The sequence below is a fragment of the Patiria miniata genome, unplaced genomic scaffold (genome assembly GCF_015706575.1).
Source record: "Patiria miniata isolate m_02_andy unplaced genomic scaffold, ASM1570657v1 HiC_scaffold_18, whole genome shotgun sequence".
Classification (NCBI taxonomy): domain Eukaryota; kingdom Metazoa; phylum Echinodermata; class Asteroidea; order Valvatida; family Asterinidae; genus Patiria; species Patiria miniata.
Genome location: NW_024037056.1, coordinates 5,879,405 through 5,938,018, shown reverse-complemented (window position 1 = coordinate 5,938,018; position 58,614 = coordinate 5,879,405). Strand labels below are relative to the sequence as shown.

Here is a 58,614-nt window from a genome sequence, read left to right as displayed (position 1 = left end):
CATAAATTCTGATGTCCACAGGCAAACATTAGAAAGTGTATTAATTAAAACTAACTCAGTTTATTATTAATTCATGATAAAATTAAAATATTATTAAATATAGTGATTAAAACTTTGGCATTGATCTTTATTTTCCCACAAGGCACAAGGCGTTATAAATATGTATTTGCATAATCAATTTCATGACGATATAACAACAAATAGCCTATTGATGTTTAAAACATTCAAATGAACTTATAAAGCAATGTAAAATTACTATGAGATATTCGTATATGTTTATACAAATTAATTCTGCAACTTATCTTTGAAACAAAAAATGAAATTGTGCTATTTGTAATGCCATAATTATATAATTTCTCTGCAGTACATTTGGAAGAAATCTGCTTTTCAATAAATGTCAAAAAATATTTATCCAGCACTTGTCTCAATTTTTTTTTTTCCATACAAACATGCAGTGGGTTTGTGCTTTTTTCAAATAAAAATGGACCCTCGCCTGTCAATCAAACTGCGCAGTGACCAATCAGATCATGACTTTTGGTCAGGTGACCACGGTAGCTCAATCAAACTCTGTTACAAGCACTGTGAGAAATGTACACAAACCAAAAAAGGGGCGGGGCTTATGGCCAAATCTGGAATGGTCCATATTCGAATTCCCATAATGGACTCTTCTTACCTGTAGATCAAACAGTGCACATCGACCAATTGAATCAAGACTTTTGGTCAGGTGACCACGGTAGCTCAATCAAAGTCAGTCACAATGTGAAATGTACACAAACCATAAAAGGGGCGGGGCTTATGGCCAAGTCCGCAAGGGTCCATATTCGAGTTCCCACAATGGACTCTTCCTGCCTGTCAATCAAACAGTGTACATTGACCAATTAGATCATGACTTTTGGTCAGGTGACCACAGTAGCTCAATCAAACTCAGTCACAAGTACTGTGAGAAATGTACACAAACCAAAAAAGGGGCGGGGTTTATGGCCAAACCGGAAGGGTCTATATTTGAGTTCCAACAATGGACTCTTCCTGCTTAGCAAACAGTGCATCTTGACCAATTAGATCACGACTTTTGGTCAGGTGACCACAGTAGGTTAATCAAACTCAGTCACAAGTACTGTGAGAAATGTACACCAACCCAAAAAGGGGCGGGGCTTATGGCAAATCCGGAATGTTCCATATTCGAATTCCCAAATGGACTCTTCCTGCCTGTCAATCAAACACTGCACATTGACCAATGAGATCACAAATTTTGGTCAGGTGACCATAGTAGATTGCTCAAACTTGGTTGGAGCAATGTGAGAAATGTACACAAACCTAAAGGTGGCCGGGGCTTATGGCCAAATCCGGAAGGGTCCATTGTCGAATTCCAATAATGGACTCTTCCTGGCTGTCAATCATACCGCACTAACCAATTAGATCACGACTTTTGGTCAGGTGACCAGGGTGACTCAACACATTCACAGGTAGTGTGAGAAATGTACACAGATGTGGGCTTAAGACCATTGTCATGAGCCTTTGGATGCTTGTTCAACTAGGAAACCATACCTAGCGATACTCCGGTGGATACCAATATATCCCGCCGCCCTGCATGTTACCGGCATTATCAAATCTCGGCAGAAATCCTCTCTTGTGATTGGTCCATTCTGGTTGTGGTGGGGGTGCCTGTAGCCAATTGCGTTTAAGAAACCAACGACAAAGTCGAAACAATTGTGACCGTCGTCTTTGTACCTAGAGTGTGAATAAAATGAAAGGTAATATATTTAGTAAAAAATAAGCATCATGCATTTTCTTTCTTGAAGTTTTAGATTACGATCTACAAACAAACATCGTCGAAATAGAATTGAAACAGGAAAGAAAGTTGGCGAAATACACTGCTTTGAGAAAATCCTTTAAACAAAATACCATTTAGAGTTTGAATATAGTTTTGTTTGCTGTTAAAGGTAGGCCTACTATACAACATTAGCTTTTGCTGTAACTTTATAAAACGGATGGATGTGGGGGTAAGTATTTTATTGCAAATATTTTTTCCACTGACTTGTTTAAAAGTTATTTGTTCATAGACGCTGGAAAAACCAAGAAAAAAATGCTGTTCTTGTAGTCTGGTTCCCCGACCCTACTTGAGACGAAACGGCACAATTTATAGACAACAGGGAATGGTCGGTCAGGGAACCAGACCAGCTGGCTTGCACCCGTTCACGGATGTGTAAGAGATTGTAAATAAAATGTGGACCAATTAAATTTGGTCAATTGAGGGGGCAGTATTTTCCAACAATGGTCGGCCGACCATCATTGGTAATTGATACAAAAATTCTACTAATCTTGAAACGGACAGCACACCAGGTGCCATGATTTTACAGGATGCTTGAGACTGTTATTCACTTACAGACAAGTAAGGTATTTCATAATAATTTGGTACTTTCGTTTCTTGATGTTTGCAAATGTTGTATATTGCCTTCAATACTGAAATAAAGTTGTCCAAAAGTTCAAAATTTCCCTTAATATTTGTCAGATATATCCATGGATGAGTCTGAGGCTCATTTATCAGTTAGGGAAAAAAACAACGCTTTAAATTAAAAATATAAACAAAAACAAAATGTAGAAGAAAAAATTAGGAGACCGACCATTCTTTCTGCCACTCAGGTTCTGTGTCCATGCCTGCTAGTCTCCGATCCCAGCCACTCCTTAGATCTTCATCATACTCCTCCAACAGAGAAACAGTCAGACACTGCGACCAACCAAGGCATTCTCGATGTACCCCGGTCTCATCGTAGCTATACACAGTTCCTGAAGTTGAGAGGTTTGCAACCAAATAAAGTGGTAAGTCATCTTGAACAAATTTAATTCACATCAATTAATAACATCTGTTGCACAAAACGGCCTCCGTTGTGAATCTGTGTTACAAACATGTAGACAATACTGTCATTGTCAATTAATTCAAAAGACAATCCTCAACGAGGGCGCCCTTTGCATGGGGTCTATACGACATTAAATCCTACCTTTCGAAGTGGTTATTCCTGTATGCAAATTGTCATCTTGTCCGTAGGATCTGTGAAGAAGAGTTTTAGGGGGAAATGTCAGCGGAAATCTTGAGTTTGTACAGAGAATGACAAGCAACTAAAACCTTGTCTACTGCCTTTTGGGTTTTTTTCCGGGGGGGGGGGGGGGGGGGGGGTTGTCTATGTAATAGATCGTGGCAAAAGCCAGGGTCTATAATTTTTGAACAGATTCCCTGATTAATTATGCAAGACAACCGCATCTTGACCGCTAGATTTTGACCAATCAGCGGGCGCTTTCTATATCGGGTCTTCGGTCATTCACCCGTTGCGCGTCATAGACATGGATAAAAACCTGTGTCACGCACTCTGTATCATGTTACGCGATATGCGCCGGGTTGTTGATGTATCACAAAACACTGCATTCGAACTGACCAATCAAACCCTTAGTCCCGATTTGGGAATGAAATGACGTCACGATTTAGTAGAGTCGACTTTGATTGGCTGGCGCGCGGCTTGCATATATCTGCATGCTTAGACATATCAGACGTTATACAGGAGACTTAGCTCCGTGGATAACGGGTGATACTCAGACTATATAGGTGGGTGGGGGAGGGGGTCGAAATAATGTCGAAGGATCGTCATTCATGCATATACTCACTGTAAAAAATCTCCAACTGTTGGCTTGATGACAACGGAGAACGGCACCCCACACGATGACACAAACGGGGACGGATACTGAGCCACGGGGGAGGTCACACTAGAGGCGTCGACTTTCTGACCGCACAGGGGACAGTTTGCTGGCAAAGTGAAGACCAGCAGTCTGGTTACGGGGTGGCACTGATGTGCAAATGACTTGATGCTCGGAGGTCTGGTTGCCATATCAGCTGTCATTTTATACATGAAAATTGTAATTGTCACATGAAAAAAACTTATTTTTGTTGTGTGTGCAATATTATGTTCAACAGCAATACTATAAAAAAAATCATGGCCATTTAATATTTTTTTAATAATATTATTATTGGACTAGTACTAGGCCTAGTGCAGTAGTGTAGTGGCCATTGACATATTTTTTGAAAAAAATTTGCATTCTGATGCCACTTTTTTCTTCATATATCATCTCAATGAAGGTCAGTCATTGCAAAAATGATGATAAGACATGAATCTGGGACTGAGAAACATTTTCAATTTGTTTTGTTAGTAAATGTTCTTGACCCTCCTTAGCTAGACTTTGGGTAATCCTTACTTTTAGGACCCCGTTCCTCTATAGGAAGGGAAAGACTCACCAAAACAGTTGACTAAATGACACTCAAAATTGACATTCTGATACTTTTTGGCACATCTGAACAATTGGCAATGACACCTTCTTGACTTCTAAAGACTGCTTTAGCCTGCAAAAGTCACTTTGGTACTGGACAGACATCTGCAGTGTTGAACAGAACTCATAAAAAATAGAGGTGTCCTAAAAGTAAGGATTACCAGACTTTGTACACATCCGCTGAAGTAGCATCAGGTTGCAACATTCCTTCCTGGAATCTTCCCCAGGTGTATTGCATAGTATCGATAACACAAGGTGATACCGCCCCCCCCCCCCCCCCTGCCTTGGCTTGCGGCCCCACCTCCTCCCTCAGCTTTTATCCAAGTTCTCGGTAGCTGCACCTGCTGCGGGGCCCCCTAAATAAGCGCTGAACCGCAATCAGTACAACATTGGCTCGTAGTCGTACCACACAAGAAAATCTAATGAGATAACAAATCATTACACTACCTGCACAGCATGCACAGTGCATGCACAGCTAGCTGTTCCGTGAACTCGACAAAGCATGCAAAAAAACACCTACTGCTGTGTTGATATAGGGCGCCCTCTGTCAGTTGGCAGTTTCAAGTTGGCCTGTGCAGGCTGCGTAATTTTCGCGGGCTGGCTGCACACATTGACACAATGTACAAATGTACACACGTACATGTACAAAGTGAAACATTTCCGCCACACTGCATTGATTGTTGACGTACGTCAACAATCAATGCAGTGTGACGGAAATGTTTCACTTTCAGTTCCGCTTTTGTGGAATGCTTTGAACTAGGGCTTGGTACACTCAGTGTAAGTTATCTTCCGGCTTTAATCGGTTTCATAACGAAAACATGGGCGTCGCCAGTATTTTTTTCTAAAGGGGGAAAAGCACTGATGTTCCCCCAGAAATTTTCCAGCATATTCTCGATTTTATCGTTTTTTGAGGGTGGGCAGGGGCATTCCCCCCCAACTCATTAAAAAAACAATATATATATGACTTTGCACCTCTTTTTCTTTCATCTTTTTCCCTCTTTTTTTTTTGGGGGGGGGGGCACTGGGAATTAGCCTTGGCAGAGGTTTGCGCTCTCCGAGTGCTTTCTAGTTGCATAATTAACTACCGAATCTCCTCGCATCATAGAGCCTTGCTGTACAAGGGCATATTCCGTAGACTATTATGTATGTAAATGCACTGTACTTTGTAAAAACTGCGCTTAATTGAACAAATTATCCAAACAAGCAATAAATAAGAAGAGACACACGCACAACAATGAATGTATGGATACACCAATGTCTTTATCCGTTTAAGTCCATTCAGTCTACGGGTGTTATTAATGAACCAATTGAAACAATTTACAGACCAGAAGTCCACACAGCTTTGAACATTCATGCAGATTTATAGGAGTTAAGAAGGCATTCCAATGAGTTACGGTGTAATTTAATGCCAGACATGAAACGTCAATAAAAAACAAAATTATTTTATCGCTGCTTTTAGTTATACATGTACTTGAGTTTATCTACCCAGGAATACAAATTCTTGGTGTCTGATTGAGAAGTAACAATTCTGGGTTCATGTCCCGTTTATTGACACACTGAATCACATTGATTGGTCTGAAAATATTCGATTAGTCTGTCTTTTTCTAATCGAAAAACGCAACAGCATAGGGGAGGCCGAGGAACGACCGATCCACTTGGCCCCGCCCACTGCGCACGTGGGCAACAACAGTACAACACGTGCGTCATACGCACGTGCACGCGCATCAACCACGGCTGTGATTGGTCAAAGCACAATGGGGCGTGGCTTAATGGGTCGGTCACGTCTATAAAAATGCCAATCAGTTCTTATTAAATGTACACGCAATGTACTTTGACATCTCCAGAATATTCCTTGCGATAGTTTCAAACAATTTACGGCAACTTCTTGGCAACAAGATTATACATGTAGTTTGCTACAGACATGTACCAACACACACATTGGTGGGAAATCTCAGAAAAACAAGATTTTTTTTTTTTGATTCGGCAGACTTTTTTTCTTTTCAAAATTGGCACCGCAATGACCTACAAATTTCAAGACAAATTTGAAACCGCCGATAGACGTTTTTACCTTTAAATCCCGCATGAGTTCACGTTATACATGTACATGTGATTTAACGTCATATTATATTATAGCTTAATTAGGATGAATGGTACATCAAAACTACTTCTACTACGGACAGTGTTTGGTAGTAACAATGGTACATATATTCCAGACCATATAACTTCCATTTATCCAAAAAAAAAAATGAAATAAAATGAAAAAAAAAAAATGACAAAAACATTTCAGCTTTATTCAAAGTTATGCACAATTTTCTTGGCCCTTTGGTTGCAAGCCTTTCATCTGTATGATCAAGATCTTTCGATTCCCGTTTTCTGACAGCAAATTAAGAATTTAAATACAACCGATACTAACATGAACTCATCACTTAAACATCTATCACTTACAGGTACCTTAAAAAACAAAAACAAAATTTGTCTGCAAGGCAGAATGAATGAACTGTATAAAACATGTGCAGAGCTACTCTGCCCACTTTAAATGCAAATGATTAGTTTTACAATGGTTGTAGAAATTCAGAAATGTGGGGAAAACACGCTACGAATTGATCGAAGAAGTATAAAGCAGATTAAAACCTGGAAAACGGTCGGTAGGCGGAGGAAATATCTGTGCAAACTGTAGAATGTTAGAGCCAAATTGAACTGACTGATTTCAGTTTCATTGCAACTGCCTTGAATGTTCTCACACGACAACTTAGAGACAGCGATGTTGAAAGTAACAGGTCAATCGGAGAGAGCTTTCTTAACATGCATGTCGTTTAAAAAATAATTTGGGATTAGAGTTGAACCAAAAGTGACCAGTAAAGTTTCACAACCTTCTTTCGGACAGGTTTTCTTTAAAGGTAAAAGTGCGTACCAAAATTGTGCACCATGGTTTCAAGCCAAATCTTTTTCTTTCTTTTTTGTCAAATACATAAACTCGGCACAATAACTATCACATGAGCTACCATCCCGGCCGAAAAAAGTGATCGCGCTTGTATTATGGATCCAGAACCAACCGACAGAATGTAACGAAACTCAACAAAAACAAATGTCACAAAAAACACAAGGAAAACATGACACAACAGAACATGCAACCGTCAATGCAACACGGAGGGAATTCCCCAGATCGCTTTAACAGTTACACCCGTAAATTCGTTCGCTAACCACACCATATTACGTGAAGCAGCTTCATCAGGTTGGACGCAAGAAATCCCCTCAAATATCTTGACTTTAGCTCAAAACCGTTTGTAGCTGATTTTTTTCCCCCTCTCTTAGCTTTAAAATGATAGCTAGTATAATAGAAGTAGACAATTTATAACAATAGTACAATTCAGTCACTACATATCTAGCACTAGTATACATGAACACCAAGCCATTTTGAACATGAAACACTACTGTATATCTCCATATCAGTAAGAATATCATTTCAATTTGTTTATGGCTACATAGTTTAAACACATTGGTAATTTTTTTTTTCCTCAATACAATACATATGAAGCCTGTTTTACTAGACCAAGATTTTTTTTTTTTTTTTAGCGTTTTGAAAGCAAGCGTAGTATCAGTGCTCCGAAGAATTATCTTCAAGCTGGTCCTCCGAGCGACCCACACGGAAACAAACATTCCTGTGGTTGACTGTCGTCAGCAAAATGCTTTAACGTTCTTTGGTTGACATGTAGCAGGATGTTAACCATGACAAACTACACTATGAACTCATCTTAGTCGTGTTAGGCTTTTGCTTGGGTAAAATATGCACTACATACACACTACGATTTTAAATTAAGTAAATACCACCATATATGATTTTCATTCGAGCCCACGTGTTCAGGCATAAAACAGGGCACCGCGACTCTCTTTTAATTTGGTAGCAGAGTTAACTTTTAGTTGTTTAAATGTTAGGGAAAAACACACAGATCAGTGGAAATTTGAAAATTCGACGAGGAAAAGTGCCGTATTGTGATGCCGAAACAATGCGAAGAACCATGTGGAAGCAAGATGTGTTTTTTTTTCATCTCATTAACTGTTGTCTGCATGGCAGTAAAGAACCTATATTCTTGAAAAGGTTCCGGCACTATTGCCAAGTTCCAAAAATACCACTCCTGTTCTTTCAAGTTGGTTCCTGTGCCTTAACATGCGTTTCAACAAGTTCACTAGCACCCACTGGTTCCATAGATTTTTTGCTGTGATTGTTTGAGCATATGGTGCAACATAGCCCGAAATGACACGGTAATGTCAATCGCCTTTCTCGTAAACATTTAGACATTTTTACTTGAAAGGTTACACCATTACTCTTGGCATTTTAATGGTTCACCCTTAACAAATCAAGATGGTTAAAAAAAAAAACCTAAGACTATGGCTTTTTTTTTTTTATCTTTTTCAAAATCTTTTTTAGATGATCAACACAAGCTCACACCTATAGTGATACACAAGACACAGTTTCCTGGTCGAATATAGAGAAACTGACGCGGAGGGGAAAAACCAAAACAATGAAAGGAACACTTTTGCGTTTTTTTGTTGTATATTGATCATTTGTGCTTTTATAGGTAATTGGAGAATCGGAGACTACATTCTGAGCATGAGCAAAAAACATTTGTGGGCACTAACACACTACTGTTGCTTGAAACGGGAAAGTTAATCAGCTTCCACTTGGTCATCTTCGTCATTACCATCTGACGTCCACAACTGGGGAGGGAAAATTTATAAAAATATGTTAAAAATGGGAGATGTACACCCCATTACAGTGGAACGTCGCTATGACGAACATCGTGGGATCCACAAAAACTGTTCTTAATAGCGATCGTTCAGTATAGTGATTTTCACATTTTAGTGGCGCCCTCTTTGATAATTGTTATAGTGCATGTAGTTGCATTTACAAACTACGCGCGGAATTCGCAAAACGACAAATGTGTCGTTTCCGTAGCAGAACTTCACCAAGTACACCCTGGTAGTTACTAGAAGAAGACTTTGAGCACGTGTGACTACTGAGTCATGTAATTACACAGTTTTTGAGCTTACATGGTAGCTTTTTCCTAATATTCGTCGGGGGAAATAACAGCCATTTGTCTTCTGTTGACATTTCCAACAACAATGTTCGGTATGTTTTGTACACAAAAATTGGGAGCCTAAGTTGATGTTCAGTATAGCCGAATGTTCGGTATAGCGGTGTTCGGTATAGCGACGTTCCACTGTACAAGCAAGGTACTGACGGCAACCAACGGCCCTTGGGCAATGGAAGGTTTAGCAGAGGAGAATAAATGAGGCTTACAAACCCTTTTCACACTCGAGCCTCTCAACCCGGGTTGAACTCAACCCTGGGCGAACCCAGTGCCGCCCCCGGGTTGAGTTTTTTATTTTTCAACCCCGCATTCAACCCTGCATCGTTTCACACTTGTTTCATACAAATCAAGCTTATCATGCTCAGTTACTACTGTTTTGAACCCTGGCAAGACTTTCAACCCAGGTTGAAAATCTCAGCCCTGGTCTGGAGCAGGGTTGAGTTCAACCCGGGGTGAAATCAATCTCGGGGTTGAAGCAGGGTTGACGCAGGGTTGAAATTCTTCAAGTGTGAAACAATGCATGTTTTCAACCCTGCGTCAACCCCAAGATTTGTCTAGTGTGAAAAGGGCAAAGTTAATGTTAGCACCCACACTTCAAATTCCTTTGAGGTAATCTTCTGTGGAGTATGGATAACACTTCAAATCCCTGCACACTTCTTGTGTGTAGATAAGCTCAGGGCAAGCAGGCAGATTTAGTCACGCTTCACTGCTCTCCACAGTGCTGGTTTTTTTTTTGTGCAGTGACTGTGTGTGTGTGTGACAGTTACTTTAACGCTTCATGTCCCTCCATGAAATTGAGCTCTGATCCAATCAAGGTTGAAGTTATAAAGAAACACTGTTCCCAATGGAACACTGCGTTCTCCACACTTTGTGTTCCATTTGAAACACGTTGTGTTCCAAATTAAACACTGTGTTCCAAATGAAACACTCTGTGTTCCAAATGAAACACTTTAATTTCCAAATGAACCACTCCGTGTTCCACATGAAACACTGTTTTTCCAAAATGAAACACTGTGTTCCAAATGAAACACTGTGTTCCAAATGAAACACTGTGTTCCAAATGAAACACTGTGTTAAAATGAAACACTGTGTTCCAAATGAAACACTGTGTTAAAATGAAACACTGTGTTCCAAATGAGGCACTCTGTGTTCCAAATTAAACACTCTGTGTTCCAAATGAAACACTGTGTTCCAAATGAAACACTCTGTGTTCCAAATGAAACACATTGTGTTACAAATGAAACACTTTGTGTTCCAAATGAAACGCATTGTGTTACGAATGAAACACTTCTGTGTTCCAAATAAAACACCAGAGTGTTGTAAACTTTTTAACTTCCTGGTAATATGAAGAATCCAATCACACTGAGTTCTCATTAAAAAATAACCTGCGTTTCAAATGAACCACTCTCGAGTTCCCGGTACTATACGGTATTCCCAACGAAACACTCAAAATAAAACACCAGAAGTGTTTGAAATTTAGGAAACGTACCGTGAGGTTGTCTCTTAACAGCTGCATGATGAGTGTGCTGTCTTTGTAGGAATCCTCCTTTAAGGTGTCAAGTTCAGCAATCGCTAGGTCAAAGGCCTGCATCCGAAAAAGAAAAATATTGTCACGAAAATACTTAACCCAGAGCGTCGATTAATAGACCAATCAAAGTTGCCTCCTTTTTGTGATTACTGGTCTTGGCTTTCCTTTATTACTGAGACGCTCCAAAGCTCGCTCTGGAATTTCACACAATGACATGTTCAGAGCTATAGATTCAAAACGCACATGTTTGGGCGTTCAGGCAAGCAAGCGTCCCGGTAACGTCTACCAGAACCAACACCTTAATTTCGAAATCGGAATAGTGTACATGTATATCTTTTTTGCTAGACATTTTCCATAGTGTTTTGACCAACCAGCCGTGATTCATGTCCAATGTGCACAGTCTGACATGCATTAACCCTAACCCCTAGGCACTCTGGCTAGGATGCAATCTCAATCCTGCAAAACCCTTCAATTGCCACCAAGAAAAATTGGATTCAGCCTCAATCCTCCATAATCATCGGTTATTTCTTGAGTTTAGTCTGTGGAGGGTGACCACTGCCTCAAATTCCTCCAAAATCCTCTGCCAATTACTGCTATGGTGGCTTGACGAAATGCATCCTCTACTAAGAAGTGATACATCTTTGCCACTCATCCTCAATCCACTAAAATCATCCAAAACTGGCAGGAGGATTTTGGAGGATTGAGGAGGGAGTGACGCGATTCTACCGCGATAGGTTAATTGCATGTACCCTTGACATCACACATATCCTCACAAAGACATGGTTGTGTCAAAAATTATGGTAACTTTCTTTTGAGTTGAACACGCATGTCCTCTTTCTTACAAACAATGCAAACATCAAGACACCAAGATATCAAAATACTTACTTTTTTCGCGAGTTCGCACGCCGCTTTCGGATCGTTGACAATTTCGTAATAAAATACTGAGAAGTTGAGCGCCAGTCCAAGACGGATGGGGTGCGTTGGCGGCAAGCCTCCGTCACTTAAATCGGATGCTTCCTGATAGGCCTTTTTCGAGTGGTCCTTCGTGTCTGATTATGTGAAAAAAAGGGGGGAAAATTGACTACTCAAAATGATCTCCCTAACCATATCAAAACCTATCCCACCTTGGATCAATTCAAACAACTTGTTAAAACTCACCTGTTCACTTGCACAAGCGCATAGAGACTTAATTGTATTATGCGCTATATAAGAACTGTTTATTATTATTATTACTCAAATTTCAAGCACAACTATAGTAAACCTCACCAAAATGATTGCGACAGGGTGCACGACAACATTTTTTTTTAGTAAAAATGGTCGTGTGTTACAGTAATTTTTGTGCAGCAAATGCTGGGTTTTATAAAACTTGGGAGCTTAACCCTAACCACCCCAACTCCATCAAAATCCCCCCCCCCCCCCAATTTTGATGGATTTTGGGGGACTTGGTCCAGAAAGCCTGGCGTGACTCAATTTTGATGGTGTATGATGGACTTGGGCCTGAAGCAGTGCTAGGGATATCCGAATGATTTTGCCTAGCTTTCTGTACTGCTATTGCGATAAAAGTTATGTTTAGCAAGTCCATGAATGTCAACCAGCGCGTCAGCGGTGGATTCCATTATGTCATGTACAGTTTTGTATTGGACACACAGTGATTGATGGATTTTGATGGACTTGGTCTAGTTCCTAGTAAAAGACGCTACGGAGTTAATGATAATGGAATGTTCTTTACAGGGTGTATCAAAAATATTGCAAACAATATAATATCGGAATGCCAGATGTAGAATGTGTAACCAACATAGATAATATAGATATGGTTTGAAAGATCTTTCCACTTAAAAATGAGACATCAAACATCCAAATCTGATAGTTTTTGACAGAGTTTTGAGTAATTTTCCAAGAGAGGTCAAATTGACCGTGGGACCAACTTTTCAATTTGAGGCATTGGGACAAAGGTAGCCTAATTGCCTCTGTGTGGATAATTGTCTGGCCTACGAAAAAATGTGTTTAGTGAGTAAACACTTTAATAGCATGAGGTGATAGCAAGAATGTGTCAAGTATTCTGGTTTCCTGACCCCAAGTCAGATGAAACGGAGCAATGTATAGACGTCAGGAAATGTCAGCATACCGGGTGCCATGATTTTACAGGATGCTTTAGACTGTCATTCAGTAACAGTCCAGTAAGGTATTGCATAATAATTTGGTAGTTTTTCTTTTTGATGTTTGCTAATGTTGTATATTCCCTTGAACTATTTTGTCTCCAACATGAGATTTAATGCTGTCTCTACTAATGACTGCTTTGCTTTCTACACAAACACTGGTAATCCATGCAATCAACAAGACACTTGCAATGCAAAGCCATTATCCAAATCTTGGCCTCGGCTGCAACTGGCCAGTTTTGGCTTCACCACTGGCTCCAGAGTAGCCTTTAGTCAAGTCCCACGCGCTTATCCAGACACGTGACGCACCCCGGATGCTGGCACGTAAAAAGACTAGCACGAGGGGCGAAGCCACGAGGGCCTTTACCATCTCGAGGAGAGCGCTTATGTTTTTCTTTACATTTGTCTACCGATTTTGGTAGACATGCATAATGCATGACATGTTGCGAATGGGTGTGCGTCTTGTTCTTTTAGAACGCGTGTGGCGTGTGTGCTCGACGGCCCGCACGCGTGTCATCTCCTCAAAAATTGCTTGTTCGTGGTGATTGGTTCGTATATATCCGCACACATACATGATTCATATTACTTGAAAAAATGAATAATGAGTAGCTCCACGAGATGGTGAAGGCGCTCGTGGCTTCGCCACTCGCACTGGTCATTTTTGGTGCCAGAATCTGGGGAGCCACACGTCCAGGTAGACACGCGCACCTTGACTAAAGGCTAGCTCGAGACTCATTAAGAAACCATTAATTTCCAAACAGAAATAATCTGACATTTGACCTCATTTTTTAGGATTTAATGATCCTAAAGCAGATGCAGAGCATGAACCTAGAATGAGCCACAGCTACAGCCACATCCACAGCCCCCAAGTTAGTGACTAAAATCCCCCCAAGCCGAAGCTGTAGACAAAGCAAGAAAGATGACGAGGTTTGTAAAAATAACCTTCAAAATTACCTTGTTTTGCACTCTCGCTCGCGACCTCTGCTAGGTACCGGTAGTAATCGCCTTTCATTTTCAGGTAAAATACTTTACTCTCTTTTTCCATCGACTCCGACTTCAGAAGAATTGAATCTAGCAAGTGCTGCAGTCAGAAAAGGAGAAAAGCAGTGGAAAGAATTTACAAATTGAAAATTTGGACTGACATTTAATGAGCTCTTATTTTGGTCTACCATGTTTGTCCAAACCAGCCGTGCGACTGGGACGTCACAAAATAAAAGGAAATTTCAAACTTTGCAAGACGCTCTGCAGTGTTTATTTAGTTGGGTTTTTTTCGGACTAATTGTTGACTACCCTGCCACACTAAAATCCCCCTAAAATTCAATAAAAAGTACACAGTCGAAGGAGCTACAAATAAGTCCAAAGTAGGTCCCCGGAGGTGGCTACAAAGATACGGAGCGGGACTGAGGGGCGCAAGAGGACGCTGTTTTCCATTTCTAAAAAAAAATCCTCCAGGGGGATGAATCAGTAAATTCAACATAAACTGATGGGGAAGATGGAGAAAAATGTAAGTCCAAAGTAGATCCCCCAAAGTTGCTACGCAGATACGGGGTGGGATTGAGTCGAGGAGAGGCACAAGAGGGCACTATTTTGGGTAAGCAGTCAAGCGCAACTCCGTATCCGCGTAGCCAGCTATGAGGTGGGATAGATGAGTGGCGGGGTATTCTGCAATTGTGCCCTGCAGTGTTTGGTGATTTGTTCCCTTCGTTTTTGGTCGTTTTTTTTATGGCATACACAAGAAGACAACACATTGCTGTTTCGGCAATAGTTTTATTGGTATCTGGGTCGTGTAGAAGTGAATTTGGTGTTATAAATTAACGTAATTTTCAAATCAATAAAAACTCACATGATGACGTCAATTATATTTCCACATTATTATTATTTAAGATGACGTCACATGACTAATGATGACGTTATCACGACGTCACTTGTTGAGGAGCAACATTAGCTGTGGTTTTTGGTCTGCGCTTAATTTGAAGTCAATTTGATGTCAATTTTGCAATTTGGAAAAAACTTACAATTTTAAAAATAAATAAAATTCAGTTGATGTCACTATGATGTCACTTCAGATTTTGAATACTACTATCAATACCTACTCACCCACCAAGTTTCTGAACGATTGAACATTCCCTTATATGTTTCCGAAAATTGTGTTTTTGATGACGTCATGATGTCTTTGATGACATCACACGTTTCAAAATTGTGTGCATATATCTATGGCCTACTGAACCTAATACAGAAAGAATTTTGAATGCAGCATGTTTTGTTCCCGAGAGTGAGATATGAAGATGAGCTGAAAAAAAATGAAAAATTAATAAAAATCAACATGACATCATCATGACGTCACCTCAATTTTCATCTATAACACATCCCACTATGTCACACCAAGTTTAATTGAAATTGTCCGTGTAGTTCTCTAAATATAGGCCCTTGAAAAATGCATTTTTATGACGTCACATGGCACGTGATGACGTCTTGATGACAAAATTCTTTAATTTCAAGGACCATTTGTGGGTGGTGGTCTAAGTATGTGCCTAGTCTGAAGTCGATCGGATTTTAATACTTAAGTGCCAAAGTGTACTGGCGGAAGAAAAACGTGTACAATCACTATGGAGAAAAAGTCTAAAAAAAGAAGGAGAAAAAAAATCTGGAAAGAATGTTGCAACCAGACGCTGCTTTTCTCTTCATATATCATCTCAATGAAGGTCAGTCATTGCAAAAATGATGACAAGACATGAATCTGGGACTGAGAAACATTTCCAATTTTGTTAGGAAATACTTAAAAACTTTTCTTGACTCTCCAATACACAACTGCTGAATTGGCATCAGGTTGCATCATTTTTTCAAAAAATCTTAACGAAAACAAGAGCTGTTTCGGCTGCTACTGAGACAGCTAACAAGCCTGCAACTTCGAATTTAGTAGAAAAAACGAGGAAATTCCAAACCACACAATACTTTGTAGGCCTACAGTGTTTTTGGTAATGGCACTCATGAGAAATAAAAAACAAGGAAATTAGCGGATCCAAGGAATAGTTGCATGCCTGTAAAAAGAAATCAGGTGATCCAAGAAAACGGTAGGCCTACATTTTATTTTACAACTGTCTATTCCTTCCTCCATGACCAATATAGGCCTAAATTAATAACAACTTTTTAAATACACTTTTAAAATTTTTAAAATCATAAATAGGGGGCCTTGGCCTATTTCAACTACTAACTAGGTTCTAGTTGAAGGCAGAATTTTTACATTTTGGGATTTATAAAAGTGGTCATGATGGAAATGTGAAGTTTGGATGGTTTCAAAATTAGTTGTCATGTTTGTCTCAGCTGATGGTGATCAGATCTGTGGTGATATTGATGGTTGACATGGTTGAATGAATTAAATCAACATGACATGAACACCTGAACACTTTGCCATGTTTGACACAAAAATGAGTGAGAAAGAGTGCTGTGTTCATGGTGTTTGACAGGAAGTGAGTTGGTCAGGCAATAAACACTGTCACTGTTCGTGTTTACATCACTATGTGAGTTGAACGGCATAACAGCAACCCGAATCCCCACCCAGCATGTGTGGCCCGGGCCGGGTGGGTGTGTACGCGGTTGACTGTCAAAGACAACTCACCAGGACATCGTTACAAATCTCGTTTAATTCGCCCTCGATCTTTTCACGGTACTCCTTTGCCATTTGTTGCTTCCTGTCACTGCCCTCGGACTTCTGCTCGATACTGCTGATGACCCTCCAGGACGAACGCCGAGCACCGACGACATTCTTGTAAGCAACAGACAGCAGATTCCGTTCCTCGTTGGATAGACCGGTCGGATTGGGCGACTTTATATCTAAAGTTTCTGTCACACTTTTCATGGCTGCCGCCATGTCATCGTACCGCTCTGCCTGCTCGGCAAGCTTCGCACGCTGTACCAGCTGCTCCTTTTTACTTTCTCCGTCACTAGACATCGTGAAAATGACTGAAAAACAGACAAATTACGGAGGAAAGGATACGATCACTACAAGTCTACAAACTCATTCAATTTCTCCGAAAAGGGACGATCAGTTCCTGATCACAAAATGGCGGCTACTACTACAGTCCAGCCCACTAACACTGAAATAAGCAGCAATATTCATCCGCTTAAATCATCCTACACTTCTAATCGAAATTGACACCACCACATAATGTCATTAAAAAAGAAATCGCTGTATACAGTTCATGAATGCATTTTAAAATGCTACAAAAATTCGAAAGAGGTAATTCTGTTTAAATAAGGCATTATTTTTTGACCGGTTCACGACTCGGGCGACCCTTGCTAAAATACACGTTAGACTAGACCGGCATATCACACACCGTGCCCTTTACGTGCACTAGCTGAATGCACGTACAGTGCTACTACTCCATTAGGCCAATATGCCTTTTCTTGTGTGAAGGGTTTCCAGCGGTGAATCACACGGGTTTAGAACGTCACTGTTACCAGGGACACCATTGGTCAGAGTCCTCATTGACTCGAAATGAGATCATCGCAAAAAAATTCCGGGGACTTTTCTATATATGCAGCAGAACGAGTATAATTATTGTACTGAGAGTGCGCGGACATAATTAATGAAAAACCTGCAAGTTTCAACCACATCTTATTATCCATGTGTGTGGGTAGGTGGCACATGAGCAGTGATTCATAGTCTATATAATCCCTCGACATGTTGCACAAGATCAAAAGGCGATGGGGGATTTGGACGAAAGCGCGCCACTTGAAGAATCATTTAGTTTCGAAATAACTAGAGTGCACGTGGAGATCCCACTACACTAATGATGTAGGCGATGAATGGGCGTGACCTCCCCTGGGGAAAGGGGGTGGTTACTTGCTAGCTACTACATGTACGTGCACTATGCCTGCATGGATATCATTTAATTTGCATTTTTAAATTTTATCTGATGACTTTTACCACTAATATCGGATGACTTTTACCACTAATATCGGATGACTTTTACCACTAATATCCCCATCCGTTCAGGCTTTGTGGTTCTATCAACCTATAGATGGGAAACATGATTTGAAAGATTTTTCTTTATTTCCATTTAAAAAAAATCACAAATTGAAATTTGAATGGACAAACTTTTATTTGATTGTGTATTTTATTAAAGCAATACCTACTCTATAAATAGATACTAATATTTAGTTCGAACAAGCGATCTTAGTACGTAGACTCGATGACGTGAAAGGTATTGTAGCTAGGCTGCTATCATGGCACGAATTAGTGGTCAGTATAGCAAGTATATGCAAGAAGAGGTGCCAACTATGGTGGCAGCGGTGGGATAAGGCACACACACACACACAAATATCACCAGAGAAACATGACCAAGACAGCGCTCAGATGCCGGCTTCAGGTCTTTCGAACAATCATTCCCCAGTTAAAAGAAGGAAGCATTACGTCACGACACTACCACCAATAACGTCTTGAGCCGCGCACTAGTGTGAACTTTATTTTTAAAAAATGCACATTATGATAAATGTTTGGAAAACCTATCAATAAAACATTCTCTATGTTTCGTGAGTGAACTCTCGGTACAAAAAGGAGAGTAACCAACCTGCCGCTTGCGAACTGGTTTGTTAATCAGAATTTCCTCCTTTTTTTCGACCCTTCATCAGACCGTTAAGCCAGTCTAGTTTTCTCGCGTCTGAAGTTGGGCATGTTCTTTACTTGGGACGCTTCGTAAAGTTCGTAATACAGTCGGGTACCATTTATCGGGCTGTGATTGTGTATGTATCAACATCATTAAATAAGCACGTTGGTATATGTGTGGTTCCTAGACGTATAACTCACATGGCGAAGACGACTGCAACATCTGCAACGCAAAAGACGTGAAGTTTATTTTCTTTTTGACAGTCACTTTATCTTATACCAGCAATGCCGAAATCGAAAAGAGACAAGAAAAGTAATTGCCTTACTCTTTTTCAATATTGTCACTTTTATTTCATGTCAGTCATGTAGACAAAATTGCTTTTTTTAGCATGCTGAGTGTAGCCCCATAAATGTGGCATATTTACTGGACTGCCTCCGTACGGTAAACATAGGCCACACATCCCCATGTACAAAAACGTGTCGCACTTTGCCAAATTTTGATTTTCACATTTAGGCTTAGTTTTTAGGATTTTTTTGCTTTAGAAGCATACTCACCCTCTTTATAGGCTAGTCAGAAAGTGCTGCCTTTTTCAGATGTCTAATTTTTGTGAAATTTCATGTTGAACTTATTTTGATACGCAAACGTGTAAAAATGAATCTGGAAATTTCACGAAAAATATACATCTGAAAAAGGCAGCACTTTCTGATTAGCCTATAAAGAGGGTGAGTATGCTTCTAAAGCAAAAAAATCCTACAAACTAAGCCTAAATGCGAAAATCAAAATTTGGCAAAGTGCAACACGTTTTTGTACATGTGGATGTGTGGCCTATGTTTACGGAGGCAGTCCAGTAAATAGGCCACATTTATGGGGCTAGCTGAGTGATGAGTTATTTTTTGATAGTGGATATTTTGCCGGAGGTAATGACGGCAAACTAACGATTACTAATGGTTTGCCGGCGGCAATCCATATCAACAGAGGGCGCTGTACTCTTTAAAATAGGGCTGAATTATAAGATGTATTAAATTCCCATCAAAAGTTGTGTAGCACGTTTGGTGTAATGGTTAAGCAAAGGCTCTAGTGAGCGGGATGACTCGCGTTCGATTCCGACCGCACCACATTTTAAAGTTTTTTTTTCTCATCCCCAAATAAATAAGAATATTCTTCTTTTATTATTTTAACATGTCTCAAACATTTTTTGCAGAGTATTACATTTTCTTTTTCAGATTTGTGGCTCTGGAGGATTTTTTTTAAAAGGGAAATAATGTCCGAAATTATAAAATGGTCTGAATCCCATCTTGTGAATACGAGGTAACAACAATAATTTTGGCATGGAGCCAGACTAAAACTTGTCACCGGAAAATGTTGAAGTACAAAAAAACAGTAACTGCGCATGTTCAGTGCATATCCGGCAAACTAACGTTTACTAAAGGTTTGCCGTCTCCGGCAAAATATACACTGCCTTATTTTTTTAGGCAATACAAACAAATGCACAGCGCGCGATGCATGCTTGCTGTGCACATGCAGTGCACATGGTGCATGAATATGATTTTTGGCCACATTTGTAACTAATATAGACTATTTGATTGTTTTGTGTGGTTTTTTTTGTACACAGTATCATTAACAAACACTCGGAAGAAGGGGCTAGAATTGAAACAAAACCTTATCGAGGAGGTAAGTATATTATGAAGTGTTCACGCAGGCGCTTTTTAAAAGTAAAAAAAATGCTGTTTATAAATTGAATGAAAGGGAGGACATACTTGTTCGGGGAAAAATTATTATTGTACGGTTTATTTTGATATAGCCTGCATGTAGGATTGATTCACAATATGTTTGTACAATTCATGACAGGTCCGAGCGAGTGTTGATAGATATGCCAGAATCTTCATCTTCTCAGTGGAAAACATGCGAAACAGTAAAATTAAAGATGTCAGGAATATGTGGAAACACAGTCGGTAAGTCAATCACAGCGTAGAGCTTTACGATCAGAGTTTGGTATTTTATCTGCAAATTGGTATTGTAGTCAGGTCTATCATAAGTCCAGTCACAAGTAAATCACGGGTCCTCCCAAGTCCGATCACAAGTTCTGGAGATGAACAATTAACAGAGGAATGCCTTTGTACCAGTGTATTTGAATTGGGACTGGACGACTTATGATTGACTTGTGAGGACTTTTGATTGACTTGTGAGGACATTTGTGATAGACTTGTGAGGACATTTGATTGACTTGTGAGGACTTTTGATTGACTTGTGAGGACTTGTGATTGACTTGTGAGGACTTGTGATAGACTTGTGAGGACTTGTAAGGACTCTTGATAGACTTGTGAGGACTTGTGATTGACTTGTGAGGACTTGTGATGGACTTGTGAGGACTTGTGATAGACTTGTGAGGACTTGTGATTGACTTGTAAGGACTTTTGATGGACTCAGCTACAACACTGGTGCACAACGAGCTCCTGAAAAGATTGGGTATTGTGGTCATTTGTTATGTATTATGCTTTAAATGATAGTATATAAAATGTACCACATGTATTTTTGTTGTGTTTTGCAGGTTTTTCTATGGAAAGAACAAAGTGATTGCTGTGGCCCTTGGTAAGGACAGGGCGGGCGAGTACCGCGAAGGTCTACACATGATCAGCAGCAAACTGAAAGGCAACGTGGGGTTACTGTTTACCAATGAAACCAAGGAGGCAGTCATTGAGTAAGGCTACGTCCAAATTACTTGGCTGCGGCTTGCGATTGCACATGCACCTATGGAACCGGCTGAGGCCACTAGCCATGGACGTGTATTGCTACTGAGGGTTATGCATTTGATGTATAAACAACAGTTTTTAATTTTTGTACAGACTACAGTTTTCACATCTTGTTCTTGTTTTGTAGGTGGTTTGATGAGTACGTGGAGCCAGATTTTGCCCGATCAGGAAATGTCGCCCGATCAACGGTGGTTCTGGATGAGGGACCCCTGACGCAATTCACCCACTCAATGGAACCGCATCTAAGACAACTAGGACTTCCAACATTACTCAAGAAAGGTCAGTCAGGAAGTGTTTTCAAGTTGAGCTACTTGTGATGGATCACAAGCATGTCTCAAAGACAACACAAGCATGTCACAAGCATGTCACAAGCACATAACAAGCACACCACAAGCACAACACAAGCACATCACAAGCACAACACAACACAAGCACGCCACAAGCACATCACAAGCATGCCACAAGCACATCACAAGCACAACACAAGCATGTCACAAGCGTGTCACAAGCACATAACAAGCACAACACAAGCAGATCACAAGCACAACACAAGCATTCCACATGCACATCACAAGCACAGCACAAGCACAGCACAAGCACAACACAAGCACAACATAAGCATGTCACAAGCACATAACAAGCATGCCACAAGCACATCACAAGCACAACACAAGCACATCACAAGCACAGCACAAGTACAACACAAGCACAACACAAGCATTTCACAAGCACATCACAAGCATGCTATGGTTTTAATTTCAGGAAACTTTACTCTGAAAAATTTATAACGACAGTACCCAAGTCAAACGACAAATGGCTGATCGTGTTACCCTGGAATTGTAATTTATTTTGTCTTAATTATTTCAGGTGTCGTTTTGCTGGTCGGTGAACACACCGTATGCAAAGAAGGTGAACCGCTTACCCCAGAGCAAGCGAGGATACTGGTTAGTATATAATAATTGACTTCTTAAACCTCTTAATCACCCCAATTCACCCAAATACCTCTGTTTATGTTTATATTCTAGAATTTAGACCGAGTTTATTTGAGTATGATGAGATTAGTGTGTATTTTTCTCACCAAAATAAAACCTGAATATAAAATATCTTTGATTTTGTAGAAACTTCTCGGCAACGCGATGGTCGACTTCAAGATCGACCTTCTGGCAATGTGGTCTAACAATGGGACATTTGAAGATTTGAAAACCTCAGAAGTCACAGATGCGAGGAGTTACCGGACAACACAAGAAACAGAAGAGCGAAGCGACGGGGAGCAAGAAGTAGAAGGAAAGGAGGAGGAAGAAGATGATGAGGAAGAGGAATAAAAACAATTTACCTTGGACTCACCATTTACAACATCAACAGTAAATGGTTTACCATGAGTTCCATGACTGACTTGACCATCGTGGAAAAAAAATCGGCAGAGTTACAGCAATCAACACTAAACAATTCATTTTGAACTCCTCACTCACTTGACTCATGGAAATACTAATGGGTATATGTTATAACCATCAGCAGTAATGGTTTACCATGAGCTAATGACTGACTTAAATTATTGTCATGGAAAAAGTAATTAGTTGGTTTTATAACCATAACTACGAACAGTAAACGGTTTACCATGAGCTCATATCTGACATGACTGTCATGGCAATAGTTATTGGTTGATATAACCAGGTCCATCAATAAACGGTTAACCATGAGCTCATGCATGATTTGATTGTCATGGAAATAGTAAGTAGTTGTAATAACCAGAACTATCAACAGTAAACGGTTTACCATGAGCTCTTGACTGACTTGTCCGTCATGGAAATAGTTAATATTTGTTGATTGGCATAAGCAGAGCCATCAACAGCGGTTTACCATGGGCTCATGCACAGTTTGATTGTCATGGAAATAGGAAATAGTAAGTACATGTAGTTGATGTAACCAGAACTGTCGACAGTAAACAGTTTACCGCGAGCTCATGACTGACTTGCCTGTCTTGGAAATAGTAATTGGTTGATATTATAACCAGATCTACCAAAAGTAAACGGTTTACTTTGAGCTCATGACTAACTTGACTGTCATGGAAATAGTTATTGGTTGGTTTAACCAGAACCATCAACAGTAAATGGTTTACCATGAGCTCATGACGGACTTGATTATGATGAGAATCGTAATCGGTTGATATTCCAGCCATCAGCAGTAAACATAAAAGATTCAGATTATCTCAACAGTCGTCAATACACTTGCCACACTAGGACTACTCTCTCGATCTTCTGAACTCTAAACCTCCGGTACCATTTGAAATCCACCAGGGTGTCTTGAAGTATTTTCCAGTTTTGAGGCAGGTAAACCCCAGACTTTACATGGGTTGGATGGAGCTCAAATGTTTAGTTACATACAGGGTGGTGCAAAAAGAAGGAAACCCACTTTTGACAGCAATTTTCTTGGTATTAAAATATTGATCTTTAAACAGAAAATACGAAACAATTATTGCAAATGCATATTTTGTCTCTGAGATACGGTAGTTAAAAATTTCATGTGCCAAACCTGTTTGTCCACGGACTGCTTTATTCCACCCGCAGAGCTCCGGAGCTTGATTTGAAGACGACAAACACTACACTAGACTTACACGTGGACAGCAGTGATTTGGGTGACTTTTATTATTAGCATAATAGCACTATTCTTGTGTTTTTGTAAATACATTTTTTCACCATGTAGGGCCTAGGTTGAAGAGCTATACTTCACTACATTATAAGAAAACAGTTCAAATGAGTCAAGTAAGTAGGTAAAATTCCTGTCAAAAGTGGGTTTCCTTCTTTTTGCGCCACTTTGTAGCATGATTTTATGCACAGTGGAGGATTATTATCAATATGTAATGCTGAAGAACTGTTAATCTGTATCTTTATGTATCGATTATGGGGTTTATGGTTAATCGTATGGGTGAAACTCTTTGGGCCATGTATTAAAATCCGATTTTCACGTTTTGGGCAGCACCTGGTCTAAAAACAATCCAGTATATTCCGTTTTAAGTATTGTAAATGAAAGACAAATAAATACAACCGAAAAAGACAACTGTTGCGATTTTGTTTGTCGATTCACCTTTTATTTGTATCGCAAGACGCGTACATACATGTGTTTGGACTTTTTTACACGCCTGTAGTATTTGGGCCGTCGTCATTGCAAAGCAAACATACATAGTTTTTAAAGTATGCGTTAATGAGCGAGTTGTATAATTTTACACTGTAAACAGCGGAAAACCAACTGACACTGCCAAAAAGAAGTGAAATTTCGTTCCTTTGAGGCGTACATGTACAATGGTATATGTCATTTGGCAAAAAAAACCATTGGCATCTACGATCGATAGGTCTATCGTTTTGCATGTAAGAGCAAGAAAACTGACTTATAAACTCAACAACAGAGGGCCCCGGCCTCAGTGTGGAAGCAGTTGATATATACCGGCCACGCCTGAGGGTCAAGATGATTTATAGCCACTGCAAGGCTGTTGCTGACGTTTGTTACTAACTAACCAACCAACGAACCAACTAACAGAGAGACACGTGCCAATTGTTGAGCTGCTGTTCCGCAGATAAAAAGGTCTGTATGTTTTTAATCAGGCTAGCCAAAATAAAACAAAATGTGTTGCCCCTCCCCCTCCTGGCCCACCACCACCGATCCCCCCCCCCCCCCCCCCCCCCCCGGCCGGATCTTTGAATACACCCGAACCAGTGTGTACAAAATGCTTAACTCGAAAATATCAAACAGTCGTCAACTCGGCATCTCTGATTTTTTTTTTTGGGGGGGGGTTAAAACACTCAGATCTCAGTGACGTATGATCATATGATGGGTGGACAATCTTTGGCGGGAAGAGAAGTTTCAAGTCACGAATTTGAGTATGACAGTAGAGCCAGTCTATTTCTGAACATTGCGCAACAAGCTGCGTGCGTTTTGTTTTTTAAACTACATGTACAGGGAACCAGCCAAAAGTTGAATTCGATTCAATATTTAAATAGTGGAGACCTGCTAAAAGAACCACGAGTTCATTCGTAGTTGGGCACATGACCGAAATTTGTCAGGAACCGATTTACACCCCATGGAGATATACATACCTCCCCCCGTGGCGAAACAAAATATACAATTACTTCAAATTCAAAGATTTAATTTATTCTTTACAGACACATAGTACAAATTCAATTGATATAAAACAGCAAATTCTTGCTTTAAATATATATGTTTGATTGTGGTGTTGAGCACAGGACAGTTTCATTATTTATGACGAACATGACGTCACGCGTAGTGATATCGATTTAAAATGCATAAAAGGAAGCAATGCCGTGTTCTTTTCCTCTACCATTTTTACGCGGAGCGTTGTGTGTGCAGAACTCGTTCACACAACCTTTAAAAAAACGTTCCTTTGGAACACAAAAATACAAAAAAAAATTCAAAAAGTGAAAAATAAAACTTAAAAAAAAATACGTTCAACTGACTGCTTATTGCTACAGACGAGGAAACTACGAGATTTACATACTCCCCAGAATCTACGGCGAAACGTAAGTCACATCTGGAAAGTTTCGACATGATCATTCAATGATTGACACGCCTAGCCGGTCATGCCGGTAGCGATTGTATTTAATTCCAGGAACTTTTGTGAACATGTCGCAATCGGCCTAAGCTAACGTTTAGTTTCCTTCTTCCATGGTCAATGTAGCTTCTGTTTTGTCTCATTTGAGCACGATTAATGGGGATTCTTCTTTTCAAAATGTGATTTAGCGTGAAATAAAGAGTTTCGTGTGGAGTGATTTTTAATATCCCTCCTTTTTCTGCAGTGAGAGCATTTTCAGAGTGGCAGTCACATTATTGGCAGTCATTGGCATTGAGTGACACTGCACTGCCAGTGTGCCACTTCCAGCGTGTCCAGTGTTGGGTGTAGTGTAGGTTATGACGTGTTGTATTCAAATTACATTTTCATCTTGTAATTCTTAAACCTATTATTATTAATATTGTGGGTAGGCCTACACGTGTACTAGCTGGAGTTACCCAGCCCTGAGTTTTATCATTGGGTTGTCATCTAGGGCTGGAGCGCATTTTTCTCAAAACTTGTAGTATTTGCAAAAAAAATTTGGAAAATGTTCAATTTTGTCCCCGTTACACACTAATTGCAACTGCAACTCACCCCAAACTTGCCTGGAATAACCATTACACAGGTCCTTGAAGTAAAAAACGATCCACGATGAAGATTCAGCCTACAATTGCAGTGAAAACAGGAGGAATAACCGCTAACTTGACAACCTTGCTGGATTGGCCAGGACCGCTATTGGTTTGTGCACAAAAAAAATTGTGTACAATGAATGGCGGTCGATTAACAGGCACAGAGAGCGATCGCTGTCAACTACTCGTTTTGCCGGCTGCGCTGGCCGTTGGCGCATGACGTCACGCGGAAGCGTAACACCCGATGACTGTTTCATGCACTATTGGTTGCGGTTCCAGTACCAAAGCTGTGATGCGAGTGGTAAACCTTATACTAGTGCATGAAACAGTCATCGGGTGTTACGCTTCCGTGATAATCTAACCCCATGTGACCAATTTACTGGACTAGGCCTACCTCCGTTATTTATGAAGATAGTCCAGTAAATTGGCCACATTTATGGGGCTATCGATTATCCAGAACTGTCACACTGACTACTGTATAATCTAATTTTATACCGAATAAAATTGGCAATGAATCCTGCCTTCCATCTCAACATTTTCCCAAAATCTGTCCGTTTTGGGTACACATTTGAATTGTTCATGACCACTGACTCGAATTAAGAATAAGAAATCATTTGGAGAGAAAACTGGGAAAAAAACTGGAAGAAAACTAACTGGAATTTGGAAAGAAACATGACCAAAAAAGGACTAAAACCATGTTGATCGCAAGTGCCTTAACTGGAAATGATTGTCTTTTATCAATATTGTAACTAAAGTGATTCTACTCAATGGCAAATATGCAATTTTGTGGAATCTAGGACTACTTGTGATTTGCATTGAAAATATACATGATATTATAAACTGACATTGACGGAACTGAGTGAAAACATCAACGTAGGCCTATTTCAGTACTTGATTAAAACTGGGCATTGCTCTTCAAGTATTAAAGGGCAAATACAACATTTGCAAACATCAAGAAATGAAACTACCAAATTATTTTGAAATACCTTGCTGGACTGTTAGTGAATGACAGTCTAAAGCATCCTGTAAACTCATGGCACCTGGTATACTGTCATTTTCAGAGAAATTGGGTATTTTTGTATCAATTTCCAACGTTGGTCGGCCGACCAGCGTTGGAAAAAACTGGCTTTTTTTTCAAATACTGGCCCCAATTGACTATCGCATTTGTTTGCAATCGATTACACACTTATGAACGGGTACAAGCCAGCTAGACTGGTTCCCTGACCTTACAATTCCCCAATGTCTATAAACTGCTCCATTTCCTCTTGAATGGAGTAAGGGAACCAGACTACAGGAAATTGATTGTTTTTCTTGGTTTTTGTAGCATCTGCGAACCCAAAACCTAAAAAAAGTCAGTGTAACAATATTTGCTATATATTACCAACCCCCAAAATCCATCCATTTCTGAAAATTACAGCAAAAGCAAATGATGTATATTCCCTTTATGATCTACACTTTTTTTCCCTGAACATCCTTTTTACTGATCAATAATTCTTTCCTTTCAGCCAATACCTTGAATAAAAATGAATACTGCTACTGGTGCCAACTATCCCATGGGTTCCCTGTACGTCGGTGACCTGCATCCCGACGTGACCGAGTCCATGCTGTTTGAGAAGTTCTCCTCGGCCGGACCCATCTTGTCCATCCGTGTGTGTCGTGACATGATCACTCGTCGATCCTTGGGATACGCCTATGTCAACTTCCAACAGCCTGCCGACGGTACAGTGAAGTTAATTAACCCTAGCAGAACTCAACCCATCAAACCCCAACGGCATGTTTTGTTGGAATCTGTCGGGATGGGTACAGTACCCCTAAACTGACTTTTAACTGACCTAAACTGTCTTTTACATTGGGTTGGCACACCTCCAGGAAAAAAAGTCAGAAATATGTGTGCAGTTTCCCATATGGTGTTGAAATTTGCCAGGATTGGTATGGTTCCTAGTAAAAAAGGCTAGGGAGTTACGGTTAACCCAAACTTCCAAGGCATTTTTGCTACGATGTAACCTCAATCCTGCAATATCCTCCAACTGCCTCCGTGTAAAAATTGCTGCAGCCTCAATCCTCCAAAAATATCTGTTATTTCTTGAATGTGGTCCTTGGAGGGGTGACCGCTGCCTCAATCCTGCAAAATCCTCCAGCAATCACTGTCAATATGTTGAGGCAGAGCCAGTGACATCCTGGAGCAGTGCGAAGGATTTCAAGCGTAATCTAGGCCTAAATTTACGCACGGCTGAGCATAAACAACACATGGTCTGGCCTAAGATGTAAACACAGTGTATCCTTCAAAATCAGCCACACGTTTTTGCCATGTAGCCTCAATCCTGCAAAGTCCCCCATTTTGCAAAGATTATTATGAAGAATTTGGGACGGTTAGAGTTAAAGATGGGGCTTGCTATTATTACAACTTTAGACATGACCATCTGAAATTTCATTCGCTGTCTCTCTGAACCAAAGATTACGACAATTGAGCACGCTTGTTGCATCCTTTTTTTTATTTACAGCTGAGCGCGCTCTTGACACGATGAACTACGACACATTGAAGGGCAAACCAATCCGTATCATGTGGTCCCAGCGCGACCCGTCCCTGCGCCGCTCCGGCGTCGGCAACGTCTTCATCAAGAACTTGGACAAATCCATTGACAACAAGGCCATGTACGACACCTTCTCTGCCTTCGGAAATATCCTGTCTTGCAAGGTAGGCCAGTTTCATACTCGCAAAAACGCACAAGCACTGTGAGAAATGTACACAAACCAAACCAAAGATGGGCGGGGCTTATGCCCAAATTTGGAAGGGTCCATTGTGATGCCATACAGTGTACCAGAGAGAAGGGCCCATGCAATCTAATTTCCTTTAACCCTAACCCCCTAGACCTTTTTGCTGGGAACCATCCTCAATCCTCCAAATTTTTTTAATTTTTCAAAATTTTCAGAAAATTTTCAGACAGTCCTGCCTCAAAATGCATTCATCCTCAATCCTTCAAAATCCTTCTGATCCAAAAATGTTCAAATGAAGGGTACCCAGCCCCTCAATCCTTCAAAATCGTCAGACAGTCCTGCCTCAAAATACCATTCAGCCTCAATCCTCCAAAATCCTTTTCTGAACCAATACCATTCAGCCTTAATCCTCAAATGCTTTTCAGAAAAAATACCATTCAGCCTCAATCCTCCAAAATCCTTATTTAAAAAAAATACCATTCAGCCTCAATCCTCCAAAATCCTCCGAAACCACAATGAGGATTTTGGAGGATTGAGGAGGGTTAGGGTTAATACAGTCCCTGAAAATGCACATTTGTGTCCCATTGAACCTAATTTTCAATATATCAGAAGCTGGGTGCTATATTTGCCTTTTTTTTTTTGAAAATCGAAACTTTTTGCAAAAATAATCCCGTCCCGGAGTGGTTCATAAGTGTTGGTGTGATTTGCTTGTTTTAGGTTGCCTTGGGCGAGGACGGCTCCAAAGGCTACGGCTTCGTGCATTTTGAGACTGAAGACTCCGCACTGAAAGCCATCGGCAAAGTCTCTGGCATGTTGCTGAACGGCAGGAAAGTGTAAGTTGACAAAGCAGACTGACCTTTTTTTAACCCTAAATGTTCAAACCCTGTTGTCGGACATTAACCCTAGCCTCCTGAACTCCATCAAAACCCATCCCCCCCCCCCCCCCCCCCCCCATTTTGGTGGATTTTGGGGGACTTGGTCCTGCAGGCAAGGTTCGACTGAATATTGATGGAGTATGATGGACAAAATTGCAACAGTGGATTCTGTTGCATTGTGCAGTGAACCCAGTGCATACCAGCCTTGGCACCAAGCAGTGACCCTGCTAAATGCAACCAAATGCAACAGTGGATCCTGCTGTATTGTATTGCCTTGGCGCGATTAGCAGTTACCCTGCTAAATGCAACAAGATGCAACAAGCATGGGGACTCGAGTTGCCTGCTAAATGCAACAGTATGCAACAACTTGTTACTTTTGTTGGTTTCTGTTGCATTTAGCAGGGTAACATCAAGGAGTGAATACATGAACAGTGTGGTACATTGTCATACAAGTGCCAATGGTTAATACAAAAGTCAATTTTGTTCTTGTTTTCTATATTTGACAGGTACGTAGGACGATTCAAGTCCAAGAAAGAGCGTATGGCCCACCTCGGTGACCAGCGCAAGAAATTCACCAACGTGTACCTCAAGAACTTTGGCGACGAACTGGACGAGGACAAGATTAAAACCATGTGTGAAAAGTTCGGCCCGGTGACGTCAGTGAAAGTGATGGCTGATCCGACAGGACGCAGCAAGGGCTTCGGATTCGTCAGCTATGAAGATCACGGTGCAGCAGGAAAGGTGAGCGGTCGACCAACCGGACGCAATCTTATCAATAAGGCCTGTTTGTTTCATTCCAGATCCTGATCGAGATCATGTGATCCAGGGCCGTGCGAAAACGAATTCTTTAGGGCGCCCTCTGCATATGAACACATGAGACCAATTTCGTCTGCATCAGATTTTGTAGCAAGCAAGGCTATTTTTATGATAGCTATCCATAATTTGCAGAAAATGAACATCAGTCATGTTACCCCAACCCCCTAGGCCTGTTTTGCTAGGAACCATCCTCAATCCTCGAAATCCTCCAACATCTACATCCTCACCACTTGTTACCAAAACTACAGGGTGAGTAAAAAAAAACACCGAAACCCAAATGTCGGGACCATTGTTTTAGTGAAGTTCTGCATGTAGCACTTTCAAAATCTGGGATAAGAAAGCCCAATTCATAAGCTTTCTTTTAGTACAAGAATCATTCAAATCACTCGTGTACTTTCGAAGTTACGGAATTTTAAACACAACCACCATTTTATAGTTCTGTCCACAGATAAACAGATCTTTCAGCAAAACGAAAACAAATCACAATAGGGATGTGTGTGAATTGTTTCGTTTTCCTGAAAGAATGCACACCTTTTTTTGTGATCCGTGGGCAGAACTTTAAAACGGTGGTTGTGTTTAAAATTCCGCAACTCCAAAAGTACATGAGCGATTTGAATGATTCTTGTTCTAAAAGAAAGCTTATGACTTGAGCTTTCATATCCTAGATTGTGAAAGTGCTACATGCAGAACTTCACTAAAACAGAAGTCCAACATTTGGGTTTCACTTTTTTTTACTCGCCCTGTACATCCTCACCACTTGTTATTAAAAGGTATCGTGGAGAGGTGGTTAGGTTGGGTCCTGATCCTTGCATGGCTTGGGCATGAGGCCTATCGTCAAATGTTCACCGCAGTCTGCAAGGAAACGAAATGGGGAGATCTGTTAGGTAGTCTCTGGATCTCACGTTCCTGGTATTAACCCTAATGTTCCTGAATCCATCAAAATCCACACCCCTGTTTCGGCGGACTCAGGATACCTCCATATTGAAAAAGTAGGGGGACTTTGATGGATTCAGGACATGAAGCCTAGCGGTACTGCAGGATTTTAATGGATTCAGGATACCTCCATATTGAGCAGTTGGGGGACTTTAATGGATTCAGGATCTCAACAGATTTTCTTCCCGGCTAACTGGTGGATTCTGATGGACTCACTGGCCACCAGCATTTTTTTGCACGGCAAAATTGATGGATTTTGGCGGATTTAGGATACTTTCTAGTAAAAAGGCCCAAGGGGATAGGGTTAAGGATCCATTTTAATCAGAGTATGTTTCTAATAAGCTCCATTGTTGATCATCTTTTTTTCCAGTTTGTGGAGGAAATCAACGGCCAGGTCGTCAACGGAAGGACCTTGTTTGCTGGACGTGCCCAGAAAAAGAGCGAACGACAGCAAGAGCTCAAGGCTCGTTTTGAAGCGTTCAAGCAGGTTGGTTTCATGTGTACAGTAAGGCTGTATCGAGTGTGACCAGCTCCATCGAAATGAGAACAGTTTCCACAATCAGATCCTACACTTCGGGGCATTGATAGAATTTTGTCACTGATACAACAAGAGTAAGCGAATTGCTTGATTGTTACCCATTTATCGTTTGATACTCATGACCTTCCTATGTAAACATACATTTTGTGCCATGTTGTCCTTGCAGTCAAAATCAATCAAGTGACTGTTTTCAGCTGTTAAGAGCTCCCAGCCTACATAAAGCAGGATTGACTGGCTGTGACTGTTTACGTACCTTGATACAGCTATGCTTTGACTGTAGGTGATTGATAAGCCAGCTGTGCTTACCACTTGCCTGTTTTTATCTGTTGACTGAATATGACTGGTCACAGTGCTTGCTTGAAATATGATCTGAGTGTTGGTGACTAGCCTGTGTAAAAGGCACAGCGGGGGAAGAGGATTGATGTTTTGACTGTCTGTGACTGTTCAGGTAGCAGGAGGGTTAATGTTGTAGTTGTGATACTTGTAACCGATCGCAAGACCATCACAAGTCATAGACACGTGAATTAATTTGTGAAGTACTTGTGACTGGACTTGTGATCGTCACAAGTACCCTAACTACAACACTGATGCTCACTCTTACGACTGTTTGTGACATAGGAGCGTAGCAGCCGTTACCAAGGCGTCAACCTGTACATCAAGAACCTGGACGACGAGTTTGACGACGAGAGACTTCGCAAGGAGTTCACCAAGTTTGGCTCCATCACTAGCGCCAAGGTAAGAGCAGCTGGTCATGTTAACGTTCAGTGAATCTTTGGTGTTTACCTGAAGAACCTGATATCACTAAATAAAAGATCAACTCAAAGCTTTCCTGTGCCCAATTTCACGGCGCTGCTAAGCACGCGATTTTCTGCTAACCGAGCCTTCGTCTATTTCATGGAGACCGTAAGCATAATTACAGCAAAAGGCACGCTTACTTTCGGAGGAAAAATTTGCTTAACTTAGTGACGTAACAATAGAAATCTCCATGCACACCCGACCGTTAGCACGTCCATGCCGTGAAATAGTGCTTAAGGTTAGCAAATTTGTCTGCTATGCTAAGCACAACTTTTCTGCTAACTGTTAAGCAGCACCGTGCAACAAGGTCGTATCTTGACATCCATTGACTTTGTGTGTACATCCGGGTTATTTTGAGTTGAGATACGACCTTTTGATATTCTGAAACTCGCATTTCACATACGGCCAATTTTAGGAGATACAGCCTTGTTGCACGGACATGACGACATGAAAACAAAGCGTGACGTCATCAGTACAGACGTTTATTACAAACGGGCTGAGTTCGTCCTGGTATTTTTTGGCGTCACGTTCCTCAATTGTCTTTGTTTTGTTAGGTCATGATGGATGAGACAAACACCAGCAAAGGTTTTGGCTTCGTTTGTTTCTCGTCTCCCGAGGAGGCCACCAAGGCCGTGACGGAGATGAACGGCCGCATCATCGTGGCCAAGCCGCTGTACGTCGCCCTGGCGCAACGCAAGGAGGAACGCAAGGCACAGCTGTCCAACCAGATGATGCAACGTGTCTCCAGCGGCATTCGTGTGGTCAGTATTTAAATCATTAACCCATAATAATTATAATAATAATAATGATCTTTTACAAACATAATTATGCGCGTGATGTATTCACTTCGGTACTCCGGTATATTTTGGCGGATTCAGGATTTTTTCTAGTAAAAGTGCTCAAGGGGTTAGGGTTAAAATATTGACACTTTAATTTTGGCACAGTCGTGTGACAAAATGTTTGGATGTTTCTTTTGGCAAGACATTGTTCACAGGTGACATGGGCTGTTCTCTCATATCCAATTTCTGCCAACTGTTGAGTAAATTTTACCTACCTAATGCTTTGAGGTTAGACGTTAGTAGAATGCCATCGTCTGGTGGTAATTGTGTTTGACTCATGTACGGTGGTGCGTGGGTACAAACCCTGCCAGAAACATGGTGTGTGTGCCTTTGGGCAAGACACTTGACTACAATTGCCTCGCTCCACCCAGGAGTATGAATGGGTACCTGTGAGGGTTGAGGACCGATTGAGCGCTGATATCGACTGCCGCGTGGTCTCGTGGCCTGATGAAAGGGGGAATAAATGTAAAGCGCTTTGAGATTGTTGATACGATGGAAAGCGCTACATAAGCATTACAAATTTCATTATTAGGAACAGTACATGAGGTTGTCTCAGAGTTATCCTGAAAATTGCCTTGTGTGTGTAAGTCTGATAAGGTTCAGGTGGAGACCATCAAGTTCATCGGTTATATTTGACCGTGTCATTTCTGGTTGATTCCAACAGCCTCCCCAGCAAGTGGGTCAGGTGTTCCCCAACTACGGCAATTACTACACCCCGACCATCCCGCCGACCCAGCGGAGCATGTACACCGCCGGCCAGGTCGCCCACGTCCGCAACCCGCGCTGGCCGGCGCCTCAAGCCCGTCCCGGTGCCCCGTCGTTCCAGACCATGCCTGCTGGGGGTAGGCACCAGTTTGCCGGGAACCCGCGTGCTGCCGCCGCCGGGGCCACGCCCACGCGTCCTGTTCATCCTCGAGTGCCACTGCAGCCGGCTCCGTCTGCTCAACAACGCGTCACTGCCAGTAAGTTGATAGATATTGAAAGATGCTGTAATACTGCTAGTTTTGATAATCAAAATTGGCCCTAAACTTTATGTACCATTATATGTTCTATTCTCTGGCAGTCTAAGGGTTTACATTAACCTTAACCCCCATCGGGTATTCTTTAGGTACCCTGCTAAATGCAACAATATCCAACTCAACTCAAATGAGAACCCTGCTAAATGCAACAATCTGCAACAGTGGAATCTGTTGCATTGTGCAGTGAACTCAGAGAATACCAGCCTTGGCACTAATCAGTTACCCTGCTAAATGCAACCAACTGCAACAGTGGAATCCGTTGCATTGTGCAGTGAAGCCAGTGCATACCAGCCTTGGCACTAATCAGTTACCCTGCTAAATACAACCAACTGCAACAGTGGAATCCGTTGCATTGTGCAGTGAAGCCAGTGCATACCAGCCTTGGCACCAAGCAGTTACCCTGCTAAATGCAACCAACTGCAACAGTGGAATCCGTTGCATTGTGCAGTGAAGCCAGTGCATACCAGCCTTGGCACCAAGCAGTTACCCTGTTAAATGCAACCAACTGCAACAGTGGAATCCCTTGCATTGTGCAGTGAAGCCAGTGCATACCAGCCTTGGCACTAATCAGTTACCCTGCTAAATGCAACCAAATGCAACATTGGATTCTGTTGTATTGCCTTGGCACTATGAGCAGCTACCATGCTAAATGCAACAAAGCACAAGGACTTGAGTTGCCTGCTAAATGCAACAGTATGCAACAACTTTTTACCTTTGTTGCTTTAACCCTAACCTCCTAAGGGCTCTTTGGGGATCAAGGACCACATACCACAGAATACTACATGTGTTGTGCACACTTGTATGGCAAGAAATGCATACTACAGGATACTACTCAGTAGTATTTGGTAGCTTTAGGTGAGGTTAGGGTTAAAATATTTGAATGACATAAAACACGCAAGTTCACATCTGTAATCTTACTTTAGTTGTAAAGTTGCGGTGTTTTAATGTCAGAAGTAACTTTTGTAGGCAGCGGAGGTTCATAGTTCTCATCTTTTTAGCAGGCTAAAGCCCTTGACAGTTAAAAATACTTACTGCAAAACCTTCCATTGGCCATAACATCAATTACTGCTTGCAAATTTGATGTGACACGCTTTGCGTACAGCTTAGTTGCAGCTGGCATGGGTAAACTTGATTGACAAGTTTCAAATATTCAAATATTCGGTCAAATAAAGTTTCGAAGAATCAAAAACTTAATTATTAGGCGAAGTAAAAAAAAAACATGTTTCTCGTCCCCGCCCACTTCCTTTTTGGAGGCCGCCTGGATTTTTTTATTATTTTTTATTTTTGAAAAATGCAGTAAAAAAACACCGAATAAGTCCACAAATTCATCGGAAAATAAAGTGTAGACCGATACAAGTCTAAATGACACTGTAAATATGTTCAGTTCTCTTGTCCAACTTATCTTTCATTTTAAAAGTGTCTTTGAACAGTGGAAACACCAACAATTGCAGGAAATTTTTGAATGGCGGCCATCTTGAAAAAAATAAAAAGCCCCGCTTCCTCCTTTTTTTCGAAAACCCAGACGAGAAACATGGGTTTTTTTTTATTCGGCCTTAGAAAAATTTGACAGCCCTGTTACAAAAGTTGAACCTGTGTTTGGTTGGATCTTGTAGATATCGCAGCCCAGAACCCTCAAGCGATGCGTATCGGCGCTAACATGCCCGTCCCAGCTGGTGTCCAGCCGAGAGCCATGAAGTACGTCCCAGCAGCTGCAGGTGCTCGCAACCCTCAGCTGGTCCCAGCCATGCCTAATGCCGCTCAACAGGTAAGCAAGATAATTAAACGTGGGGGGAGCTAATGTCCTTACTAGCAGCAGAAGCTGAATTGTTAAGGACACAGCTACAACGTGGTTGAGCCGAAGGCATGTAACGGCACCTTAGGCAGCTGCCATTAAACTCGTATCTTAAAGCTACAGTCCATCATTTCCAGCTATCCAAAAAGTAACTGCCGAATTATTGGGGACTAAACTCCCTGTGAAATTATTCTTTCTGACAAGCTGTCATTTTGAAGAAATCGGCGAAAGAAGGCCTTTCCAATGGTGCGTCTAAAGACGCACCGTTGGAAATTTCCGTTTCTTTTTTTTTTATTCGGCAAAGCGCTCGTGACGCACACGCGTGCCCATTTGCTATAATTCGTCGGATCGGTAAACGACATCGCGTAGCTGCAATCGGCTCAGTGAGAACGTGTCTCAGACGCTGAATTCAGGCCCAATTGAAAACATGATTCAGCAACTTTTTATTTGAAATCACGATCCTAGAATGCTGTTTTTCTCGGAATATACAGCTGAAGCCGAGCAGAAACTTCATTCGGTTAGTTGTGCAGCACCCTTCTTTAGATTTTGAGCGCGTTTGTTGCTTCAGACCAACAAAATGCACAAATTACAAATGATGGACTGTACCTTTAACCACAGAGCACATACAGATCGAAAGTGTTGATTTTGGTTGAGAGAGGTAAGCCGGAGGATAAAGCCTCATGGCACAGGAGAGAATCAACGAACAACTCTACTCACTTTCACTCGGGAGGTAACACACCGAGTATACAGTGTTTATACATCGGTGAAGGGCAATACCTAATTTGATTTACATCACCCGACGCAAAATTCCATTTTATGAACAACTCTACCCACTTATGACCCGAGCTGAGAATCAAACCCGCGCTACAGCGGTGAGAGGCAAGCACTTTATGCACTGTACCACCCATGCCACCCATGCTGTGATTGTGAAGAAAAGTAAAAAAAAAAAAAAAAGTTGTCTGTGTTTTCTCCCACCTCTTCAACTGAACGTTTCTTCAGTATTTTCCTTTTGCAGGTTTTCTGAAAATTTGTGAGCTAAGATCCCTGGGCGCTTTTGAGGAATCCGTGGTTTCATTACCAGAAATAAAACAACAGTGAACAAAAATAATTCGTTAGTCTTTTTGTTTGGTCACTCTCAGGCCGTGCCCCAACAGGCCATCGAGGTGTCCGGCCAGGAGCCTCTGACCCCCAGCATGTTGGCCTCCGCCACCCCGCAGCAACAGAAGCAGATGTTGGGAGAGCGTCTCTTCCCCTTGATCCAACGCAGCCACGGCGAGCTGGCCGGTAAGATCACCGGTATGCTGCTGGAGATAGACAACTCGGAGTTGCTGCATATGCTGGAGTCCTACGAACTCCTCAAAGCCAAGGTGAGAACTATTTGCCATATTTTAGACACATCCAGAGGAACCAAATATTCCAGTTCTCCTCTTGTTAACATCATGCGTTCCTTGCGAACCGGGCAGACTGAGTATACGCTTCAGTTTATGGGCCACATGCAAAAGTACCCCCTCAACAGTTCACAAAGGGAGAGTTCGTGGAGACCACTGGGGGACATTTGGGCGATTCACAATGCAGTGCGCCACCAAGAGTTTGCCATAGAGAGTTAATTTTCCCAGTGCGTTGTGGGAGATGGTCGACAAATTCGCAGCGCGGGACATTTGAAATTGTTCGTTTTTCCAGTCGGTAGTTTTTTAAGCATATGATTCGAGTATTTGTTTGCCCTTTTCTTTTCATCAATATGGTGTTTTTTTGTAAGGCAGCAGAACGCTATGCCCCAGTTTATAACATATAAGCTCAAGTTGTCTGCTGACACTCATTCAAATGGGCCGTATTTTGTCGACCGTAAACTTGAATAAAAATGGACTCTCCATGGCAAACTCTTGGTGACGCACTGCATTGTGAATCATCCGAATTGCCGATGGCACCCGACGCTCATGTGAAGATGTTATGAGTTCTCGCTCGAACCTGTACGCACAGGAGAATGCCTAAACATTTAGGGAATCCTTAAAAGGGCGAGAATCCTCAATCCTTAATTGAACGAGAATCCTTAAATGGGCGCGAGTCCTTAAATGGGCGAAAATCCTTAAATGGCAAAGAATCCTTAAATGGGCGAGAGTCCTTAAACGGGTGAGAATCCTTAAACTGACGAGAATCCTCAAGTGGGCGAGAACCCTTAAATGGACGAGAATCCTTAAATGGGTGAGAATCCTTAAGTGGGTAAGAATCCTTAAATGGGCGAGAATCCTTAAATAGACCAGAATCCTTAAATGGGCACTTTGATAGGTTTGATATTTTGTATTTCCAGGTGGATGAAGCTGTGAACGTTCTGAAGGCCCACCAGGCTAAGGAAGGACCCGCCAAGCAAACCATTGCTCAACAGCAGTAAAGACGGGCAGGAAGTCCAGGTACCAGACATCGGGCAGTTTCCCGTCGTCTGTAGCACTAATAAAAGCAGCCAAGAAAACTCCAATATAAAAACACAAAAAAATACACAAAAAAATTGTAAAATGAATGGGAAAATATGAGAGAAAGACAGTTAAGGACAAAAAATAATAGGTCATGTTGTGAACACTTTATATTAAAGCAGCGAAAGGAGGAACAAAACTTTTTTAAAAATCTGAGAAAAAAAAATACATAAAAACAGCAAAATGAAAATTAAGCGGATGGGATAATGGTTGGGAGTTTGTCATCAAGCGTTCTACGCAGAAAGTAAAAGACCAAAAAAAATAGGTACGAACTGAAACCAATTGAAGCTAAAGTATGCCATTGTAAATGGCGTTTATCATAAAAGGAAAAATACAAATAAAAAAAAGGAAAAGATAAAAAATGACAAAAACTTTTAAAAAAAAAAATCTGCAAACTTCAGAATTCAAAACTTCCCATGTCTTTTGTTTTCATGTTTAGCGTTGATCATTTAGCTTAGTTAGGCTTATTCGTTTATTGTACAATTTTAAAATTAGATAAAATGTCCTTGTTTTCAATTCTTTTTATGTTTAATGTGTATCGGTTCTGGGTACGTATTTCTGCTTAGGTCAAATGCTACATGCATGTAGATACCTCGCTTTTCAATCCAGTGGCCAAAAAAAAAACATCATTTACACATTACAAAATCTGGACTCGCCAACTTGGGGCACCATTGTTTCGGCCAAAACACTTTGGCAAAATTGCTTCAAAATAACAAACTGGCGTTTCAAGCGTTGTGCTCCAAGATTCATGCATATCACAGACGTGTTTTTAACAAGCATCAACTTCTACTCAAAAAACCTTCTATTTAATTTCTCATTTTAGTTTGTTCTGTTCCGTGTTTTTCAGTTTAAAAACCCCACAATTTGATCCATAACAGCTACGTCGATGCTACAGCATAGCTTACCAAAATTGAGTCCCAACTTAAAAAATGTTTAGTTTTAATTATTCCCGCTGTTGTTTGTGTTTTGTTTCTGATTATGGTGTAGTTTTAATTTCCGAAAAAAGCTTGTCAATAAAAAAATAAGTTTTGAGTTCAATTTCTTGGTTTTTGGATCGTGTTTTGATTTTGTATTCTTGATGCCATTGGTTAGTCTGAGTATCACCTGTTATCCACGGAGCCAATCTCCTGTATAACGTCTGATATGTCTAGACATGCAGCTATATGCAAGCTGCGCGCCAGCCAATCAGAGTCGACTTTACTAAATCTTGACGTCATTTCATTCCGAAATCGGGACTAAATGGTTGATTGGTCAATTCGAATGCAGTGTTTTGTAATACAACAGCCGGGCGCATATCGCGTAACATGATGCAGAGCGCGTGACACATTTTTTTGTATCCAGTGTCTATGACGCGCAACGGGTGAATGACTGTAGACCCAATATAGAAAGCGCTCACTGATTGGTCAAAATCTAGGAGGTCAAGAGGCGGGGTCTTGCCTAATTAATTCGCCCTGGTCTATTACATAGACTACCCATTGGTAAGAGAGAGTTTTACATAGTTCACATGGTCAATATTTATGGCAAGTTAATTTTTTCAAGATTTCTGGCATTCCATTCATCACAAACTTTGGCAATGACAAACCTTTATAAAACTTAAATACGCTCAAATTATAATTTGCATGTTGCAAAACACTTAAAGTTGGCATATACGTGCCTTTTGGGTGTGGCACCTTGAAAAATCGATTTTCAAATTGATTTGATAATTTCTGGCTTTACATTAGTTATATGAGCTTTCCCCACGAGAAGTAATTCATTAATTTCAACTTTCGATTTAAGAGCAGGAATATTTATAGCATTTCGCTCAAAACTTAGTGAACTGGGGTGCCCCATTTAAAATCAACTGTTTAAAACTGCATATAGGCCTGCAAAAACTAATAAGCAAATTTATTTGTTACAGGACGTTATATTCCTGTTATATATAATATTCGGGAAAGAAAATTGAAATTTTGAAAAAGCAGGTACAGTCGAGTCTCGTTATAACAAACTCGTGCGGACCTAGCCAAATTGTTTGTTATATCAGAATTTTGTATTAAGAGGAACATCAGTCCCATTCATTGTGCATTTAAATGCACAGTTGGGACCAAGGCTTTATGTTTGTTATAACCAGAATTTTGTATTAACAGAGTTTGTACTAACGAGAGTCGACTGTATATACCAACATGTACAATATTTTATTCCAAATAAGAATTCTTTTGGCATTTTACATAGACTACACACCACGAGTTGTAAAGACTTACAAACTAAAAGCTTTTCAAACGGTTCCACAACGAAATGAATCTGTATGTTAATATTTACATAATGCCTTAAATTGAGAACATGCAGTAAAATGTGAACATGATACTTAAATTTTCCATGTTAAAAAAACCCAAGAAACTTGGGAGTATATTTAATTCACCAATGTAATAAAAATATGAGTTTGGCACTCCATACTACATTGCAGCTATTAATAGTTTGACACATTCTGCACTCCATACAACTATCGTTTCCCATGCTGTATTTCTCGCTCTTTGGTAGTCTCCTGCACAAGATGATACATAAAGCTGTAGAAAAAAAGCAGATTATCGTACTGTCCCGAGTACACATCCTTCAAGACGAGCTTGTGAAAGTCGACCATGAAGTAGTAGATGGCTTCGATGGTAGCTAGGTAGGTCTGCGGCTTGCGATACTGCTTTCTCCAAAATGTCGTCAGCCTGTCTTCCAGAATGACGCTTTTTATTCCTGAGACAAAAAAAGGGATAAATACGGTAAAATTTAAAATACTGGACTCGATGAAATCGTAATCGGCACCACGAACTGATACTCACACACTAGTGGATGTCTTTCGTGAAAACTGCGTAATCAACAATTTTGGTTTCACGAACTGACACCCGGGTGTGCGCATGCACATCGGACACTGAAGTGTAACGGAACAGTTTTCGTTTTCACGAACTGACACGCAAGCATGTTGCGGCAATACCATTCGGAGAAAAACGCTTTGAAAAATTTGGCACGAATTTAATCCATCTGTATACTTGCACAAAAATTTAATTGAAAACCTTTTTTTACTGGTGAAATTAAGATTAGTGTCAGTTCATGAAAATGTAGGGAGTGCAGCATGCAGTGCCGCACTGTGGCGTGTCAGTTCGTGAAAACGATTAATGACACGGCTCTGTAAAATACGCGTGTGTGCCAGGCACTCGCGCGCAACCGAGAGTCAGTTCGTGGTGTCTGTGATGAAATACAGACCCCACTATTTGATTTTACGTAGGCCAAGTGTCCGGGGAAAAAAAAAACGTGTCTACATTTCAGCACGGATGGGCAAGTGCCCTTTTCAAAAAAATGTTACCCCCCAATAAAAATGACCGTGCTACGCCACTGTCATTTGTTGTATTGCGCATGCCTCAGAGAGTAGAATTTGAACAGCGACAATTCAGATATGAGACGAAAGCAGTCAAAGAGATCCGATTTCAGAGGAGTCAAAATATTATATGACACCAATAAGCCAGTTCCGTATCTCAATGCAGTAGTCGATGTCAAAGGTCATTCTGGATAAAATCACCGACGTGATGATATGCGATGTTACGTGGACGCCAATTCTGCTTGTAAAAAATAACACGCAAGCGTCGTGCGCCCTTCGCCGTGCGCGTTCATGCGCCTTCGATGAGCGTTCAATCATCCCGAACGGCCCATGACCCATATCATTGTGAGCGTGCGCAGTTAAAATACAACTGGCTTATTTGTAAAGGCCCAAATATTTGCAATATTTCATGGCATTGTCTCATGCACAATATTTGAAACTGAAATCAAAAAGCTTCAGGAAACTAAATCTCTACTGAAGCAGCTACTGGTGTTTGACATGAGGGACTCTTCACATGTACCTGCTAATCTTTCATCTTTGCTAAAAACTCCAGTCTGATTCCAAGTGCAGTCGATGAAAATTACTCTCTCAAACGGCACTGTCTTAGACAATTCTTCGATCTTAGCCCCCTCTTCGATCTTGGCCCCCTCTTCGATCTTGGCCCCCTCTTTGATCTTAGCCCCTTCTTCGATCTTAGCCCCATGTTGTCCACAATGAGCTTCGTCCCTCTCATTAGTTTCTGCATCTCCGCCCAGATGTTCAGGCAAGGTGTTCTCGCATTTTTGGTGGCAGCGGTGGGATTTGTTGTCTTCGTCAGGCGCTACCGAATGAACCAATCCTTTTCCAGGATCAACTAGGGTTTGATTTTTGGCCGGAGAATGATTCGTCTCATCAGCTGAACGTTCAGATAAGATCGTTGGCCGAGTTAGATTGCCTTCGTCTTGCTGACAAGAGCAGCGTGGGGCATCCGACACTTCATGGACCACATCCGTTTGAGAACTAACAGTTGTTGTTTCGGATCTTTTAGGTTCCAACTGGCAACTCTGTGTTCTGGGTTCACTGCTTCCTAGGTGGGTGTTACTGTTGTGTGAGGGCAGGTGTAGCTGAGGTTCGTCTTGCCTATTCCCGCTGTGCTCATCAGGTGATATTCTGAGTTGTTCCATCAACTGCTCAAGAGATATAGCCTCCTTGCACGGGAAGACAAGGAGCAACTGAAAATAAAAACACAAAACGTACCACCATAAATGGTTAAAACGTAGTGTCTTGACAACCCCCCCCCCCCCCTCCCTAAAGGACATGCTCCCTTGATGGGTCATGGTGTCCATCTTCCAATAAACACAGCTCCAAATGCAAAGTAAGTTGGTAAAGTCTGTCACAAGCCAATGTGGCTTATCAGGCCGGCATTTATCTCCGGTTTCAGTAGCATGAAACGACTGAGAATATTTCTATTCCCCACGGATGGGATGCTAGTCCATCGCAGGTTACTCCCCAGCTAATGCTGGTACCCATCTATACTCCTGGGTGGAGAGAGGCAAGTAGGGATGAAGTGGCTTTAACAAGGACACGCAGCCGGATTCGAACCCCTGACCCTCTGATCATGAGTCACAAATGCTTACCACTAGTCCACACTCCCCTGGGTGGAGAGAGGCAAGTGGGGTGAAGTGGCTTGCCCAAGGACACAACATATGGCCAGCAGCTGGATTCGAACCCCTGACCCCTTGATCATGAGTCACGAATCCAATCCACTAGGCCGCACTCCCCCCGACGTAAAAGATTGCTGAATTCGTGACAGTCTGCCACATGAATTCCAACTATTCTGTAGCTTACAAGAAAATGTTTCGGATAGTCAACATCGTTGAGATTCATATTAATAAAAACATAACTGTACCTTTTCTTTCTTGTCATATTGCGGAATATTTGGGTACGTGTAGATGGTCACATGATCTGGGGCCAGGATGCGAGCGTGGACCGCCGTACTCTTGCCATCCAACTCCAAAGCGTGCTTAATGATGTCAACCTTCAGTGGGAGCTGTAATTATAGAAAAAGAAAAACAGTGTCAGTCCTTCTGATATGAGGCGTGCGATCGCATCCCCACGCAATCGCACGCCTAAAAGCTTCCTTTTAAAAATTTAATTGAGACTTCAAACTTGGTTGGTGGAATACTGGACACCTTGTCTTCGACACGTGGAAGTTTTAGAGAATTTCGTCTGCTAAAAGTGGGAGTAAAGTTGGCCTGCATTTGTTTTGCACATTTTTCTGCAGACAGGGCTCTGGAGTGCTCTGAAACGTGCACAACGAAATCAGGCCCACTTTACTCTGTCTTTAGCCAGTAAATTTCTCCAAAAATTCCACTGGGCAAAGAAAAGGTCCTCAGTATTTCACCAACCAAATTTTTAAAGAAGTCTTTTCTTCAATATTTTGCACATGAGAGGGAAGTCAAGTGATTTCTAAATGAGGCTCAAGACTAGACTGGTACATGTCCATCCATGGTCCAACTATTCCAAAAGACTGACCTCTTCATTCAGTGTCATTAGTCTGGTGGCTTGACTATGGAGAAATGTGTGGTCAATTGAGACTAGTCCCCGGTTCCTGCCACATGTTTCTAAGGCTGCATCCGAATCAACTGCCTAGAGCTAGGTCTAGGTCTGCGCCCATTGAAAATACGCGGGGACGCGCTGACAATAGACGTAGCCGTAGCTCTGGAAGCCCGTTTCGGACACGGCCTTAAATTCTTTGGGCTGAGTTGATTGATGCAGTACTGAAGCAGTGTTGGACTGGTTGTTTCAGGTGCCAGTCTATTTTCTTGTATGGCATGTTTTCAATACCTTAAGTTTTGGGACTCTCATACACAGTATAAACCTCTGTTCTAATGATGTCATTCTTTGTTTACATGTGCACTTTCCTATAGGGCCAGTGGGGGTCCAGGGTCCACTGAGCACCATAGGAAAGCACACACGTAAACAAAGTGTGACGTCATTAGTACAGAGGCTTATATTGACAGTCCCAAATTTTCAGACACGTTTTTCTGCACTCAGTATCCCTGTCTTGAGCTGATGTACCTTCACCGTTTGAAATTTTCCAGCGATCGCTTCCATGGGGATGCGACACTGGTAGCAGAAGTACTTCCTGGAGGAGCCGCAGTCCGGACACCTGGCTCTGGCTGTGGCTCTGTGCAGCGGTTCATGGGAGTCTATCTTCAATCCTTCGAAGGGATTCGCACTGGAAACATCCATTGCTTGGTCCGTCCTGAATGTCCAATGCAAACCACCACTGAACGCCTACAAGATGCTGTGTCGTGACTTTACTGAAAAAAAATTTACATTGAGAGATTAGTCACTTTGATATCTGAATTCAATAATTATCGGCAAGGCTTCTCAGTAATAAGCATGATAAGGCTGTAGATCTTTTTCTTTTTTCAACACGCAGTCTTGCAGTTGGGCCCTAACAGTTATTAACCTACCACGGTAGAATCGCGTCAACGTAGCTCGTGAAATAGGCCTACTTCCCAAATTAGAAGGCAACTTTCGGCTAACGGAAAGGTGCCTTTCCGCTAACGGAAAGGTGCCTTCTAATTCTAGAAGTACATTATAGTATTAAATTAATTGTACTGTTCCATGCCACGCGTGTTTAACAGCTTTGCCGGTACGGTGAGTTTCTATGGCTTTGTGACACTGATGCACACATGCGTCTAATTTGCATATTAGATCACGCCCCACTGCATTGCATAATTCGCGGGGTACAACTATAGAATGAAGGGCCACTTTACTCTACATCCGCGCCTCCGTACGGCTGCGTGGAGGCGTGGAGGCGTGGAGCCGACCTACCTCCGAAAATCGATCGTGGAGTCGTACCGTGGAGCCGCAGTCGATATCTCCGAGAATTGCGCCCTCTATCGGTGCGCGTCTCTGCGACTCCACGACTCCGCGCCTCCGCCACTCCAGACAGTGCCCCGTCGCTCTCCTCCCTTCCTAATTTGCGACCTCATTTAAAATGGACTCTGCGACTCCCCGACTCCGCGCCTCCGCCACTCCAGACAGTGCCCCGTCGCCCTCCTCCCTTCCTAATTTGCGAGCCCATTTAAAATGGACTCTGCGACTCCCCGACTCCGCGCCTCCGCCACTGGAGACAGTGCCCCGTCGCCCTCCTCCCTTCCTATAATTTGCGAGCCCATTTAAAATGGATATGGATGCTTCGTTCTCAAAAAAATTCCGCCGAGAATTGCGCCCTCTATCGGCGCGAGTCTCTGCGACTCCGCGACTCCGCGCCTCCGCCACCCCAGTGCCCCGCGTCTCCGCGACTAGACTCTGCGACTCCCAGACTCCGCGCCTCCGCCACTCCGATCCGTACCGTGCCCCCCAACACATTTACAAGTACGCCCTCCCTTCCGATCCTTCATGAGAAGCTTAAAAGACAAGTGCATTCGCTGTACTTAGCACTTTTTGCAGGTTTGCATATATCTATTACTCCTATCCATCCACGCCTCCAAGCAAATTAAAAACCTTGCTCCGGCGTGGCCCTGCATTCTATAGTTGCTCCGCCAAGTTTGTGCACTGATCATGCAGTTAATTTATTTCTACATCCCTCAACGAAACACCCATCATCATGGCCCAGAAACTATGAATAGCTTTACCGGCTAATTTATAACGAGTTTATTAAACTGTTTAATAATTCATCGCATGCTTACAAAAGATCAATTCCGGCCCCAATCACGTAGCCGACACGTGCGTAAATAAACAGCAGATCTCTCGATGCCGATCGACAACTGTGATGATGAACAGCGCCCTCAAGAGTTGACTATCAAATCGACGTTACAAATTTTACAGGCGGCGCTTTCACCAAAACATGTCAACACGTGCGACCATAAAAAAAAAACATTTTAAAATACTTGACGAAAAGGCAAGATATGTAAGTTTTACTTTCAAAAGCTTGAAGAAAATACAATAGCCAATTTGTCTAACCGAAGTAGAGGCGTTCTTAAACTGCAAAAAATCTTCTTTTGCAATTGAAATTCGAATGGCAATTTTGTGCTGTGGGCCTGTGTATTGTCAATGTGTTTGCGGAATGCACAGCCGTTTTTCCATACATGTAAACTTGTGCGAGATTTGACCTCATTGAGGTCATGTTGTGCAATTGTGCTACTGATGACATCATACGCATAGGGTATATCACAATATATTCCACTTGGCCTGTACCTTTAATTTAAATATATTGAAGTGTTCTTGACATCTTGCAAACTGGTAAAAGGGATTAATTTGTAGATTTGTAGGCTTGAAATATTAAGACACAATTGCAATTGAATTAATATCTGTAATTGTGTATTGGGGGGGGGGGGGGAGGGGGGGGGCAAAACTGTATGTCCCTGCCCTTTTCGAGTTTACTCTGCCCTAGTTTCAAGTCCATTTTGTTGTGCTGTCTAGATGATTGCTGAGCTGAGGTCAACACTGAATAATATAAATCTTCGGCGCATTTGGTACAGGCATGTTTATAGCTCCATGGTACAGGCAGGCATACATTTGAGGTAGGTGTCAATCTTCATTAAACTATCTACTGCATAGGTTGACTATCAAACCCCCCATCACGGATCCAAGGGGGAAGGGGGGGGGGGCAACGGTTATGTCGCAAAAAAAGCAGCCACCACTCACAAAACTCACCAAAAGCAACACATATAGTACCCCCCATGCTTTCATATTAAATGTGGGGCAGAAGAAATTTTTCAGACCCACTTTTTCGGGGAACAAAACAATATGTTGGCCTCCCCCCCTCCCAGTTGTGTTGTAGATCCAGCCTAGCTTGTCACTGCCTCCCCCTTCCCCAGATTCCACTTGTTCCACCCCCTTCAATCCCCCCCACACACTCACCCCTCCCCTTTTCGAACATGCCCCCCCCCCCACCACCCACCCATCAATCTCCCCCATCTCATTTGTCGAACACAAATTTACCCTCTCGCCACTTTAACCTTCCCTAGGAAAAAACTGTCCTGATCTGTTAGTCAGCCCCTCACAAATTTGCTCAATTGGTCTGAATAATTTGCTGATGAGTCACTCACCGCTGATAGCGATTATCATATGACTGGATCTGACTGTGGAGGTTTGGTTGCGCATACTAAGTAGATGATTTGAATAATAATACCGTATACGCCACCAACAGTGATGCATGCTGGATGTCGACATTATTCTCTGCGGTCGGCCTTTGTGGAATGAAATTGTAATGACTGTCATAAAGGATATTACCTTAAAGGGAATGTACAACATTTGCTTTTGCTGCAATTTTTCAGCAATAAATAGATTTGGAGGATTAGTATGTTAGGCCTATAGAAAAAAATTGTTAAAATGACTTGCTTCACATTTTGGGCTTGTAGATGCTGGGTAAACCAAGAAAACCTATCATGTTCTTGTAGTCTGGCTCCCTGACCCCTGATGAAACAGAGCAATTAATACACTTTGGAGAATTGTAAGGTCAGAGAATCAGTCTAGCAGGCTTGTACCCATTCACAGGTGTGACATCAGTTGCAAAGAAAAGTCATAATAACTCAATATGAAAGATTAGGATTTAGGAACAGTTTTTGTAAAAAAGCCAGTTTTCTCCAACGCTGGTTGGCTGACCAGCATTGTAAAAATACACTTTTTCTTAAAAATATCAGCACACCAGGAGCCACGATTTTACAGGATGCTTTAGACTGTCACTCCCTAACAATCCAAGGTATTTTGTGATAATTTGATCATTTCGTGTTTTGATGTTTGCAAATGGTGTATCTTCCCTTTAATATAATTGGAAATATATGCAGCTAGCCTGTTAGGTGGTTTTACACACGCAAGAACCTTGGCTTTTGATTAAGAGAATCTCATTTGTACATTGTTACCAGCCTGTACAGGCTTTATGGCTTCTATGAATACTGTGAAAACCTATTTTTTATGTACAGTGTTTCTCTTTTGACGTCATTCATCTATTCATAAAGTTTCACAAGTGAAACATTATTGGGAAGATATAATGATAAAACCATTCAAACAAAACATCAGGCAAGCATTATATATTTTTAGAAGAAACAAAAGTGACCCCCACCCCACTATCCCTGATAAAAAATGTAACAAAGTCGGTATTTATTTCATTGGTATTGACAACAACGAAGTGACAGGACAATTTTTGAAACTTAATATTAAGCTTTTATTCAGAATTTCATTGCACACTTTAGTTTGAAATATTATCAAAGTTTGGAAAAAGGCTTTCTGAGTCTGCTGACACAAGGTTATCATCAAGATGACAGCATCTGAATCTCAATGAAACAGAAATGGCCGAATTTAATAATGGTTTAATACACATAAGCCTGCGCTAGACCAGTGACTTGCCATGACACTGGGTCTAGATGTGACATTAAAACCTGTCCCTCTTACATCTGGCATCAATGATTTGGTTTCTGATGCACTCCTTAATGCAATTATGGTCCATGAGAGATACTGACTATAAGCGCGCAACTACCTGCCCAACAAAATAAAGAAATTGTTGGAAGTAATTCTTGATGATGCTTTAATGGCAAATTACAAAGTACGTGTATCAAGGCAACAGGGACAGGAACATTGTCACAATTTGGACCCTAAATGTATACATAGAGCAAGGAACAGATAGCACTAGAAAGCACTCAGAGAGCGCAAACCTCCGCCAAGGCCAAACAATTTCCCGCCATATTGTCAGTACACCCAAAAGAAATACTCGCATAAATGGTCAAGAATCTTAATTACAAAAATCCTGGATCCAGACCCAGATCCGGATCACTTCCAAAATTTAACAGATTTGTACTTGTACCAAGGACCACCCCTAATTTTTTTTTCATGCAAATCCATCCGTAACTTTTTGATTTATCTTGTTAACAGACAACCAACCAACCAACCAACCAACCAACCAACCAACCCATTAACCAAATCCGATGAAAATGTAACCTCTTTGGCGGAGGTAATGTGCACCTGCTTAAAAATGTGAATTAGCCATAAGACAGTGTGCAATTGCATTCAAGACCATTCAAGCGATCCAACCTCTCTGCAAATATGTAATATTATTACATGAATTAGATTTTAAGCATAACATTAATGTGTAATGGGGAATTTGATCAGCGCTAGTTGATCCTTGTATATAATATGGAGCCATAATCCAACATAAATTTGTCTTATATTAGGATTCAAACCAACCATATTGGGAGCACCCATTATAGGCCATCGTTATTCATTTCTGGGTTTATGAAATTATGAAATTAAGGATTTCCTAAAAAGTGCCCAAATTTGTCAATTGCTGTTTGACATGTTTACCACTTGTGAATGAAGACACTTGCATATATGCAAGTTTACAACTGCCCTATAGATAACGCAACAAATATCGAATTATGTATTTTAGAAAGATTCTGGTGACCACCGTTATTTCAATACCTATTACTAATTTCTGGTAGCGACAGAGAATTCCTAAAAAGCATTATGTAGCTTACAAACTGTGGAGAGAAGACAATGAAGAAATGTTCAGTCTTTATAAGTGGGAAGAAACTTTTTAAAATCTTAATTTCCGGAGAAAACTCACATAATCAAGAAAAGGCCTGAAACCCATTCCACTTGTCAGCCTGGGCAGGATTCGAACCTGGGCCATATAGAGGATGGAAAACAAAGAAAGTAGTTCCACGTCAATCCCACATGTACAGGGAGACAGGCCAACTTGCATCAGAACAGCTTGAAAGAAAATTTACCTATCGCGGTAGAATCGCGTTAGAATCGCGTCAACGCAGCTTGTGAAATATTGTCCAATTACATGATATAAAAATCGACGCGGAACGCGCAAAATCTGAGACAAGCAAAACTTAGTGTACATGACAAAAACTCAATAGGATTGTCTAAGGGGCGTGGCTAACTCGCAAACGGCGATAGGTCAATGGACCGATCCAGTAAGCCCCGCCCACTGTGCACTTGGCAAATTAACACGTGCTTTTCTCCAATGCCACACTGCATTTTCCTGCCGCGCGCTTCATGCGCGCGTGCACGCATGTCGGACTTTAGTTCACGCACGTCGGACATAAATCACGGCTGTGATTGGTCAGAACACCATGGGGCGGTGGGCGGTGCTTACTAGATCGGTCCATTATAATGCAATGTTCATGTTCTGCAGACGCCTTCAATTTCCAAATCTGAGTGCAAAACCGGCATGGCTCTCATTTTTATTCATTCGAGCAAAACAAAAATTCACTTTTTTGCCAAGGTGCAACAAAGCAAAATCAGACTATTTACATAAGTACCATCAAATTTCATTAATTGTATTCCAAACATTAATGTTATTTTCAGCAGAGAGTCAATAGCATTTAGTTTTATTTTTGCATTAGGAAACACAGTGAAACCCGCTTTTCTTAATGAAACAACCAAATCAATTGAACAAAATGATCACCCAACACAAGCTATCAGGTGAAAAGAAATCCACCTTGCCCCAAGAGAATCACAACATTTTTACTAAGCGCAGTATAAAAACGGTTACTTAGACCGTTGCCCGACTCAAGATCTTATGTTTTCTTCGCATCCGCAAAGCCCTTCAAGATCTTCAAGGATTTGACACAAGTCTCATCTTTCTCCCTGGTGGTTTCCAGATACATCTCACTTCGCTCAAGACACCGTAAACATGTTGTTCCAGTTCACGATTCAGAAAACTGAAGAAAACAAAATCTACATCTAAAAATAAAATCTACACAAAAGTCAATGTTACTAATCTTGCATTTTTAAAAGTACAGTTTTCATTTAAAGCACCGTTTCAAAATGTTACTTGTTCAAAAGAGGCAACATTATGCGAATCATATTACATGAATTATCAATTGGGGGGACACATCAATTTATGATTTACTTTATAATAGACATCGTTTGACAGTACAGGGTGAGTTTAAAGAAAAAGGAAACCCAAATGGCGCCCCCTATATTTAAAGATCTATGAGGTAAAAACCCAATTAATTAAGCTTCAGTTTAGTAAAAGAATCATTCATATCGCTCATGTACTTTTTAAGTTATAGACTCCTAAACACAAACAAAGTTTTATATTTTTGCCCACGGAACACAATAAAATGTTAGTCATATTTCAGCAAAACAAAAACAATTCGCATATCAAAAAATATAAAAAAACCCAATTAACGGAACATTCTCATAACCATGATTACTGGTACTTTAATGACCTCCATTCAAACAGTTGCTTCCAATGTTAAAATAACATGATTTATAATGTCAAGAGTTTATAGTCGTGCCCTGCCTTCTACTTAATTGGCTACCCGGAGACCTAGGGCCTATGGGATTATTCTGATATCGTTTTCACGATGTGACATGGTTTCATTTTACTGAAATATCACGTACACGTACCTCAAAATGTGATCAGTGGACAACATTTTAAAACTCGAAAGCGCTACATGCAGAACTTCTTTACATAATAGGGTGCGCCACGTTTGTTTCCTTTTTTGACTCGCCCTGTATTAGATCATACATAATTTGAGATTTTGTTTGGATTTGTACTTTTGGGAAATTTTAGCCTTTAAAATAATCTCAATGAAGGAATACATTCATGTACACGGTTGTGACTATTTTGGACTTAACAATCCAGTTGATAGTGCATGAAGTAGAGAATTGTTAACCGAGAGGTTGTGTGAGGACTTAATGTAGTGAAAATATTGAACTTTTCAGATGAGGCACATTAATTGATGATGTCACAACTGGAAGATATCACACTTCGTGGTGTTGGAAGGCAGACGTTGTGTGGTTGACGGGAGGTGGGCAAAGCATTTGGAAAAAAAATTGATGACGTCACATTATTTACAGATCAGTTGCTTGGTCTGATCCTGCATGGGCAAGATGCGCAATGCTGTTCGAACGCCCTCTAGAGTCTGCACGTAGCGTCTAATCGAAAACGCCCTCGGTAGTCTGTACAGGTTTCACATTCCAGGTGTCACAAATGCCGTTGTGACAATGTGACGACACCAATTTCAATCCTTGTTGGCTGGTAACTGAACCCTCGTTCCAAGTCCTTGTATCTCTTTGTGGGTGACGTCACGTCTTGTGTGAAGGGTGCCCCCAACTGTGCATGACGTCACTTATTGTGTGAAGGGCGCCCCCAGCTGTGCATGACGGTACATCTTGTGTGAAGGGCGCCCCCAACGGTGCAAGACTCAACAGCTGCATCCGATTCTCGCGTCTAGGGTTCTGTGACCATTTTCATTCACACTGACAGACGTAGCTACGAAGGCCTGTTTCACACAAAACCAATTTGTTTCCCCTATCGTTCCAGGGTCACCATCTTTTCTTTTTTCCAGAGCACTGATAGTCTGCGAGACCAATTATTTACATCTAAAGGAAAGGGGTCAGGGTTGGTCTCATCGCTACGACCCTTCTGATTTGTCACAGTGTTCCGTTGTTGGTGACGAAGCCCCATCTGCTTTTGAACTCTCGTTCTCTGCGCCTCCGCTGGCCGTCCCACTCTTCTCATCTGCCGAATCAAAGAGAGAAGGATCGTTATCCCTAATTGAAACATCAGGTGCATGGATGAATTCCGCTTCCATTAATGGCGGATGCCTGGTTGCCTTTGATTAGTCCGGAAACGGGGGAAATTATCATTTTAGAAACCAAAGATTCACTACCTTCACGTGCATATTACCCATAGAGCTATATCAGTCTATGATTGTGCATGCAAACAATCTTGGTAGAAATTGCACCATCCTGAATAAAATCGTTTTTCGTTCATTGAATTGTAATGCCAAAGCGTGGCCTACGTAGAGCTTCACCAATTGAGGTTGGAACTACAGGTACATTTTCTGCTCATGGACAATTATTCTGGCCCTTCAAAGTTATCAATCTTTGTATTAAAGAGCAAACAATCTTTGAGTGCAGTTTCGGTTGATTTTTTTTTAATTCCTTGGAATTGTGGTGCCAAATGGTGCGTATATGTCTTCATCGATTGAGATTGAAATTAATGCTACGTGCCCTGCTCAAGGACATCATAATCCTCCCAGATCCCTCAAATGCCACCTAAGGATTTGAGATGATTTCATTCCAGGATTAAGGAATTTATAGTTTAGCGAGTTTTACTTTGATGTCTGTTTAAAGTTCAAGTGGACCTTCAAACCATTTGGTTTTGGAGTTAGTTACAAGTCTAATAATACAAGTCAGTAACAGCGGATGACCAATGACAAAGAAACATCTTTTTCAAAGTTCATTTGAAAATGTCATTTGACTTAAGACTGGACGACTCGTGATAGACTTGTGAGGACTTGTAAGGACTTCTAGATCTGATGTTGCATAGATAATGGATGTTTATGAGTGCAATGGTAAGAATAATTTCGTGAGGTGACAGATGGAATGTCCTCGTCATCTGATTGGTCAGAGCCACCAAAAGCGTGACGCGTGCAATGGAACTTATACATTTACTGTGAAATAGAACTTCTATTTTTGTGGTGCGGCTTGGGCCGTGCGTTTGGACGAGTGACATTAATTTGATCAATGACCCACCAATCAGAATGACGGGGGTCTATTCAGGTGTTGTATAAACTGACTATAACACTGTCAGTCACTAATACTTTAAATGTGACTTAATGAATACTGAAGATTCGGGGCCGGTTCTTGATTCTGAATCTCAGAGATAAAAACCAAAATGTTATTCTTTTTCCTACCGATAGCTAGATTGTCCAGCCTGACCACCAGTTCCTCATTCGACACCGTCGTAGCGACATCTAAGATGTCTGGTAAGGCGTTCCGTCTCCCTGTCCTCCCCGTGGTGGTGAAATCTGTTAGGTTTGTTGCTACCTCTGCCATCTTGATGGCTACTTCTCATCTGTGGAGAAAAAAAGACAGTGATTTCAAGACTTTGTAACACCTCAAATATTTGCTCATTCCTCATTGACAACCTTCTTAATTACCATGCTTGTAATATTGTTCTCATGGACCATGGTTTGAAGCCTGCATGGACACAGTCACAGTGCTTACAGCAGACTGATCCACTAAGCCCCGCCCCATGATGTTTCGGGACTTTCGGCCAATCACAGCCGATTTTTATGTCTGACATGCGCGTGCACTTGCATAGGACGCGCGCGTCTGAAAGTGCGCGCGGTATTCGAGAGGCGCTCGTGTTGTTGACCACGTGCGAAGTGGGCGGGGCCTGATGCATCGGTCTCCATTGAAAGTTGTAAACGCAGATAGGTATGGCTTTGATTCCAGTAATGTAATTAATGCAAAGTTTCTTATATGAAAAAAAAATCAACATCTGCCCTAACACCTCTAGCTAAAAGGCCGGTTGGATATTCATATACCATGTATACAAGAATCAATGAGGATGCATTAAATTGCATCCGGCATCAATCTGAGCAAATATGGCAAGATGAAAGTATGGACAATCTTTCGAGCACTGAACAAATTGAAATCTGACATTTAATGATTGATTTGAATCACCAAATGGCCATTATCGGACTGGTTCAAATGTACAATTTGTTATTTCTCATCAATATACACATTTAACTCTTTTCGTTTATTTATTTATTTATTTATATTTTTACTGCATGTGTGGAAATTGTCAACTTACGCTTTCAATCATTCCATTTTCATGTGCTAGATTTTATTGCTAAATTTACGATTGAAGCCTAAATCTCCACAGCTGTTTGGGCCTATGCAGCTGAAATTTTCAGCAGAACACAAAATCCAAGTGCTGCACTTTTCTGTGTCATCAGTCATCAGATTTTGTTTTAAAATATACCTCACCGAAATTGTGACTGATCAACTTCAACCTATTGGCAACTCCGGCTTTTCCTGTCTCAAGTACTCCCATAACCATCCGACTACATCGCAGTATCCATCCCTAACAAGCACTCCAGACTAGCTATACATTAACGCTTGATGGAACTGACAGCCCAGCCAAACCAAAAACACGAGGCTCTCACATAAACCTTCCCCAAGCGCAAACCGAGTCGGCAGGCGTGTTGCCAAAAATAGCCGAGCAGCGCTATAGTATCATAACACCACCCACCCAAAGCCATTACAAAATACCGCCGCTTCAATTTATAAATAGTACCTAGTGACATTTCTCGCATGCAGGTGAAAATGTTGTTGAACTCATCCCTCCACCCTTCATGTTTGTTATTGTCACAGGCGGTTGACAAGTTAAAAATATCGTTTTCAAGATCTATTTTTAGAACGCTTGAGTCAGTTTTTAAGAAACTACATATTTTTAAACATTGAAACAACGGAAATATGCTTAATCCCCGACCAATACAAAATAAACGTCAGTGCGTCCTCCAAGTCACTGCAATACTATTTTCCCTGGATCTATTTTAAGAACGCATTGAGCCAAATAAAAAAATATAAAATATAATGCTTTTAAAAAACTAAAAACAAGTCTTACCCTCTTCAACGTCTATTCTAAGAAGCCCAAGAAACTACATACAGGGTGAGTAAAAAAAAACAACCCCAAATTTATATTTCATATTTAAAAACATATGTAGCACCAAAAATAATAATGACCGGAAAGCCAATTTCATAAGCTACTTTTAGATGAAAAAAAATACTGAAATTGCTCAATCTGTTCAAAGAATACCACTATTTAAACACAATGACCCTAAAACCTCTTTCGTCAAAAAAAAGTAGCAGTTTATTGTGTACTCTGACTGTTTGGAACAAGCGGGGGGGGGGGGGGGTTCGTCTTTTCTCGGGAACGGTCAGACATAAGGTTGGTTTCCTTTCAACCAGATGTTTGAAATAGGCTAAGTATACAATCCAAAACATGAAATTTTCGGGGATTTCAGGACCTAGTGGCCCTTTAATTACAGACATATTATTCATAACATATATATTCAATAAAGAATGAACGTCATGTAGATCCTCCACACGTCCTTCGAGCAACAAGCTTGTTTGACATTTGTTTTTCTGAAACATGTTTTCCTTTCAATTGAAAGCCGACATCAGATCAATAAATATCCCGAGTTTCAGACATCTGTTCCATTGTAATTTCATTTTCTCAATGTTTGTAATATTACATTATTGCGAGAATGACAGCAATATTCTACTCCTGTAAAAGTTGCCGCATGTCATTTCAAGCGTGACTCAGAAAGGTCATAGCATGCATAATAACGGAGAAATCTCATATATCGGTGACGCTTTCTGCTTTTCAAACTATTCCCGCGGCATGTGGCACACAAAAAAAGCGAAGTGAAAAGACTTTTTTTGTAAATCGGAGGAAAGAAATCCCAGTTTCAATTCAGGTCATCCATGTTAGAAGAAGTCCCTCGTGTCTTGTGCACGACATTAACATGACAACCTGATCCACTTGATTGATGAAGAAGTTTCTCTAGGGAGTTAATTTTGTATGACTTTTCTCCACCGACTTACACAAAAATAGCTACATGTGCATTACCTGTGCATGAAGCAGTGCCGATTTTTTTTTCTCGTGAAAAGATTGAATTTATTTGGACTCCCAAGTCCAGATGCAATGAAAATGATAAATATTATATTCCGTATAGTTCCATGAAAAAGTTGCGTGTCTCAAATGGTTGACTGCATGCCATTTCTTGTTTTAAAAACTAGAGAACCGGAGTATTTTGATTGCAGTCATAATTTCCTCTATCTTTAATGACAACTTAGGCGAAGTATCTCTCATTTCTTGATTCAGTCCATTTTCTTATTTCATTGCACTCCATCCACCCTTTACTCAAGTAACAGAATCAGCAATTTCATTAAACCCAACCTCGAAGTGGTTATTGAAAAAGAAATTGCTCAGAAGAGAAGAAAAAACAGACATATTAATCGGCTTTATTTGATTACTGAGCGATAATTTCTGCTCGGATGCTGCCCAAATTGCATCCCGGCCATTAATCGAGAATCAATTGTTCCT

General features: G+C 41.2%; 5 protein-coding genes across 8 annotated transcripts; 2 read left to right on the top strand and 3 right to left on the bottom strand.

The window, feature by feature from the left end:
• Nucleotides 1–1,394: 1,394 nt before the first annotated feature.
• Nucleotides 1,395–4,798, bottom strand: LOC119724406 (MKRN2 opposite strand protein-like). 2 transcript variants are annotated; one of them, XM_038195448.1, is made up of 5 exons: nucleotides 4,759–4,798; nucleotides 3,655–3,880; nucleotides 2,997–3,046; nucleotides 2,622–2,784; nucleotides 1,395–1,728 (listed from the first exon to the last, which is right to left on the bottom strand). In XM_038195448.1, the coding sequence occupies exons 1-5, from the start codon at nucleotides 4,778–4,780 to the stop codon at nucleotides 1,506–1,508; spliced, it is 684 nt and encodes a 227-aa protein (XP_038051376.1). In that variant the 5' UTR covers nucleotides 4,781–4,798; the 3' UTR covers nucleotides 1,395–1,505. The 2 variants fall into 2 exon arrangements, with proteins under 2 accessions (XP_038051376.1, XP_038051377.1); XM_038195449.1 differs by lacking the exon at nucleotides 4,759–4,798 and adding an exon at nucleotides 4,613–4,708.
• A 748-nt stretch (nucleotides 4,799–5,546) lies between these two features.
• LOC119724405 (14-3-3 protein beta/alpha-B-like) lies at nucleotides 5,547–17,194 on the bottom strand. The gene is made up of 5 exons (XM_038195447.1): nucleotides 16,702–17,194; nucleotides 14,040–14,166; nucleotides 11,815–11,978; nucleotides 10,891–10,986; nucleotides 5,547–9,027 (listed from the first exon to the last, which is right to left on the bottom strand). The coding sequence occupies exons 1-5, from the start codon at nucleotides 17,032–17,034 to the stop codon at nucleotides 8,977–8,979; spliced, it is 771 nt and encodes a 256-aa protein (XP_038051375.1). The 5' UTR covers nucleotides 17,035–17,194; the 3' UTR covers nucleotides 5,547–8,976.
• Nucleotides 17,195–17,694: 500 nt separating this feature from the next.
• LOC119724404 (mRNA turnover protein 4 homolog) lies at nucleotides 17,695–23,873 on the top strand. 2 transcript variants are annotated; one of them, XM_038195446.1, is made up of 7 exons: nucleotides 17,695–17,719; nucleotides 20,304–20,362; nucleotides 20,540–20,643; nucleotides 21,240–21,389; nucleotides 21,569–21,720; nucleotides 22,309–22,385; nucleotides 22,560–23,873. In XM_038195446.1, the coding sequence occupies exons 1-7, from the start codon at nucleotides 17,710–17,712 to the stop codon at nucleotides 22,761–22,763; spliced, it is 756 nt and encodes a 251-aa protein (XP_038051374.1). In that variant the 5' UTR covers nucleotides 17,695–17,709; the 3' UTR covers nucleotides 22,764–23,873. The 2 variants fall into 2 exon arrangements, with proteins under 2 accessions (XP_038051374.1, XP_038051373.1); XM_038195445.1 differs by lacking the exon at nucleotides 17,695–17,719 and adding an exon at nucleotides 18,868–19,003 and having other exon boundaries at nucleotides 22,560–23,872.
• Nucleotides 23,874–25,750: 1,877 nt separating this feature from the next.
• LOC119724403 (polyadenylate-binding protein 4-like) lies at nucleotides 25,751–40,453 on the top strand. The gene is made up of 12 exons (XM_038195444.1): nucleotides 25,751–25,970; nucleotides 28,134–28,347; nucleotides 29,130–29,323; nucleotides 30,061–30,176; nucleotides 30,725–30,959; nucleotides 32,338–32,454; nucleotides 33,124–33,240; nucleotides 33,855–34,061; nucleotides 34,804–35,101; nucleotides 36,772–36,923; nucleotides 38,090–38,317; nucleotides 39,256–40,453. Exons 2-12 carry the CDS (start codon nucleotides 28,152–28,154, stop codon nucleotides 39,334–39,336), a joined length of 1,941 nt encoding a protein of 646 aa, XP_038051372.1. The 5' UTR covers nucleotides 25,751–25,970; nucleotides 28,134–28,151; the 3' UTR covers nucleotides 39,337–40,453.
• Nucleotides 40,454–41,621: 1,168 nt separating this feature from the next.
• Nucleotides 41,622–47,531, bottom strand: LOC119724402 (tRNA-uridine aminocarboxypropyltransferase 1-like). 2 transcript variants are annotated; one of them, XM_038195443.1, is made up of 5 exons: nucleotides 46,214–46,342; nucleotides 45,813–46,057; nucleotides 44,641–44,781; nucleotides 43,273–43,963; nucleotides 41,622–42,133 (listed from the first exon to the last, which is right to left on the bottom strand). In XM_038195443.1, exons 2-5 carry the CDS (start codon nucleotides 45,984–45,986, stop codon nucleotides 41,892–41,894), a joined length of 1,248 nt encoding a protein of 415 aa, XP_038051371.1. In that variant the 5' UTR covers nucleotides 45,987–46,057; nucleotides 46,214–46,342; the 3' UTR covers nucleotides 41,622–41,891. The 2 variants fall into 2 exon arrangements, with proteins under 2 accessions (XP_038051371.1, XP_038051370.1); XM_038195442.1 differs by lacking the exon at nucleotides 46,214–46,342 and adding an exon at nucleotides 47,438–47,531 and having other exon boundaries at nucleotides 41,623–42,133.
• Nucleotides 47,532–58,614: the final 11,083 nt, after the last annotated feature.

What these genes read in the sequence shown, in the direction of transcription:
- LOC119724406 (XM_038195448.1), bottom strand. Translation starts at nt 4,780, where the DNA reads ATGCACTGTGCATGCTGTGCAG. An exon ending in ACAGTTGGAGATTTTTTACA is followed by an intron (nt 3,047 to 3,654) that starts GTGAGTATATGC and finishes TCTTCTTCACAG; the next exon opens with ATCCTACGGACAAGATGACA. An exon ending in AGGAATAACCACTTCGAAAG is followed by an intron (nt 2,785 to 2,996) that starts GTAGGATTTAAT and finishes TCTCAACTTCAG; the next exon opens with GAACTGTGTATAGCTACGAT.
- LOC119724405 (XM_038195447.1), bottom strand. Translation starts at nt 17,034, where the DNA reads ATGTCTAGTGACGGAGAAAGTAAAAAGGAGCAGCTGGTACAGCGTGCG. An exon ending in AGATTTGTAACGATGTCCTG is followed by an intron (nt 14,167 to 16,701) that starts GTGAGTTGTCTT and finishes TTCTGACTGCAG; the next exon opens with CACTTGCTAGATTCAATTCT. An exon ending in CGTGCGAACTCGCGAAAAAA is followed by an intron (nt 10,987 to 11,814) that starts GTAAGTATTTTG and finishes TTTCGGATGCAG; the next exon opens with GCCTTTGACCTAGCGATTGC.
- LOC119724404 (XM_038195445.1), top strand. Translation starts at nt 18,976, where the DNA reads ATGCCGAAATCGAAAAGAGACAAGAAAA. An exon ending in AACAAAACCTTATCGAGGAG is followed by an intron (nt 20,363 to 20,539) that starts GTAAGTATATTA and finishes AATTCATGACAG; the next exon opens with GTCCGAGCGAGTGTTGATAG. An exon ending in TCCAACATTACTCAAGAAAG is followed by an intron (nt 21,721 to 22,308) that starts GTCAGTCAGGAA and finishes TAATTATTTCAG; the next exon opens with GTGTCGTTTTGCTGGTCGGT.
- LOC119724403 (XM_038195444.1), top strand. Translation starts at nt 28,152, where the DNA reads ATGAATACTGCTACTGGTGCCAACTATCCCATGGGTTCCCTGTACGTC. An exon ending in TTGCTGAACGGCAGGAAAGT is followed by an intron (nt 30,177 to 30,724) that starts GTAAGTTGACAA and finishes TATATTTGACAG; the next exon opens with GTACGTAGGACGATTCAAGT. An exon ending in TGCCTAATGCCGCTCAACAG is followed by an intron (nt 36,924 to 38,089) that starts GTAAGCAAGATA and finishes GGTCACTCTCAG; the next exon opens with GCCGTGCCCCAACAGGCCAT.
- LOC119724402 (XM_038195442.1), bottom strand. Translation starts at nt 45,986, where the DNA reads ATGGATGTTTCCAGTGCGAATCCCTTCGAAGGATTGAAGATAGACTCC. An exon ending in GAAAATTTCAAACGGTGAAG is followed by an intron (nt 44,782 to 45,812) that starts GTACATCAGCTC and finishes CTATAATTACAG; the next exon opens with CTCCCACTGAAGGTTGACAT. An exon ending in AATATGACAAGAAAGAAAAG is followed by an intron (nt 43,964 to 44,640) that starts GTACAGTTATGT and finishes TTTTATTTTCAG; the next exon opens with TTGCTCCTTGTCTTCCCGTG.